Raw genomic sequence first — 71586 nt, forward strand, 5'->3', positions numbered from 1 at the left:
CTTCGTGCCCGTTTGAAGGAGGCTGAGTGAGCGAGGACTCAGGCTGGTGAGGCTCTAGGACAGGAACGGGGCTGCGCTGCAAACATCAACTGTTTCAATGTGTGTCACGGGGAGTTAGAGTTGGCTTGAGGTAGGTGGCAACAGATGGAGGAAGAACATATGAAGAATCGAAAACATGACCTGGGGTATGAAACTGGTGTCAAAGAGCAGGAGCAGACCACAGAGAAAGGACAAGGCTGGTCCCAGGGATGACCTCGATGAGCAGGATGGCCAATTCCTAAGAAAGCAAAGTCCCTCACCCAACACTCAGGATGAGGTCTATTTCCTTGCCAAAGAAATTTATTCATGAAGAGCCCTGTTCTTCAGAAATTCCCACCATCAGAAATCCTCAAATCTAAGACATCTTCCTAAAATAAATTATTAACGAACGCTCGCTGGCTCCCCCCACAAGTGCTCTATTACACCAGTGAAATAGAGGCCTTTCAGGCACTCTCCCTTTTTATTCTGCCTTGTGATTAACTGCACAATAAAAAAGATATTAAATGGGTATAAATTTTATACAGGCCCATCTAAATGGCAAACTATTATAACTACAACAATAAACAAGGGCTGTATTTTTCTGGAGCTGAAATGCAGCACGCATATGCACTGCGGCTATTGACTATCCCAGCTCCAGTCTTCTCCCAAGCCAACAAGACACTGGGGGAGCTGGACACCCCCAGCTCCCAGTTTGTGTGTGTACCAACGCTGGCAGCCCCCCGCACAGGACTCGGTCCCTCTTGCTTTTTGTTTGCAGGCTTCAGCATGCTCAGGCATCGAAATGAACAGCAGCTCTATGAACAAGGCTTCAGCCAGGGAGTTTTGTTCCTAGATCTTGCTGCAAAACAGGGATGGTTTTATTACCGGTGTCATTTCTGCTCCTATGATCTGGTTCAATTCTTTCTAGAAATGAGGGCAAGTCAGCAAACCGAACAACAGTGAGTAAGGCTTAATACTCTTACAATTCTGGCAGTGCAGAGGGCTACTAAAAAAAACCCACAAACGGATAAATGTAGATACAGAGGATTCCATGTGTCTAGAGTCCAAAGGTTAAAGCAGGCATCTGTCACAACGTGTCTGCCAGCAAACACATGTTTGCATTAAAAAAAAATAAAAATCACCAATAGCATCCTGGAGGCATGTGTTTATAAGGACACATCACATTCATTTCACCGTATTCACACAAGAACTCCATCCTGCCCAGTGACTGAGAACCCCACCGTGACAAAAGGGACTCTGTTCACAAGGGTTACATCTACCGTGGCCAGTATTATGGAAATTCATTGAGGGTTTCACCTTTTCCATAAAACATTTTTTTCATAAGAGTATTAATAGATCATTATGGGATTCCAAATAAGTAAGAATGGATCCTTTCCGAATGCAGAACTCATAGTGATTTTATAGTATCTGATTGAATCTGGTACCAAATTTTGGAGGGAGAAGTCACTAACCTTCAGAATAAAACCTAACACCTCTACATCTCTTGAATTCCATTCCAAGGCTGTCCACAGCAGGTGGCCAAAGGCTACTAAGAGCTGCTGAACACAGAAGGTTTTCCTCTCAAGCCCATTCGCATCATCACTCCTTGTATCTCACAGCCGAGGCAACAAAGCTGCTCCAGCCAGCACACAAAGTGTTGGATCCTTTCTCTCATCTCTTTTCACTAAAGCTCGTCTTTTCTTTTATGCTGTTGAAGCTACAAATCAATTGCAGGAATAATGCCTCTGCCTATGTAACGGCTTATGGGAAGTTAGCAGAATGGAAAAGTTTTATTGGGCTGATGAGCAACATGCATCTGTCCCTACTGCATGCAAAGATTAGCACACGGGGAACAATACTGGAAACAAGGACACATTTATCCAGGGGTTTCAAAAGAGAAGCAACTTCTCCTATTATTCCTGTTGTTATTATAGTCTGCATGCATGCTGCTGACCCATGCTAACCATTCCATAAAAATAAACTTGCGGTCTAAAAATATGCCAAATCACATTCTCACTCTGCTCCAGAGAAGGGGTTGGCTGTTATGCTTGGAGACACATGTATAGATCCCTCACTGTCATTTCATTAAGCCTGCAGAATCTTGTTATCAATTCCTCATTTAGTGCAATTTACAGAAAAACATCACTTAGGCTAAAATCAAGTGAAGACATTTTTTTTTCCTCCTGTTCTTTTCGTTGGTGACTTTCCAATTAGAGTTCGCAGTTCAGCTGGAGCTGTTTGACTGAGTGCTTGTTCATCTGTAACAGATCAGCCTGCTGATGAGCACATCCCCACTGGGGAAAGAGCTTCCCAGAAAGGCGCTGCTGGAGGCAGTCATTCATAGAAATGACTCAAAAAGGTCCTTTTAGCTAAATACCGTCTCGTAAACTAAAACTGTAATCACCCCGCACCACTCCTATATATGGTCCCAGGGACCTAGCCCCTGTGAAGTGGAAGAGGTGTCCTTCCCATTCTTTTATGGGCTCAGCCTGAGGCTCTTAATGCCGAGTTTGGTTGCTCATGGCTTTTTGGGAACCTTGTGAGAGTTCAGATCCGCCTGGAAAGGGCCTGTGAATACAGGTTAATATCAACCTGAGGTGTAGGACAGAGGGAAAGAAGAAAACCCGAACAGGACAAGTTAGGCTTATTAACATTCTCGCCTCTTACAGCATTTACAGGAGATAGCCTGCAGTCTGCTAAGGCAAACGCTTTTAGTCCGGAGAATAAAGCATCGCTTTGCTTTAGCATGCTGCTGTTGCCAGCTCCTGATATTTCTGACGAGGTTCGCAGGAGACTTGGCTTCTCTTCATACCTCCCGCAGCCTGCAGATTGTTTGTCCTACCGATTTGACCTAGGTTGAAGCTCAGGCACGTAAAAAGTAAATTTCTCCCAAGGCTAGAATCAAAAATGGGTTTGGAACACAGAAGCCCCGGGATCTGAGGCAGACAGCTTTCCCTTATGAAAAGACAGAGCACTTGAACCTCCTGTTATCATCCCTTGAAGATCTGTGGATGGTTTCTATGTTTAGCAACAGAGGAAATGAGGCATCTAGCTGTGGATTAAGTCTAGAAAATTGTGGCTTGCATCCAGCCACACAGGGAGCCAAGGAGTACAGCTGAAAGAGCCTTGGCTAGAAGCCAGAAGAATTGGCTTAGGTTCCCCAGAGAAGGCGTTTAAGGTGTTTCTTTCATTCTTTCTGGACTTCTAGATTTAGATGCTAGCAGATAGGCTAACGGCGCCTCCAGTTCCTCCATACCACATTATACTTCCATGCCATGTTTTTTTATTTTTGTGCTTTTTAGGGTTTTTTTCCAACTGTTTCTGGTTCTTCTCGGTGAGGAGGGGACTGCTGAGGTCAGGGGTGGGTTGTTCAGCTCAGTGTTTCCAGAGAGGAGCCAGCATCCTGGAAATCTGAAGGAAGGAAAGTGCTCCTAAATTTAAGGCACACCGACACTTGATGTTGTACGTATCTATGTTGTAACGTGTTTTTACCTTTTTCTTCTGCTCCTGTTAAAAGGCGAGTTAAGTCAAGCAGAGAAAAATAACAAGAACCGTGAGCTTTGGGCACAGTTCCAAGCTTAAATCCACAAAGCATTTATTACAAGAAAATAAATAAGTACCTTTAAGTACCTGCACCCTCATCTTCCAGGGTGAGTTCACCATCATCCTACAGTTCCTGCAGGTTTCCTTGGGGACTGGGAACTAAAGATAGTGCCCAATGTGAATATGCTCCCCAAACGCTGGATGAGCATCAAGAGGATGCAAGAAGCAGCACCGCTGGCATCACCCTGATACTCTGCGTATCTTTGCAGTGGATAGGATGGAGCCAAGGCCTCGAGCTGGCTCTCCATGGACAGTCTTTCAGCAATTAGCGTGTTGCATAAGTCCAACATTTGCATGTCCTCATACATGGCCCTGGTGTCAGGCAGACAAGCCAGAGCATCTGGTGTTAGGTGCTAATTAGAGAGCATCAGACACCGTGCATGCTCCTAGACAGGTAAGTTCTTTTGACCATGGAGCTTCTTTTTCTTCTCCATGCTGTTTTTGTTCATCTGTAAGAAGTTAATACACTTTGCAAAGCACCTAAGAAGTCCTGGTGAAACATGCCCTGTTAGAGTCAGGTTTAATTAATTAATATGCAACTACCAGCTCATTCTTGCATTAGGAGTCACTTATTAAGTTTTGGCTGTGAATCTTCCTTGTCAGATAACTTATATTTCATCTACTTCTAGCAAAATTACTGAAGAGCTACTTCAGAAAAACACAGTCTGACTAAGCAAATATTTTCCCTAGGGTGATGGCAGCGTCCGCAACAAATTTGGGAAAAAAAAACCCAACACAAACCAAAAAAACCACAAGCAAGGCAAACTCCAGGGTCTCTACAAAAGCTGTTTGCTAATAAAACATTATCCCCTCAGGAAATTAATTTGTATGCTTAATTGGTTCAGAGAAATAATCTTCAGCATGATCCCTTAAGGACTTTGCCATAATCTTCTTTTATTATCCCATGCTTGCTGACAAGACCTGGAGCATTTCCTACTCACTTTTGGGATCAATATGTAGCATCACTCCTGTTTCTTTTGGATCAAACTGCCACGGAGTCAAAGGTGATATATTGGCCAGAGGCGTTGGCTTCAGCTCACTCAGTGGAAGCATGGCAAGGAGGAACGTTCAGCTGAGGGCATCTTGGCTGCATTTTGGCCTCTGACAGACTAAGGTAGCCTAGACAAGTCACTCCCTGTTTTCACATTTGCTAAAAAAATAAGTAATAATTCTGGATGCAACTCAGTTCTTTGTAGAGGGGCTAGCACAAAAGTGAAGACCCATCTAAGCTCTCACATAAATACATGTACCATCTGTCTGCCTCCAGGACAACTTCATCTACCGAGTGCCCTTCCGCAGGAAGCTGTGAGATGGGGGGGTTGCTGGAAACCATTGCACCAGTGCCGTGAAACAAGCTCCAGTTGTGCCCAGCATTGGTACTGGTTTAAACTTGGTTTACGGCGCTTCACCCAGCAAGGCTACGACCAAACCTCTCCAGGGAGAGCCATCCCTGCGGCAGCTGCATCACCACGGCAGGTACCCAATGCCACATGGGGGGCAGCGGCGAAATCCTTCAGATCTGCAGGCAAAGTGGTGTGTGCCAGCACTCCTTAACCTGCTTCAGGAAAAAAAAAAAAAAACAACAACAACAACAACAACAAAAAAAAGCTGTGTGAGCTCGGGTCATCAATTTAATCAGTTTAAGCCACACCAGCTGATTCTGCCTGCAGCACTATAGGCAGAGTTACATAAACTGCCCCACCGACAGACTAACAGGCTGCTACCTCCAAAAAAAATGCAGAAGCAATGAAGTTTTTCCAACTGGCTCCAAGGTTTATAGAGTGAGTACCTGTCTGACAGTATCTGCTGTTGTTTTAAGGTTTGTCTGATAGCAATTTACGTTGTGTTTGTAGGAATAAGCTGAAATGACATTAAATGAGTTTAAGTCTCTGCAGGATTTTCATAGCTGTGCATCGTTGTTCCAGTTTGACTAGACAGCAAAGATACCAGGCAACTAAACCACATTTGCATGTAATCCAAATCTTGATTTTTTTTTTTTGTGAAGTGCTTTGAGATCTGCTGTAAGAGGCTGTAGGAACAGAAAGCATTTCTCAGATGTATAAACAATTTTTATTTTATTGGGAGTCATAACTGAATTTATTTATTTTGCAATATTGCGTTACTTAGCAGTTGATAATGAAAAAGTAAAAGCAGGTAATAGAAACATAAATCCTCCAAAGAGGGTTACAATTCAGAAAGTCAGTAGCAGGAGTGGACCTGCATTGTCAAACGCAATGTTCAATATGTCTCTTTCTCTGTATGATGATGTGGAAATTTAAAAATTACTCATGCTTTGATCTAACCAAACCAATAATCTAGGCACCAGATGCATAGCCCACTGGTTACCCCATATGCTGCCAAAAAGATTTCTCCAGTAATTAGCTAAAAATTGGGGTTTGGCATTTGTGTGCATAAAGGAGGCTTGGTTTAGCTTCCAATGTTTAATAAAGACCGGCTGTGGAGAATATTAGGTGTGGGTTCAAGGAAACTGATTTCAGAACATACTGCATTCTATAGCTTTGTAGTTACCGGGTAACACTTATTTTCTGGAATGAGCTCAACAAACTCATTTCCAGTTGTTTTTATTATTGCACTGGTACCTGGAGGCTTGAGGGACGGAGGCCTCGTTGTGCCAGGGAAACGGAGGCAGCGCTGTCACCAGCAGCCAAAGGCATTTCAGAACAGCAGCAGTGCCGTGCATCTACCTTTGCTGGGAGGTGATAAAAATTTGGAATTTCTACTGACAACCCCTGCCTCCCCCCCAAAAAACCCCAAAACTAAACAAAAAAACCCCCCAAAACCAAAAAGCAAACCAAACAACACCCCCCCCCAAAAAAAAACCAAAACAAACAATCCCAAAGGATCAAAATATTTTAAATTTTTTTAAAATCAAATTTTTATGCCAAACAAGAAGAAACTTAGAAACTTTCTTTGCAAGTATTTTGGACCCACTACATTTGTAATTGCACAGCTGCCGCCGGTGCAAGGCAGTAGGTGCTTGCAAACCCCACCCGCTGGCTTCAGAGGGTTTTGTTCGTAGTTTTCCATGCAATAAAGCTGAAGATAAAAGAAATCAATTTTCTGCAAATGAAGCTGCAAGGTTTATAATTTTAGGGATTAAGGTTTTCAACAATGAAAAGTCTGAGGCTGAGAGGAGTACTGTCCTTGGAAATACACAAGCAAGAAGGTAAGATTGTGTCAGGAAACCAGCTCTTCTCACCGTGTTACGGGGTTTATCTCAGTGTTTGTGTACTTGTACATGTGTGTGATGACACAGCTTCTAGCAGGAGCGTGCAGGAGTTTTCCTGCCATTAGCAATTGGGAGGAGAACAGAGGAAACGGAAAGAAGCCAATTTCACGAATTTCAAAAGCATTTGACCAGACAAAGCCTGGCAGTGGGTCTGTGGATTACCAAATATTCTCCTGTTTGATGATGGCACCTGAAATCAGTTGACTACAACTTGGGGGAAAAACATAGATGCTGATCCAACAGGATTTATACAGCTGCTTTCTTGCTGCCTTTTTTTTTTTTTTTTTTTTAAGAAAGCAACTGTGTGTGTCTGATGTCCTGCTAGCCTTGCAGAATCGTTTCACTGTTCCTGTCTGCCCTTTTGAGGGAAAACAGAATCCCTGGGTGTTTCTGGACGTGCTCCATTCTCTCTAGGAACTGGCAGTTGGTCAACTGAGCCAGCACGGGTCTTCCAGGGCGCACGTTTCCAGCTGGGACCAGGAGCTGCCGAGCTGTTGTGCCCTTTTTTTCACTCGCCAGAGGAACGTCAGGCTGCTGATGGGACCATCTTTAGTAAAAGCTCCGAACCCACTTCAGCCTGCCCTTAGATTCACAGCGATGTGGATGCTTTGCTTTGCTGTATCTACTCCAGATGCTTCGGTTAAAGATCAGAGAATGTCTAAAAGTTGCTGTAGCTCCTACAGCTGGGCTCATTCTCTGGATAAACCCCATCCTGGTCCCATTACACACGCCGTTGAATTACCCAGCTGTGGTTTGCCCCGAGGAGCTCTCCCAGGGAGGCAGGCGTGCACAGGTTAAGTAGCAAGTCTCAGATAACGTGTGAGCAGTAATACCTTCTCGTTGCTCTGGGATTCTCAAAGCTTATAGTTCATGTTAGATGAGCCTCTCTAGCAAGGCTGGTTTGGTTGTTTTTTTTTTCCCCACCTTCTGCTTATACCATGACTTTTACTTCCCGTCTCAGATGAAATTGGGAAAAGCTGAAAATGCTAAGACACGTACCCAGGGTTTGCTGCAGACTTCACACAAATTCATTCTGAGCCACTGCGTGTTATCACCAAACCAATTGATTCCTTGGTAATTTACGATCAGATTCAGGTGTTTTTACTTAGTCTCAATATTGTCTTACTCCCTTCTGATGAAACAAATACAATTCTATCACACCTGAATGGGAGAAGCAAGTCTTGTTTTTATTAAGTTATATCAAAGCAAGAAGCTATAGAGGATTTTACAGCTCAGGATTGGCTTCTAAGACACCTAGGTGTCTGGAAGACCGGGATTTCATTAACATTCTGTGTTTACTTCTCTGAAACTCCTTTTGAAAACCAAGGCTAAATACACTTAAATTAAGTTTGTATTGAAACATCATTTGTAAAGGACTAGAAATAGAAGTGATTGGAAGATATTAGGACATTTTTTAAACAGTCTTAAAATAGGAAGTCTGACAGATCATAGAATGGATTGGAAAAACTCTGAGGGGTTGTTTTTTTTTCTTTCCCCTCATAGAAGGAGTGTGCTTTGATAGGAACCTGGTGTTCCATGAAGCAAGGGTGATCCTATTGAGTGCCCACAGGAGAGCAGGAAGGTTCACCTCTCTGATCCCCATTAGCAGTCCCCATGAAGCCTAGTAGATGGGTGCACTATAGGTGAGAGCACAAAGCATGTAGAGATGCCTTCTTATCAGTGCCAATGAGAACAGAATGTTCTGGAACGTCAAAATTCTGCTCGATGTGCATTAAGCTTGCCCTCCTGGGTAAGCGTGCGCCTGTGCATCTGGAGTGTGCATCTAAAAACCTGCTAGTGATGCACCTGCAGATGTCAAGAAAATGGTCAAACCATGTCTGCAGCATCCTTTTTAATTCTTTATTGACTACTCGCAAATGAGAGCCGACAGTTCAATTTGCGTAAGATAAACTGTTACATAAATGCTGACAGTCAGTGCTGGGAGTATTTGATAAAGGCAGCGGCAGGGGAGGCACGAGCGGGCTGCTCAGCCGGAGGTGCTCACACACGGTGCAGCACTGTCCTCTTCCAGGTGGCACCATGGAAGGCTATTGATGGCTCTAATTTTCTTCCAGTGGGTAACACCAGGAATATTGCCTCCTGTAAGGGATGTGCTTGAAGGTTCCTCAGCAGAACCATGTTTGTTCCTCTGTGCTGTACTCTGCAGCACTGCTGCTGTGGATTGCTCAGCATTCAGAAGGGAAACCTGCTCTGTTTGTTGTCTTGCCAAGCCTAATTAAAATTGAGGTTAGCAGGTCACCTGCAGGCAGCCTGCCCCCTCCTCCTTCCCGCAGCCAGCAAGCAGATCAGTGCCTGCCCTTGCAAGCTGGAGGACCAACCTAACCATTGCATAGACAAGCCATAAGCCACAAAGATGCCAAGAACAGACTTTAAATTTTTTTAAAAAATTTTTTCCCCTCCTTTTTCTTTGAGGGCTTCTTTGTTGATTGGTGTTTCTCCGAGTAATATTTTTTTGGTGGTTGTAACTTATTTATATTTTTTTTTACGTCTGCTCCCCAGTAGCTAACCCTTCCCCTGACAGGGAGCAAACCCATAGGAGAGATTGTCCATCTGCCTCAACTGATCCTGCCTCACCTTTATTGTCACACCCTCTGTTTTTGTTCTGAACTGTCGCTAATTATATTTTCATAAAACTTAATTGGTCCAATGAGTTAAGGGAAAGTCAGCAAATGCCCGTGGGAAAGCAAGTGCTAAATGTGTGGCTCTTTGGAGAGCTGCTGGTACAAAGCACAGTGAAGTCCCTGATGTAATTTACATCAAGATATTGCAGCTGCATTGTCCATACTACCCCAGGCCTGTGCTCATGTCTTCCCTGGAGTTTCTCTCTTCTTGCCCTGTATTTCTCCATCTCCCTGTGCTGCTTCTGCATGATTGTCTCCGCTCTCAGTGTGTACTGGATATTTCTCTGTTCTTCCCTTTTCTTTCTGTCTCTCTTTAATATAAAATAATAAAGATCTCGCTCCAGGGCTGTGTCTCGGGGCTTCTACCACACCCTTTGTGCCAGCAGCCAGTTTTCCCTGGGTTGTCTTTGTTTTTCGGGTTGTGGGTTTGGTGGGGTTTTTTTGTTTTTTTTTTTTCCCCTGAAGCTGCACCAGGGGAGGTTTAGATTGGATATTAGGAAAAAATTCTTCATTGCCAGGGTTATCGAGCATTGGACCAGGCTGCCCAGGGAGGTGGTTGAGTCACCATCCTTCGGGGGATTTAAAAGACCTGTGGATGTGGCACCTGGGGACATGGGATAGTGGTGGGCTTGGCAGCGCTGGGTTAACTGTTGGGCTCGTCATCTTAAAGGTCTCTTCCAACCTAAATGATTCTATGATGTTCCACCTGAGGAGAAGGCTTTCTTCGAACAGTGGAAAGACAATCAGCCCTCTTCAGGTCTGGAGGTGGGGAGGGCTTGCAGAGGGTTGATTTTTGTATGTTTTGGGAGTTTATTATTTTTTTTTTAATCTCCATGGCAAGTAAAGTGACTGCTAGAGTAGAAATAACACAGCTTTCCAGACCTTTTGGCAACAGCAGCTATGCGGAGGGAAAAGCATCCTTCAAGTGTCTGAAGGAGTGGGATTATGATTGAGATGCACATACAGCAGGGTTTTATTTTTAAGCCATTTATACTGAACATTAAAAAAATTATTTTAAAACAGAGCTTTTAGTGGTGGGAAATGTGCTGTTAAAGGGAACCATGAAGGAGTGGTGGATGGGGAAAGAAAAAAAAAAAGCACAAGAGAGGAGAATACCACAAAATGTGTGTAACTTTCATTAGCATTAAAAGCTATATGTAAGGCAATGATTACTTTAAGCTATTTTGAGAAAAGTCTAACAACCTTTTGATTTCCAAGTGTCTCCATGGCAAATATTGTGTGGCTGGCAGAAAGCAGTAAGGATGCTTCCTCCTTCACCCCCCCGCCACTCCCTTGTAAAAAAAAATAAAAGGGAGATACAGAAAGTTCATTAGTGACGTCAGCAGGAATTGAGGACTGTCACCTCAGCTTAGCTATTAATTCATTTTTTTGGGGTGTCCCTGGAGACTTCCCTGTGACCAAGGATACCTCTGTGGAAACTGTGGCTAATCAGTCTGCTTCTGAGCACTTTGGTTATGAGGTTTAATCAGTCCATCAGAACATTTCTTACCGATGTTTGTTTTGTGAAACTTCTCATCTTTAACTCTTTTAAGGCTGCAGTTAATTTTCATTAACGATGATGGAAATGAAGCAGGGTTGGATAGAAAACTAGTCTCGTGTCCTGTGGATAACCTACAGCTCAGGCAGAGGTAGGAGCTTGGAAACTCCAAGAATTTAAGGCCAAAATAACAATGTCAGGGCTATCAGTTTCTCAGTATCCCAGAATTTTTTTGTCATTAAACCTATGCCTCAACAGTGTACTCTACTAAAACAAAAAAACCCTCAAACACCTCCCCCTGCCCCCCCCAAAAGCTGCATTGCAATGTCCCATTAACTTCTGCCAGTGAAAAGCTCCAGTTCATCAGGAAACTCCCCAAATAGTAAGTTTTTATTTGCAGATGGAATGAGCATTATTTTAACACTTCAGAGCTGCCATGGAAAGGGGAAAAGGGGAATTCTGGCTTCCATCCGCCTGTATTCGTATATATGTCTCAACAATTTCATGGCTGTTGCATTAAAGGCCCTATAAAAGTGTAAATCCTGACTGCACGTTTCTAATCCACATGTCGAAGAATAACGCCACATCAAATCAAGTGCTTAATTAAACTCTGACTGGGTTAATGCCCCAAAGGCAGCACCTACTTGTGCATATTTATGCTGCCACAAGGCGAGTTAAGTACAGACCTAAAGGGAAAGTATGGTATGTTCAAAGTGTCAGGAAGCACCAGGTAATCCATGTTCACAAAAAGATAAGGATCAAGGGAAAAGTTAAGGTGGATCATCCGCAGCCATTCTAGGCTGGGGTTGCCATGGTGACTTGAACCCAAAGCTCCTGGATGTATTTAATTTCTATTATAAAGACTCTGAGTCAAGCAGAGCAATTATGATTGATTTATGGCCCCTGGAACAGCAGAACTTCCCAAAGCCATGCTGCCTTTACAAGCGGGATAACTGTGAGTGCCCCCATTCCACCCCCCACCCCGTGTATTTAATCTGCTATTTCTTAGCTTGAAATGGTCTCTGGTCCACTGGGGGGGGCGGTTGTTGCTGTTCCTACCACCGCGGAGTAATGCCAGGACTGGCTGGCCTCGAGCCCCCAGCAGCGGTTGCAGGGAGGATGCAGAGGGATGCGTCTGCTCCGCTACCCGACACCCGAGAGGACCCAGCACCAGAGAGGACCCAGCACTGGGGCTGGTCAGGTGTAAGGGGGACACCTGCGTCACAAGGGAGAGGGAAAGAAGGAGAGGCAGGGAAGGAACTCACAGAAGTGGCAGCTGCATCTTAAACTTATGCAATTCCTGCGACAGCTGCAGGATGAATCTGCTGCCAAGGAGGGCTGTCGCTACCGAGAGCGCGCGTAGCAGCTAAGGCACTCTGGGCTTCAATACGTGCTCTGCTGGCCACGCTTTCTTTGCCCAGATGATTTTCCCTCACTGTCCAGTGTTGCCCAGGGCTGTCAGCTTGGGTTGTAGAGATGCTTCCAAGCAGCCAGGTCCGCGCAGCAGTGCAGCCTCTTGTGGAGGTGCTGGCCCCAGAGCAGCTGCACTGGTGCTGCTTCTCTCTGGAGTGAATTGGGGTGGGCGCTGGCACGGGTCGTGGTTGCAGAGCTGGCTCCCTTGCAGGCAGCTCACTCGTCTCTGTACTGCTCTGACTGTACAGGGGAGTGACACAGAAAGGGAAAAATGGCAAGCTGTGTGTGCTCCAGCTCCCTTCTGGCTTCAGAAAGGCTTGCAATTCCAATGCACCTCCCATACTGGCTGCTCAGACGAGCTTCACCTTCCATGACACGGGAATGCATCTCCTTTGGCTTTGCCTTCTTTTTGTGCTATAGGAGGGATTAGAAAAGAAAGACTTGCTGGTCCTGCAGGCTGTGAGGTGTTTATCATCTCTGCACAGCCCGCTGCCTTCGGCCACCTCTGCAGCACGGGCATCCCTCTGAGCTCATCGATACGCCCCAACCAAGGTGACACCTCCAGGAAGTCTCCCATGCTGGTTTCTTGGTCACAACCAGCATGGCTTTTCACTGCCCACTAATTTTCTTAATCAATAACTATAATCTATGTACAACTCAGTTGTATCCAGCTCTCGGAGCCCGTAGACTTCTGTACCAGCTTTAGCATCTTTATCCCAGTGGGACGTCTTGTCTTGTTGCTTGGCAGCACTTTCATCTCCCCTGCAGATAGCTAGCGTGTTGGTTTGCTTAGGAGGGAAACAGGTTTTGCATTGACGAGATGGTGCAGAGAAGATGAAGCCAGACTCTTTTTGGTGAAGGGACAAGAGAAAATGGATAAAAATTGAAACACAGGAAATTCTGACTGAGCAGTAAAAAACAACTTTTTTTTTTTTTTTTTTTAATGAGGGTTGTTGGTGACCTGCAGAGGTCATGGAGTTCCATCCCTGGAGGGGTTAAAAACCTGGCTGGACACAGCTCTGGGCAACCTGCTCTAGGTGCCCCTGCCTGGGCAGGGTTTGGACTAGATAATCTCCAAAGGCCCCTGCCAGCCTCACCCATTCTGTGATTCTGTGCCAAGGTAAGCCATCTATTCCAGAGGGAAGGAATGCAGAGGGTAGATACTCGCCAGACACAAATCACTGACCTCAGGGGACTGATGGTGCTGCTCGCTCCTTGGCAAGCTGAGCACAGCCACAGGGGCAGCAATGTGAGCCCATTCCATTGCAGGAAAAAAAGCTAAAAACTTGCACCATACTACAAAGCAATCAAAAATATTTATATTGCCTATTGTAATCCTTTTGTTCTTCTCTGTATTATACAGTATAATGAAGCAGACCTAGGATATAATATCCTTATTGTGTGTTAGGCTGTCAAAGAATGACAGTACTGTTAACCCCAGGATGTTTAGTGAATTTACAGTTTGGTATTTTAAAGAATGAAATCATCATCCCCCTGTTGCTTTAATTCTGCTGAAGGGCTGAGCTATATCAGCCACCAAGAGGCTTCCTAGTGATTCCAGCCCAGGCTGCAGGAACTTATTCCCCTTGTTCCTCCTGATGCTTGAAGCCCACCCTGCCTTCATCTTTCAGGAAAACATGGACAGCCTCTGCAGAGCCAACTAATCTGCAAGAAAAATGTTTGTTTTCCTATTAAGAATAAATTCTCTAGAATCTTTAACTGACAACTTCAAATGTTCTTTTAGTAGTGGTCCTTCACCATGGAAGCTGGTTGTTCAGGATGAAGCCATAGCAGGGTGTTTATACATGAATGTATTTCCCAGCTCTACCAACCCTCGCTGCCTATGGACAAGAGGAGGGAGTTTGCTTTGCTGAAGCACCATCACGTTTGCGTGATGTTAGCTTAGTACTATCGCAGCCTTGCTGTTGGGCTCACAATTTCTTTGGAATTTCCATTTAAGAAGGAGATAACGCTCCTGCTCTGACCTGAGAGCTCATGTCTGTCCTTGGGAGTCAACTATCTACTAGAAAATGTTCTCAGGAGGGTTTTTTCCAACTGTTTTGTTTATAAGGGCACAAAGGAAACAGGTTAACAATGCTGAAAAGCCATGATTCAAGTGCTGTGTCTTTAAACTAGCCCATCATTTTGGAAAGTAGCTGGCAGTCTAGACTAACAGATCTTGCATAAATTAAGGAGGTGTTTTAGTTCACTGGTTTCTATCCTCATGTCTTAGGCAAGGTTATAATCATTTGGGAGGTAACCCTGTCTGGTTGTACACGGTTAATATCTGTCATGCCTAGCTGTTTAAATCATATAACAAAAAATAAACCTCCAACTGGAAAAAAAAATACCTCCCCCCCAAAAAAAACCCCCCAACAAAACAAAACCAAACAAAATAAAAACCAAAACAAAACCAAACTCCCCCAAAACCCCAAAGTCTTTCCCACTCAGGCAGGACTGTTGGGACTTTGCTTGTGAGTTTGCAGCATGGCTTGAATAGGAGATGTGAGCACAGTCCCTGTTTGATATGTTAGAGGAGGAGCTCTCCTGGGAATGCAACCGAGGCTCTGTGGCCGTAGGTTAGAGCATCGCCTGCACGGCTGGAAGGACCTGTAGCTGCAATAACAGTCAGATGAGGATGATTTACCTGCATGAAATCATGGTGACGTCCTTATTGCTGGGATAGGTTGGTTGGTGTCATGAATGAGGCACTACTACACCATCATCTCCTCCCCTCCAAGCCCTTGATAGCCTCATCACCCAGGTGAGACTACCCAGATGGAGGGGGTGTGGGCTGCTTCCACTATGGAGCACACCGCTGTGTTTAGGATATGACTTCTGGTTTTAAGCCTAATGCCAATTGAAGTGTTGCCTTCATAGGGTCGTCTTTTTTCCTTGGAGTGAATTGCTCATGGGTGACTTTTGACAGCCTACAGAGAGCTACTGATGGTGCCATGAACGGCAGGAGATCCTCGTGCTGTGGAGCAGGATTTCTTCCAGCCAGAGCCTGGTGGCAGCAAAGGCTGCTGCCATTCTCCCTCCAAAGCCACGAGGCAACCAGGGTATGGACAAAACACATCAGGAACGGTAAAATTCCAGGTACCTCAGGCTTCTGCTTTGCTGAGCTAACAGCGAGCGCTGCTAGTTTGAAGGGAGCATTGACTTGTGACTAAGTATGAGGTTTGAGCGGCCCATGCCTAGAGTCCAGGTTCCTGGAGTTCCTCGTGTGATTATACCACATTTCAACTCTTCTCCATAAAAAAGTGGAAAAAAAAAAAAAAAAAAAAAAAGAGACACACAGAAGGGAAGTTGTTTCTAGCTTCCAGGACTAGGAAGAGAATCCCAGATGATGTAGGACACATTTCATCTGCATTACAGCTGCTCTTTTTTCCTATTTAGAGGTCAAGAAAATACATTTTTGAATCCAGAAGCTGAGACAGTTGCCAAGGGAAACTCAATATTCTGGAGGGAAAATTGTTATTACATTTGCAAAACTTGAAGTTTCTGTAGCTACTAAATGTAAAACAAATGTGACATAAGGAGGAGGAAAGAGTGGGTGGGAAAACGAGGAGATGAAGTAGAAAGTCAAATCAGGGTTTAGCACGAAGTCCTGAAGTCAGCTCTATCCTTTCACAGCGCAGAATTTACAGTGCTGAGCTCCACAGAACACACTGGGGGAGCTCTGTGCTGGACTCCCAGGGCATAGGCTGCCTGTTGGTCTGGTTCTGTGTGGCGCAGATGTGCTGGGCCCCAGCAAGGAATAACGAGAAGCCGTGATAAAATAATATTGGGTGTCACAGGCTGAGACAAGGGGCTATTTCAGGTCAAAGTTCTCAAACTGTTCTGAGTTTCTAAATATACCACGTGCATTCAACACGCTGTTTAGCAGGCAGACGTGAGCTCATGCTGCTCGTGTTCCAGATTACGAGCCTGCCCCAATGCACAAATTAAGCAGCTACATTCAGAGGTGCTGAGCTCACACCAGTATTCCTCGGATGCGCTTCTTGTTCTGCAAGCCATCTCAGGAAATGCTGCCACTGCTATTTATAGAATTATCATTAGTTTTTTGATTTCCAAATGGAAGAAAATGGATTTTTTTTTTTTTTTTTTCAAGCAGCTGAGAGGATTAAGTCTTCCATGATGAGAAACAGGTTCCTGTGCAGCCATACATGCGGTCCACCCACATGCACAGTGTGCAGGCGCTGAGCAGCTCTGGACAGGTCTTGAAGAGACAAGAAGTGGGAAGTACGTATAAAGCTGCAACAGGACAGACTCTGATTTGCTCCTCTTACGGCACGTGCCAACAACAAGGGCAGGACGATGCCTTACGCAGTGGCCACCCACAAGCCGTAGCAGCTCCAAAGGGATAAGCCTGCCCCATGGCTTTTCTGCAGCAGCCCTTGCCTGGGGCACAGCGCGCTCCTGCATCGCTCCTTTTGCTTTTCCCAGTAAAGTCTGCGCTCTCATGGTAGGTTTAAGAGTCAGCAGCCCAGGTGAGACTGCACGGGATGAAAGCACGAGCAGGGAAGCGGTCCCCTCTGCCCCCCGGGACTCACGTCGCAGCGCCTGGCAGCTGGGGCAGCCTCTACCTAAGGGCAACACGCTGCATGCACTACAGTATTTTCCATTCTATCACAGGTCCCTCAATTGATTTTTTTTTTTTTTTCGCTGCCACAAATGTTCTGCTTTGGATTTGTCGTTCGCTGCAAATGGATTGGGTTTGAAAACCAGCAGGGAGGCTGGGTAGATGGTGCGGGACCGCTCTGACTCGCTCGCGGTCACACGTGCCCTTTGTGATCTGCCTGCTTTAGCCTGTCTTGGGCTGGTTACCATCACCTCCCTGGCAAGGGTGACTGTCCCCATGGTCTCAGCTCTCTGACAGAGGCTTGTTACTGAAGAGAACTGATAAAGTGTTTTGGGAAGGGCTGATGTGTAGTTAGTGCTGGCAGGTGATGGGGGGCTCGCTTCTGCTCTAGTCTGGGTGGTGCAACAGGGATCATAGGACCTGCTGCTGCGTCCTCAGATGGTCCTTGTTCTGACATGGGCTGAGTGAAAAGGCTGAGACTTATTTACGTTTTTATTTTTTTCCATTTTACTGTATACTCTAACAAAAGCTTCTGTCTTTGAAATGGACATGTTTTAGAAATACATGTTAATTCTGACACTTCACATACCCACAACAGAGGCAAAATGTCTCCGTGTCAAAATATCCTGTTGCAACGTTTTCAGAGTAGTTCTGGGAGTTCATTTCAGAAGGTTGTTTCAAAATGAAACTCATGTTTTCAACATCAAAATAATTTGAGATATTTGACAGTCTGAACTCTGTTACCATAGGTTTTTTGAAAACTCTTCCATTTCTTTTATGGAATGCATAAATATATGGAAGTTTTAATTTCTGCTATTTCCTAGGAAATGGAAAATCAGCTGCCCCCACCCCCTTCCTCCTGATCTGGAGGTAACCACATAAAAAACCATTTCTTGTTTAAAACTTGTTAGCTATCCTCTACTACTAAAGATGTTTTCTTCCTCATGTCTCACACCACAGACTCTACCATCTATGTGAACAAATTAATCTCTGGAGCTTCCAAGATGCAAAGAAATATTTGACAGCTGGGAACCAAAGAGATTAAGGAAGAGATTTTTCTTCTTAAAACTAGGTAAGTGTATGATGTTGTTTATAAGAATGCCAAGGTCAAAAGGATTGCATCTTCAGGGATCAAAATACCTCTGAAATCTACCTGTGACTTGCACAAAAATCTATAGCACGGCTAAAAGCTGGAACCAGATCTTTCTAAGTGCACAGTTTTAACCAGCCAAACATTAATCTCCCTTTGTTTATATGCATCAATAACCTCCAGGCTACAGATAAAAATAAGAAGATGCTTCTGTCTAATCAGAGGCACTAAGAGAAATCACACCAGTGTGATGGGGAACAGAAATGCCACAGCCACCGGCTTCCCTGGTTCGCTCTTACAACAGCAGCAGGCGGGTTGAGAGGTCCCTTTCATCCCTAGAAGGGGGCGGCTGTGAAGCTTATGGTGAGGATCAAGGGCCCGTGTTCACCTCTCGTTATAATTGATATTCAGGGAGAGGTGGGAGCTCTGCACACGCAGGGAGCGTGCTCCTTGCAGGGCAGGCACAGGGCTGCTGCTCCGCATCCACGCGTCTTGCACTTCTCTAAGCACAGCTCTGCATCCCCTCCCCACAACCTAACCACATACATACTGGTTTGCCTTCAAAACAAGGTACTAAAAACAATCCCCAGAGGTGAAATAGTGTCTGCTCATTGCAGCTGCATAAAATATTTCACCCCTACAATTGCACAGGTGAGTTAATTTTGAGCATGCCAGCCACCAACTGAAGAAGGAGACCAAAGAACAAAACACAGGACATCTGGTTTAGTTTTCACAGGTCTTCAGATACCCAGTTACTTGGCACAAATTGTCAAAGGCATTTTATGACACAGATAAATATTTGCAATATAAAATCACAGCTGGAATCCTTAACTTGCTTTGTCACCAAAGCTGAAACAATTCAATGTTTAGTAAAATCTACTCAAGTCCAGCCACCTTTTTGAGGTTAGCACCCTGGATTGTCTGGATGGTCCACGTCAGGTCATGCTAAACTGACAGCTCTGAAGCATGGAGATATGAATTTGTTGCAAGAACAGACACATTGGGACAAGCTGTGTCCATCCTGCCCCTGCCTCTGAGCATCAACCCGTTTGCACGAGGCCAACTATGTGTTGAGTGAGAGTTGCTGGCCAGAGCTAAGCCCTGACCACCTGGGTGCAGATGCACAAGGCAAAGTCTAGTGGGATGTGACACCTCTATGGAAGGGGCATTAAAAGGTTTCTGGAGAAGGAGACTGTAAAACAATTTTAAAAAATCCCATAAAGTTTCCCTGTTTTTGATACAACAGCAAGTTCAAAAAACAATTGACCGGTTGTAAATCCAAAGATATTAACGTATGGTTTTAAGTAAGAAATACAGGATAGATAATGCTGCCCCATAAACACTTCATTTGGGCACAGAGAGACTATTCATTTTCACGATTCTTCATACCACAAGACAGAAAAGTAATTGTTCAAGTCATGTATGATGAAATCTAATGTTGTGGTATAATTTCTTCCCATCGATTGGGTCCTAGCCGATCCGGGATGATTTATAGGAATAACTAGGAACAGGAACTTGCTGCAGTATTGCAAGGGCCAGTTAAGTTTATGTGCTGTACTGATGTTCCGAGTTAATAGATTTTAAATTATAGCCTGTGTAGTGCTCCTACCAATGCAAGCTTCCCTGGAGGGTTGGGATGGAAGAGGTGGGTGGTGGAGCAGCAGTTAGTAGAGCCGGCCGTTGTCTCACCAGTTGCTTTGGGATCACTTGGATCTGACCAGTTGCCTGCAGGAAAACAGAACCATTGAAACAGCTTCTGGTCATACAAACCAGGACCGCGACTCAAGGGTGTAAATCAGCACTGTGTAGTTAGAAATCGATAGTTACACTGATCTATGCTGGTGAGGGTCTGGATCGGGAATTTTAAGGCAGAGAGGTTAATGGTCCCTTCCTTTAATATAGAGAAGAAATACAGGATCAGTGCTCTGGTGCCCAGAGCCAGCTGAGCAATCCTCAGGGAAACCAAGCTGCTGTGAGCAGAGCCGAAAGACGGCACAGAAATTCAATTCCAGCCACTCTGGCCCCGTCACTCACCCCGTTATCACGCTCCGTGCCCCAGTGGAGACCGTCCTAGAGTCAAACAGGGTCTTGCTCCCACTTTCTACTTTTGGTTTGGTGATGTTCAGGCATGGAGGGCCGCGAGCATCTATAGAGAGGCAGAGGCTCCTGCAGGGAACCCGGAGAGAAGGGAATGACCCCTGGTTCCGTTCTTGAGCACCAACAGGCTGGAGTTAGTCTAAAACTGATGCAGCCAGAACAGTGCAGCCTGCAATGGTGCATTTGGATTTCCATGGGGGTGACACCCCAGGACCACCAGACATTACAACAAGGCAGAATTAGGGCTGATGTTCAATTCTGCTATAGCCCCGGCAACAAGATTGCTCTGTGATTCATTGTGCAGAAGTCTTCAACGTGGTGCAACCAAAATTAAATAGCAGCTCATATATTTTATACGTGTTTTTGTTGGGTTTTAGCCACACTGAATGCATTAATTCCTTCTATGCAGCAGAAGCAAGTAGCCGCTTGTTTGTTTGAGGATTAGGTGTGGAAATTCTGTTTTGCCAAATGCTTTGTTGAATTTTGAAAAGAAACAAGCAATTAAATCACAGCAAAAGGGAATTGTAGCAAATGAACATGTGTGCTCTGAATAGAAAGCAACAAGGCTTTGCTTCACGCACCAGAGCCAAGAACTACGTTATTTCAGAAGTTCCAGTGACTCTGCCTACGGTAGTTCTTGCATTCCTGTGTTAGAGGAGTTTTTTCTTCTTCACTTAGGCATTGAGCCCAGTTTGCTCTAGATTCACAAGAAAGGGATTTTCTCTGGTTGTGTCTTTTGCCTTCACCAACAAGAGAGGGGAAATTCAGCTAACCACCTTCCTAAGGAAGGGCTGGCATCTGTACATGCCTCGATCCAGATCAGTCACAGGTTTGTATGGCTGTCAAATTATGAGATCAGCCTAGAGCTCAGACTAACCATATTCTCTTAAATCGGTCAGGACCAACCGACGTACTATAAGTCATTAAGAATATCAATGGAGAAATGGCAAAGGTGTCAATGTCACAAGCAGTGCTGTACACTGCAGTAAATGATGGCGTGAGATGCAGAGCATAGGCAAGACAGGCTCCTTGGAGCTAGCTGGCTTCTGCCCCTTGTGCGTTCACCCAGGTGTGAACACAAATTTTCTGTATCCCTGGGCTTCAGGATGGGCTCCAAGATACATCAGGTAACTTGGAAGCAGCAGCTGTGGTGTTCAGGCACTGCAAGGCAAAGCTGAAATCTAGCAAGTAGCCCTGTCCCCTTCAGGTCTTTTCTGACGGCATCCAGGGAGGGGCTGCGGCTGCTGGGCAACCCCCTTCCCCTCAACACAAGCCTTGACACTTTGCAAGGGGTCTCAGGTACACCCTTGAGCACAGAGGAAGAGAACAGCTGGGAGAGCACTGAGCTATCGCTGAGGAAGCTGTGGTTTGATCCATACATCTGCTGCAGACTCTTTTTAAGACCTATTCAGAATCTCTGTGCCTCTGTCTTTCCATCTGTAAAGTGAGGATCGTGCTCTTTCCTTTGGCTGTCCTAAGTGGTGAGGGGGCAGGAGCTGTCTAGCTTCACGCATACACGCAGCTCGCAGTAGGAAAGAGCTACATTTCTCTTTGTAGCACTAGGAAATATGAAAAATATGTTCCCACCTAGTACTGGTGCTTTTCCCAATCAAAAGACCATAAGTTCAACAGAGAAAAAGAAAAGGCCGGTGTTTTCTTATTCTTGCAGTTTTTCTGCCCCATTTTCTCTGCCTTTCTCCCCATTTTTTGGTATAGCTTTTATCTTGAAATCTTCTTTGATGCCAAAGTCAGAATTTCAATTACTTTTGCTTTGCTTTGATTTACTCTCTGTTTTGCTACCTGTGGCTATGGAAATCAGCAGCATACAACCATTTGGTTACCTGATCCAAAGGATTATTTTTTTAAAAACAAAATTTCTGCTAGCACCGAGTCAATGTGACATGTGATGGAACCAGAACAGTGGCATTTTGCACAGAATGAAATGCAAAGGAGAGAGTGGCATCTTTTAAGGCACCAAGTGAGGACTGGGAAAGCTCAGCAGCAGCACCTGCGTACCGAAATCTCTCTGCTCCCCATCCTGGCTCGGCAGCCAGGCTTGAGCTCTGCATCACTTCTGCTCTACTGCGAGCATCGGTGGTCTCTAGCTGTGATCAGCGAAGGGAAGGATAGAGACCAGTCTACACTGATTGCTGTTTTTCTTTCTTCTCCAACTGTTACCTCTTCATTTTTTCACTCCCCAGAGCCTTCTGCTAATCCTCCAGGCATGCCTCGCAAGCTCTGCTGCTTCCACGGTCCAACTCTTCCTGCTTTGCAGCAGCTCTATCAACAGTAATAATGAAAACAAATGCGTTCTTCCCTCTACTCAGTGGCCCGTCAGCACAAGCCAGTGAGATCTCCCGGGAAGCCAGCTGGCAGGACAGCTGCAGGTTCTGCTACCTTAGTTAGAGAGATCAGGCACCCAGTTGTGGGACAGGGCATCGACCTGCCCTTTCCAGCCCTGAAGGCGTCCTCATCCTCCTTGGCTACTGGGCTTATCCCTGCACAACACAAACCAGCTGATGGACCTGGGAACTGCCGTGTTCCTGACTCTCTTTTGTCCTGTGAAGATACAAAGGAGTTAACCTTTGCAGGAGGCAAAGATTATTGCTTCTAGGTTGCTCTGTCAGTGAAGCAATGCAGCATTTATAGTTCCTGGCTGTAGTTAGACCTCTGAAAGATACAGCTGCTACTCAAAGATCACAGGTAGCGCTCATCCATCACCTGGAGACACAGTAAAGGGAGACAGGCCAATCTGTAGTAAGCAAGTTTATTTCATCTCTCCTGACATCTATAGATTAGGCAGCTGCCAAGAAGATACAATAAGGTGCTTCACCAGGAGTTACTTTCTGAACTCATCAGGAGTCGCTGAGGAGATGAGCACACACTGAGAAGCTGCTGCTGGTCCCTGTCCCAGTGGTCGCATCCTCACTGACGGAGGAGAAACGCTGAACCTTTACCATGTGTCAGACCTGGGTTAATACACCCGGATTTCTGGCTCAGTAGCAATGAACAGAGCACATGGGACAAAACTCTGTTTTCAGTAACGTGGAGAGCATGGAGGGTTGTCTGAAACACCAACTATTGCCTCTGTCAATAAAAAAAAACCAACTGATTTTTGCTCTGACCTACTACAGCGAGTAGATCCTGGGAAGAGCAATGTACCACCGAGTTTTGATAGTATTTGGCTATTGGAAAGGAGCAGATTATGAGGAGTATTTAAAAACCTCTGTTGGTGGGAGCTCTCAGGCCGCCCTGGCAGACCCACAAAAACCAGGTCACCCACCTGCTCCCACCTTTGGGTGAGCAGCCTTCCTAGTTTGGGGGAAGAAGTTCAGGGGTTTCCCTCAACAATAGTATTTCCGTGGCCTCGAAGTGCTGATTAGGCTGTGCTGTCCACGTAGGGCACAGAAGGGAAGGAGATGGGAAAACCCCACAACCTGCTCCTCCAGAGGCACCGTGTAAAATATCCCCCTGGGATTTCCCCCCACTAGGGAGCTGACCCGCTCTGCTTAGCCTGGCCCTGAGGATCTCCTAAGCCTCCTTTTGCATTTGAACCATATCAAGAGGCCAGGAAAAGATTTGGACATGGTGGTCATCTTAAGGTGCAATTTCTCCTGGGATGCCTTGACAGAACATCTCAGGAAAGATGGAAAAGAGAGCGCATCGCCAGGCAGCATCCCAGTGGCTCACAGACGGAATGCTATCCACTGCTCGAGGGGGCACAAATCCATTTCTTCCGTTTTTTTATTATTTTTTTTATCTGGCCCTGAGGGAAGAAAGGAGAAAAAAAGGACAGTTTCCCACATGTCTCCATCACTCCAGCAAACCAGTCTGTCTAGGTCCACGGTGACTTCACTCACGTTTTCAGGCTCAGAGCCAGATGTTTCTATCCAGACCATCCATAAGTTTTGGACGGGAAGCCACAGTGGACAAGGCGGTTTGTAGCTGTTGAAGGCTTCATCATAAGGTGTCAGTGTTAAGCCTTCTGCTACCTCATCCCCTGCCAGAAAAATAATTTCCTTGGTGCCTGATTACCGGATTGGCAAAACCGCAGGGGCAGTTCAGGGACGGCAGCAGCCCGTGCAGGCCAGCGCCTTTACAGAGCCTTTCCATCTTGCACTGAGCTGAGCTCCATCAAAATTAATTGGGTCTGAGGGGTCAAGTTTTGCAAACACGTTTAGGTACAGTTAGATATCCAGTTCCAGGAGCTGCCTGTGAAAAACTCACCTAAGGCTTCTCTGAATCCTTAGGTACTGAAATACTTTTAAATACTCATTCCAAAATCCTGAATCCTGCAGTCAGACAGAACACTTGAGCTGTCATTTGCAAATCCTGTTTTTCCCTAATAATGGGATTACTGGAGGAGTTTGGCAGTAGCTTTGGGAAGAGTCGGTCTTTCCTATCTGTACTTTCATCTTTTAAATTGGGAGCGGGATCTACAGAAAAATCCATCTTATTGAAACAAACAAAGCCGATTTGTGAGAAGAAACTGAATCAATTTCCATTACCACCCTGTACACAAACCAAACATGACAAAGGGATTCACACAGCTCAGTCACATTCAAGTGACATTGAGTAGTTTGCTGCTCTGTGGCTTGCATGCCGTTTCAAAGGCTGTGTTTGCTCCCCTATGGTTTAATAGCAATTTTAGGTAACCTTGTTCCTTGTGTGGTGGCTTTACATCTAAAATGTTTGCAATGCCTGCTGGCAGCATCACCTGAGAGATGGCTGGAAACGTTGCTTAATTCTGGTAGGACACATGGTGGCATTGAGCAGCAGCAGAGGTCACCAGGAAAAAGGAATTGGAGTGAGGTTTTCAGGGTTTTGCAGGAGATGCGGCCAGGCTGCCTTTCTTGAGGGCTGCTGGAGGATTAGGCTGATGTTATAGATACAGGGATCAGCTCCCTGAGGAGCTGCTCAGGAACGTAGGATGTCCTTTGCCAGACAGAGGCGGAGCTGTCTGGGAATGAGAGAGGAATTAACACCAGGAAAGCTGTGAGGGTTTCCCCAGGTCGAAAGACAGGTTCCCAAGGAAACTCCAGCACGTGCCCGTGTGACAAATCTGCTGGGACATACGTGGCATCCGCGGTCTGATGTCTTCACTGCAAGCCTGGAACACACGGGCAGCAATTGCTCGCGCTGCCCCGGCACAGCAGGAGCGGAGATTAGCGGGCATTTCCCAAAGCTGTTTTTCTGGCAAGCCCGATTCCCCAGCCCCTTCTGCGAGAAAGCTTCACAGATTAAGGAGGCAGTGTGCCTCCCTCATCGGTGCCAGAAGGATTCACGTGAGGCAGAAACAAGCAAACTGCCTTGCCAAAGAGGGAGGAGAAAGCATGGAAATTATTTTCAATCTGTGTCTTTGCAAGTGCAGGGAAAGGCTCCCACTGCTCCGCATCCGTGGAGTTGCGCACTGCCAGACTCAGGCCAGCTTCTGAAACTCTGCTGGTTAGCATGCTGAGCTAAAAAACATGTTAAGCATCTTGTAGAACTCTTCTCTGAAAGAAAAAGAAATGTTTTGCTTTCTCCTGTCAAATTGTAACCCTGTCTTGAGAGAGAAATGAATGTGTTTTGGCACACGAAGAGGTCAGGCTGCGTTTTGGTGGCACTGTTCACACTTTGTCCCTGAAACAGACTGAGCATTTGGAAGAGCAACACAATTTATTACTGAACGCGAGGATGTGAAGAACATTTGGGTTTAACCTCTCCACCAACAGACGTTTTAAAATACTCCTGGCAAGCTGTTCCTTTCCGATAGCCAAATACTGTCAGAATTCGGTGGTATACTACAGGACTTACTCGCTGTAGTAGGTCAGAGCAAAGATCAGGTCAAGTGGTCCCTGGACAAGGGGCAATAGCTGGTGTTTCAGATAACCTTCCATGCTAAAAACAGAGGATTTTGTCCTTACATGGATGCAGGGGTGGCTGGAGCCTGGTGGGAGCCCTGCTCAGCATCCTGCCCTGCTCAGCGTGGGAGCACTCGCACCGTGTCCCACGAAGGTGATACAGGCACCACCACGCCTTTGGCTTTGCTCAGTTGAGCTGGTGCCTGAAAGGAAAATAAATGGAGTGATAGGAGAAAGAGTGCAGAAGTCTTCTGCTCTCTTTTCCCTTGTTTATTATCACCTCCCTTTAACACCCCCAAGCTGTCCTCAGGAAACCTGTCCTGTCCTCCACCACCCTGCACAGCTTGGCGAGCAAACAGGGCACCAGTTCAAACTCCAAAAGTAGCTGAAAGCCAGCAACACGTGGGCTTGCTAATTATTTAGAGCTTAAATAAAAGTTTGGCCTCTTCAGGCAGCGCTGAGGGCAAGGTGGATGCCTGCTCACCCTCTCCTCCTCCTCTGAGGTTTTTAGGTGCAGACCATGGCATGTATTTCTAGTGTTGCTGGGCTATAAAAAGAAGGGTGTGCATCACCCCATGGCTCCCTAGGGGTCAAGGGATCAGATTGGACATGGCGCCCAAGACAGGCTTATGCAGCCAGACATCACCGCTGCTTCACCACCGCCAGGACCCCACAGCACCGAAGAGGGTGAAATACCTGCTGTTTGCAGGTGGGTAGGAAGCATCTCCAGGCTGCTTCAGCATGTGAGTGGCAACAATCCAATACTCTCCGTGAGCCAGGCAATGTTGCCGGTTTCTGCCATCGTCGTGCCTTTAGGACCTCACCCAAGCCTGCTTCAGAGGCAGAGGGACTAGAGGTCACTGGGCATTTCTGTGTCCAGTATGGTCTCTGGGGGCAGGGACCCCAAAGCACAGGTAGCTCAGGGAGTGCATTACATGAGCTGTGTCTCTATTAAATGCAGTTTCGTGTGTTTTGGGACCACCTAGGGCTCTGTTACGCATCCCACTGCTATCCTGGCCTGGATCTTCAAAGCCCTCTTCCAGAAGGCACAATAAATTTCAGCTAAAGGTGTGGAAACAAGCCTCTTGCACCATATTTCTTTGAGGTATTTCAGAGATACTCGAAAATGGAGCTGGGATTTAATCTGAAAAAGGTAACAGTATGAATGTACAGGTCACCCTTGTAGAGCTCAGCAGGTGGGACTTCAGCACGTTACTTTCCCTGTAGCAAGCTGAGTTGTCTTTTATCCTTCTCCTCTGCAGAGGAGATGCTGCCCCCCCCCCCCCCTCCTTCCAGCCTATCCTTCTCAGTAATGCACTGTAACCCATGACCCCTCGGATAAAAGATGAGAATACTAATTGCTTGGAAACACTCCACGGAAAGTGGACGCTAAGTGGACTAATGCTGAACAGCAATGGAAATTACAACGTGGACATCATCAGAATCCATCACAACTAATGAGATTAGAGTGGCTACCACAAGAATTCGTAATGATCTACTCTGGGCCCCAAAACTTTTGTCAGTGCACCTGAGCCATGCTTTGCTCTTCTCCTGCCCTCTACTTGCACACTTTGAAGAGTACAGACAAGGGAGGACCCCAGAGGCCTTTCATCCTGCTCTGTACCTCACTTAAACAACCCTTGTTTCTGATTGTATGTAGACACAACAGCAATGGCAATGACTTCATAGCACCCCCCCACCCCCCGCAATGAATAAATCATCCTAATCTCAAGGCAAAGTTAGCACAACCATCCACTGTGTCATTTCCATGAATCACAGTGATAAAGGGCCATGCTTGTTGAGACATTGCTTATGCAAATGCAATACAGCACTAATGAATGTAAGCAAAGTCCTACAGTGCCAGGACAAGGCAAGCTTGTGCCAAAACTCCTAGGAAGCAGCTGTTGCTTTGTTCAAAGGAATAAGTGATGAGCTGGGGCAGAGAGGCTCTCAGGAGCCTGGGACTGCACTATTCAGTTATTTCAGATCCAGGATTATGGTCCTTATCGTTTAGGGACATACTTTCCTGACAAATATTTCTGATTTATAAGCAGCGAAGCCTCTCTCTGAGTTCCTGGAAATTGCGATAGGGGAAGGGGGTATTCTGAACCAGGGTGATCCAGAGTTCAGTTCCTTTGCCATGAGATAGCAGTGTAAGGGGAACGCAGCGTAAGGTGCTGGAAAGCACCCACAGGGCTTTGGATTTCCTTCATTATTCTCCAAGGATTAATGCAATTTTAACACCTCACAGAGCAGGGCTTTGCTGTGGAAGTATCTCTGATTTCCAGCAGATCTCACCGTTATTGTCCTGTGCTGGTAATTTGGTACCTTGATGTTATTGTTCGTATTCTCTAGAAACCCATAAAGGAGGTGGTGAGCCAAGCAAGGGTTCGTCCTGCGGTGCTGGATGATTTATGGGCAAAGGGTAAGAAAAGGCCCTGCCACAAACAGCCAGAAGGGCCAGATAGCTGCGTGAGAGATAGGAGAGCAGAGGAAGGCGGAACGATTTCCTCAAGGTCACACAAGTCACAGCACAAGGCCGGGAATAGGCTCCATGACTGACAGGGAAGCACAGTGCATCGTCCTGCTGATGCAGGAGTCTCTGATAACCCTGACTAACACACCACATGAAGAAATTATTTCATGCTCTGGAATTCTCTGGCACCAAGTATCAGCCAAAAAAGGTCTAACACAATGAATGTAACTCAATATACGGCACCAAAGGTTTTCTGTTACCAATAGGTGCCAAGCACAATTGATTTTCATTTACAGTTTCTTCCTTTGTTAGATGATGTCATGGATTATTTATGTCTGAAAGCATTAAAAGGTACAAAGCACTTGATGAGTCATTGGGAAAAACAGCCTTTAAGCCTAGCTGGTGCAAGAAGAAAGGACCATAAATTCCCTAGCCTCGGTGTCTCCAAGCAGTTGCATTGCTCTCATACAGTGAATGCAAGGAGAGCAGCTCTCCCACCATGCCCAAGTCATGCAACCGAGCGGCTGGTACTTCCCTGCCTGGTATTTGGGTTTCAAAGCTGACCAGTGCCACTCACGGCTCCACAAACCAGCCCCCGAACGCACCTCGGGCCGCTGCTGTTCCACTGTGCCCCAGTGGGCCAAGGCTGTGCTGGTCAGCCTGCCACTGAGCCGGGGACGGGCGTAATTTTCTAATTAAAACACTACTGGAGTGTTGGACCTACTAAGGTCTGCACATGCTGGTACCCCAAAACAAAGTTCTGGATTGCATGAGGTAGATGCAATCCCCCTCTGCAGCCACAAAACAAAGCCAAACCATGTCTCAGGCGCACGGATAAAGGGCTTTTGAATGGAGAAGGATGAATCACATGCCATTTCACAATTAGCACTTTAATTCTGAACATTAATTAGGGCACTAGTGTTTGGAGAGTTTAGTTCTCATCGACCCACTTACATTGTTCAGAGGAGGCCTAAAGAGATACTGGGGTCTGCAAAGAAACCCACAGGAAAAATGACAAGTCGGTACCAGCTGCAGCCCATGAGCTGGTGATATGGGAAATGCTTCACATAAAAAAAGACCTGCTTACTAGAGCATGGGAAGAAGCAATATTCCAGTTACAATACCATGCCACTAAGGAAATACAGGCACAAGGATTCACGTGGTTTCACATGCAAGGCACAGGGATAGGCTACAGATGGGAATCGGCTGCCCGGCACTATTACAGTTATCTTATTGAGCTCTAACATCCTTTGAAAAGAACATTATTCTTGTGCAAGAGGAAAAAATGTTACTTATTTGGAGGTGTAAACACGATAACTGAAGCCAAAAGCCTGTAAAGAGGCTTGGATGTGAATTCATTATGAATACGCTCTGATGAAATGAGATTTACTGGCTCTTCTTTACATAAGGAAGTAGAATGAAATCTGGAAATAAAAACAGATGGAGATCAGCACATCCCAGCCATAATGCAAACAGGAGTACTACTAAGCACTAGCTACAGGTGAAGCAACAAATGTATTTATCCTGAAGAATTAGAGTATGTGAAAACACCTGCTGCTTTCCAGGAAGATAAAAGCCAAGAGAAGATAATTCCTCCCAGGCCACAAAACGAAGCGAAATTACATAGAAGTCAGCTAAAAAATACACCTCCATCATGGCTACAGCAGAGTGATCTTGATCATGTTTTGAGGACCACGTTGTATGTCAGCCAGAAGAAAGCAAGGACATCCCTGCAGCAGGAGCATCCAAAGGAGGGTTTGGAATACAGATGGAAGGTGAAGTTTTGCAGGTTGAATGGGAGATTTAGGGAGCAAGGAGGACTTTACCAGGTCATGCTTGCTACAGCCTTTCTAGCATGTAAACGTGGACCTTCCTCTTTCAAGTGTCTCATCTCAGCGTGGGGGAGGCAATATGTCTCGCTCCCTCCCCTCTCCCAGGCAAGAGCTCAAACCCTGAAAATTTGCATCAGAGACCACTGCTGGAAAACACACAACAGACTGGAGAAGGCATGGGTGCCATTTATTTTCCTTTATGTAGGGAAAAAAAAAAGCTGCTGTGGAGAACAGGGTCCTATTACTCAGTACTCTGCATGGTGTTTGACTTGATTTAAGTGGCAGAAACCTTAATTAGGGCTCTAAACAGGCTTCCTAATAGTGCAGTTCAAACTACCGGGGAAGGAACATTTGTCTGGTCAAAGCAAACAGAATTTGATTAGTTTCTGTGAGGGACCCAGGGAGTGAAACAGGAATGTCAGAGAGGAGACACGAAGTCCAGCAGGACACAGCTGGATTATTCCTCTCATACCCTTTACATCTTTTAAAACATCTGTCCGGACTGCAGCGAGCCTTGTAGCCTACAGATGCAAGTGATAAACTGCAAGTGAAGTCTGTGGAAGAAATGGAAATTGCAAGCTAGATTCTCCCTGGGACCCAAGTCTGCACCAGAGCAAACCCTTCAGCTTAAAAGCATTATTTCAGACTCACGAAGCTGTAAAAGAACTGGGGAGAAGATCTTAGAAGCAAAATTATCCTGGATCATCATAGAATAATTTAGGTTGGAAAGACCTTTAAGATCATCAGGTCCAACCACTAACCCACGTCCCCAAGTCCCCACCTCCAGGGATGGTGATTCCTCCGCTACCCTGGGCAGCCTGTTCCAGTGCTTGACCACCCACGGTCATCTACGGAGGCAAAAAACATGCAACGTCAGAGCTGCCCGGTTCCAAACATCTGTTTGGAAAGGCTTTTTGGACACATGCATTTTATATATGGCCTTTAAAGCTTTAGCACTGACTATGCACAATAACACATCCCAGAGCATCTGTTGTTCCCCCAGCCCTGCAGCAAGCCATGCGGGGAAGCAAGCAGAGGGATAACACTGCCTGGCTGCACAGCTGGGAAGAGTAGCACATGGGTAGCAGAAGGCCACCAACTGATACGAATCCAACTACGTGGCGTGGAGATGAAGCTGACGTGAAAAACAGCTTTTATGAAGAAATTGTGTACTTGAACCATCATTTATAGGTTGCCTTTGATTTATTTTGATTGTGGCGGATACCGGAGCGGTGCATGGAGGAGCAGCAGCTGTGGGACATGCATGGGACATGCAAGGGACACACGTGGACAAGTCATTGGCTTGTCTGGGCAGGGGGTGTTCCCTGAGCAGCTGACCCCAGAGCTGCTGATGGGCTGAGGCAGCGAGGGGCAGAGCCTGCATGGCAGCGTGGGAGGTTTAAGCAGCTGAAAACCATCAGCCCAGCTGGTGGCAATGGACCAGCCCCTGTACCTCCCAGCAGGCAGCATGGTACCACCCTTCCAAAAGCAGTGTCCTCTGCTGCTCCTGAGCTCCTCGCACCCGGTACGGCCGGCGCAGCTCCAGGCAGAGCTCCTGCTCGAGCGTGTGGCCGCCCAGGATTCCGGCTGCGGGATGCGCGGAGGGATATTGATATCTGGCTCCAGGACTGGTGCCTGCACCAGAACTTTGGGGCTTTAAAGCATGGAAGAGCCTTAGAGGCACAAGGTATGCCGGGGCCTGGTGGGATGGGGAGAGCATGTCTTTGGGTGTAAGCTGGCGGGACTGATTGAGAAAGCTTTAATTACTAATCAGTGTGGGAAGGGGACGCCAGCAGGACTGCAGTAGGTAAGCCAGGGGTTGGTGTGGCGTTGCCCGAGGCTGGTGGTGGTAGTGGGGATGTGTATGCTGCTCCTGGGAGCATGGGGGGCTCAGGGGTGTCTCTGAAATGCTTGTATGCCAGCGCATGCAGTATGAGAGAAAAACAGGATGAACTGGAAGCACTGGTCAGCTCCCAGAGCTTAGGGTGTTGTTGGTATTAGTGGTATTGCTGGAAGGAGTCCCACAACTGGAGTGGTGGGATGGAGGGCTCCAGGCTGTCCAGGAGGGATGGGGAGGCAGAGCTGTAATGCCAGGCACCAGTATAAACTGGGAGAGGGTCGGCTGGCCAGCAGCCCTGTGGGAAGGGCTCTGGGGGTGCTGGCTGGCAGCAGCTCAGCAGCAGCCAGCAGTGAGCCCTGGCAGCCGGGAGCACAAACCGCAGCCTGGGGTGCGGCGAGCCCAGCACCACCAGCCCGGCAGCGAGGGGCTGATCCTGCCGCCTCCCGCGCTGTGCAGCCTCACCCGGAGCACCGGGTGCAGGGCTGGGCCCCACCGCTTCACAGGGACGTGCAGGTCCACGAGCGCTTCCAGAGGAGGGCACCAGGGCTGGGGCAGGGCTGGAAGGCACGTCCTGGGGAGCGGCTGCGCTTTGGGCTTGTCCGGTTTGGAGAAGAGGAGGCTGAGGGGTGACCTGGTCACCCTCTGCACCCTCCTGGGGGGGGACGTGGAGAGGCGGGCGCTGAGCTCCTGTCCCCAGGGTCCCGTGCCAGGACACGCGGGAACGGCCCAGAGCTGCACCAGGGAGGTGCAGGCTGGATGTAGGGAGCATTTCTTCATGGAGGGTGGTCAGACACTGCAGCAGGATCCTGGGGAGGCGAGCGATGCCCTGGGCCGGTCCGCGCTCACGAGGCACTTGGGCAGTGCCCTTAATAACGTGCTTGGAGCTTTGGGTTAAGTAGCTGGACTAGATGATGGTTGTACATCCCCTGCAACAGAACTGTTCTAGTCTGGGTTTATTTCTTTGGGTGAAGGCACTGCAGCCCTGACAGAGGAAATCTTATTGAAACAAGCACTTGTCACATGGGGGTGACAGCTGGGGGGAATGCAGGTTAAATTGGTGGTCTTCTGGTAGAAGTAGTGGCAACTCTTGCCTCTGTGGCTTGTGTAAGCTAGAGGCCTCTTCATAAATGCGCAGCTCCGCATCTTTCTCAGTCTTAAAATAAAGATTTGCACTTGGTGGTTCAGTTCTTTCTCTCTTTCCCAAAGTTTTTTGTATGATCTTGGTCTGGAAAGGGAAAAATGAACAAAATGGTGTATCTGATTTTCTGTCTCCAAGCACCTAGATACCAATGCAAACAGGGCTGTTTATTTTACAAGTGCCTGTACACATAATATTAAAATCAAATATTGGTTTTGCAGTAGAGACTCATCATGGGATAGTTTTGGGGTTTTTTTTACTTGATAAATAGCTGGGTTTGTGTGGGGATTCGTATCAGGCTCCATACAAACAAAACTGAAGTAAATATTTGCCCATCTGTGGTGGGATGACCCTGGCTGGACCCTAGGTGCCCACCAAGGCTGCTCCATCACTCTCCTCCTCAGCCGGGCACGGGGGAGGAAATATAATGAAGATCTCATGGGTCGAGATCAGGACAGGGAGGTCACTCCTTAATTACTGTCACAGGCAAAACAGACTCGACTTGGGGAAATTAGTTTAATTTATCCTACTCTGATTTGAATGATAATAATGAGAACTATAAATCAAAACTTAAAAATGCCTTCCCCCTAATCCCTCCCTTCTTGCTGGGCTCAACTTCACACCCCATTTCTCTCCTTTCTACCCTGGCGCAGCACGGAGGACTGGGATGGGGCACGATCAATCCATCACACTCTGCCTCTGCTGCTCCTTCATCCTCACACTCTGCCCCTGTCCCCGAGCGGGGTCCCTCCCACAAGAGACAGCTCTCCATGAACCTCTCCATCGCGAGCCCTTCCCACGGGCTGCAGCTCTTCACGCACTGCCCTGGGGGGTCCCTCCCAGGAGGTGCAGCGCCCCAGGCACAGCTGGTCCCAGGGGTCCCCCTGGGGGCACAAGTCCTGCCAGGGGCTGCCCAGGGGTCACAGCCCCTTTGGGCATCCCCCTTCCCCAGTGTGGGGTTCTGCCTGGGCTGCAGGAGGGGGGATCTGCTCCCCCGTGGGCTCCATGGGCTGGGGGCACAGCCTGCCTCGCCAGGGTCTTCATCACGGGCTGCTGGGGCATCTCTGCTCCGTGCCAGGAGCCCCCCCACCTCCTCCTGCCCTGACCTGGGGGGCTGCTTTGGTGCAGTGTCTCTCTTCTCTTCTGCTGTAACTTGCTGCAAAGGTTTTTTGCCCCCTTCTTAAATCAATCATCCCAGTGGCACTCCCACCATCGCCGATGGGCTCAGCCTTGGCTGGTGGTGGGTCCTTCTGGGAGCCGGCTGGCGTGGGCTCCATCGGGCATGGGGGGAGCTTCTGGCACCTTCTCACAGCAGCTCCCCCCCATAGCCCCCCTGCTACCAAACCTTGCCAGGCAAACCCGACATGCCAGCTCAGCTGGGGTTTTGCCTGCGTCTGCAGTGCCTCTTGAAATGGGAGGAATTGGGCAACCTGTTGTGGTCTTCTCCTTGGAAGTTCGTATCCATGGGAGCACGTGGATAGCCGCAGTCTGGGGCAAGCAGCACAGCGAATTCCTGCGCTCACCAATGAACAACCAAGGAACAAAAACGGGAAATGGGCAAAACTGAAATCACCAACGCAGCTGCCTAGAATGGTGTGTTTCCAAAATGCTCCAGTTCCTCTCTGAGCCAGGGAAAAGATGCTTTTGCTTTTCTCCTACTATTGTTTCTTTTTTAAACCGGAAAGAATATGCGAGTACCTTGGAGACTTTTCACTCTTCCTGACACTGAGTGACATACGCTTTTTTGAGTTCTTTGTACAAAAATTAGCAGCAAAAGGGTTTGATAATTGTCTTAAAATACCAATTTACTAAAAGTCATGGACCTTCATGTCAATAAAAAAAAATGGAGCTTAAGAGCCATTTGGCCTTTCTTTAAGGGTCACTGTATTCCTTGTTCTAAATGAAAAACCCAAGTCCCTAGAGGAACCTCAGGTCTGCAAAGAAATGGGCTGGGATTTAACTATGGGAGGTTGCAAACAGAATCTGTTGCTGCCCTAAAACTGAATTTTTGCTTCTTGATTCCTAAAGATTACATCCATTAGGCTTTCTCCTCCCACTCTGCATCTATTTTTCTATACTCGGATATATAAATACAGTTACTATTTTAACTGCCTTTTCAATACAAATGTTGCCAATTAGCCAATGTTTTGCCCGATGCCTGGAAAACATAAAATCAAAATATTCATCCAAATCCACATATGGCCAGATCCTCAGTTGGTGTCAATGCTTGCAGCTCTGCTAATTTTTTTGGAGCTGGGCCACTTTATGCCTGCTAAGGATATAGCTCAGTAGAATCCAACTGACTGACTCTCCTTGGCTTCTCCAAGATCTAGATCTGGACCATTGTTATTACAAATGCTTTAAAAAATCTGGCGTATGTTAAGTGTTGGGATTGCTACTCTGGTAAACAATCATGTGTTGGAATATTTTTCTACTACCTCAGACCCCATGAAGCAGAAAATGGAAAGCCTGTACTCTCTCCTCCTGTTTATATTGGGACCAATAATGCTAATTTTCAAATGTAATTTAACATATGTCTGAAAGTTGCCTGACTGCCCCAGCCAAAAATTGCAATTGGCAGCTCCATTTCCTGGCATGGCTGAATTCAGAGCGGACCATCTCTGCAGATCAAAATATAAAGCAGCATCACTGGTGAGGCCTGGAATACAAGTTGTTCCCAGACACATGCCCAAGACATTGATGTTTAATGACAGCATCGTTCAGGGCAGTGTGAAAGGAGGAAATTCTGCCGCATACTCGGTAGGAAATGAGAAATCACCCTCAAGTGTGTGACATTGCAGGGCTGAATAAAAATGGGAGTTTAACAGAAGATTAAATCTGCAGAAGCTAAGATTTAAATCCATCAAACTTTACAACACCTGGTCAATTCAGATGCTGTGTATCTTTCCTTTAAAAGAATACTCTCAAGGCACCATGATTTGGATAGAGGTTGTTACTGGACCATGAGGTGGAAGTATTCCTGCCTGGCTTCAAGCATAGGTTTTGCAATTGTAGGAATAAATGGAGTTGAACACTAGCTGAACTCACCAAAGGGCATTTTAAAACCAAGAAAGGAGTGAAAATGAAACATTAAACAAACAGAAGGACGAATAGTGATAATGCCAATGAAGCAGGAACAGCCACACCATGAGTGATAGGTGCTCCCTTGAGAGAGAGAGAGAGAGGAAAAAAAAAAAAAAAAAAAAAAGAAAAACAAAACCCAAACACAACCAAACCCCCACACATTTAAAGTAAGTATGCAGGTCATCCAGCTCCAGAAATTTCTCCACAACAAAAGTTAATGGTAGCATACCAGGAGGGGAGCAGCAGCACAGAGCCAGGTCTCCCATAAGTTAAGGGAACCCTCTTAGAAAGCCTCCTTCAAAGGATCAGGTTTTGGATGCAGATGTAAGAAGCTGGCTGTGGAACAGCCCCAGGGGTTGCTTGGCTTTGATGCAGAGTGGCAAAAGAAATGCAGATGAGTTTGCTAAACACAAAGCTGTCGCATCTAAGGGCTTTTATTAATTAGCCTATGACTCAGTGGCTGCTGTGAAATAAATAAATAAAGCCTGTTTAGTGCTGCCTCTTGATGTTGCTTTTTCCTCCCATAGTTTCTGGAAATACTTGCTCGCGAGAAGAGCTGTGCAGTCTCTTGACGATTTTGTCTCTCGGTTGTGTTTTCCTGTAGCTACTAAAGCTGAGGGGGGTTACGAGTCCTGGATGTCATGGTGAATCTTGCTCTCTCTTAGGAGGTCCCTCCAAGACCCTTGAATATGTGAGGGTTTTTCAGCTTCTTGAATGGGTGTGCTCCATCATCCCTGTGAACAGGGTAGTGTGGTGGTAGAGCTGGTGCCAGCAAGGTGGCGTTGGGAAGAGCGGAGGAAAGAAGCCTGCAGTGGTTTATGTGGGATGTACTGTGGTCTCAGGGAGCCTGGCTGGGTTCTTGCTCCACTGTCTCAGAGCTTACCTGGACCACAGGATGCCTGCCTCCTCCTTCCCATGCCCCAGCTGGAGCTCAGTGTGCTTCATCTTTTTCTTACTGAGGTTCCAGTTTCAGATGGGAGAACCTTTATGAGCTAACCATCCAACCAGGGAAATGCACGTACCTTTGCAACTCAAAAATTACTCCCCTTCTGTAGAGTTAACTGTGAGATAGAGCAACTTCTTTCTCTTTGGGTAGGGTTAGAATTTGGAGACTGCTTAGAGAAGGGCAGAGCTGTGTGGGGAAAAGGGTCATATCTTCAGCAGGGGTAAATCAGTGCAGCTCTGGAATCAGGGAGCCCGTGTTGATTTATGCCTGCTGAGAAACAAGGCATAACTTCTTCCAATGCATGAATGCGCTGTTTGTAATCGGCAAATAAACCCCCATTTAAATAAAAGCCTAGTTCCTACAAAGAAAGAATGCATGACGCATGGAAAACTTGGGTTTTAAGTCCTAATCTCCGTTATTCAGAAAGCATAAAAATTCGGTTGCGCGTGATGTATATCATTTAGTAAAAAAATTTTTACTGACAGTGCAGTTTGGTCTTGGGGGCGGTAGTATTGGAACAAGAGGCAATGGGAGCCCTGAGAGAAAAAAAAAAATATGAAGAAGAGATAGAAAGTAGACAGCCATCCCTTCCTTAAGGCTGTGGGGCTGCTTCATCCCTCGTGGATGGTGCGTAGGGCATAGACACTGCCCCACAGGCAGCTGCACTTTCTCTTTTCACCCCAAGTGGCATAGCCTGGGCCTTTGGGATTTAAAAGCTTTGGGGCTGAACGTTCGAGGAAACCCTGTGCGATGGGTTTGTGGTGCAGGTGGTGCAGATACTGGTGTTATTTTCGTTACAGAGGACTCTGTGCCACTGTCCGCGTGGGTGTGGGCACCAGGGATGCGGCGCTGGCTGTGCTGCGGGGGGGGGGGGGGGGGGGGGGGGGGGCACACGAGAAGCCACCAGACACAGGTCGTGGCTCAGATGGAGAGGAGGAGGGAGCCCCGGCTCTTCCAAAGGCTGAAGAGGTGTAACGGCCATAAAACCCCTCATTGCATATTTAAAGCTGCAGCTTTGGGGCAGGTTTTGAAGGGTGAATCCCCTGCATTGTATTGCAAGCATGCGTACGTGGTTTGTGATTAAGGCTCTCTGTATCTCTGCATATGCATATTTATTATTATTTATTATTTATATGCCACTGGGAATGTACATGGCACTTCAGAGACATATAAAACAAGCTGTTACCTCCTGTGAATTGCTTCCAATCTAAGTGCTTTGTAAGGCTCTTTAACCAACTAATTTGGAAATCCAGCTTTTTAGTGCCACTTTTTAATGACAGACACACTGATCCAATAGAAATCGTTCGTTTTCCCATTGAAATTCTGCGATGGCTGCCACAAACTGGCAGCGAGCGGGTTTCAGGATGAAGTATTCCACTGGAGCCTTCATTATAGGAAAAGTCTTTCTCTTTCTCTGTCCTTTTTTTCTATTTTATGACATGATTAATTTATATTACCAAAGACCTTGAAAGCCGCAAACAGAGATGGATTCCTGTTGTGCAACGTACCGAACGCGCACAGGGCCAAGACGGCTGCAGTACCGAGCAATGGAGGATTTATATGCATTTCTGTTCCTGCTGGACTGAGTCACCGAGATGACCCTGTCTGTCTAGGTCCAACTTTATCAGGCTTTGGCTGAAATATGAACAAGAGATCAGCCATTTGCAGATTAAGTGGTGAAACACCTACGCAGGGCATGTGTCAGGATGGCTCTATCAGGGGACTTAAAGCCATAAGATTCCCAGAGGACCAGCGCTGCCCATGCAGTGTAAATTACAGAAGCCGCCAGCCAGCCAGCTCGGAGGCACCTCAAACAGCTGTAGCTGCAAACCCCGTTTTTACATCCTTAAAGTTCTGGCTGGAGGTCTGAGAGGGGCTGCAAAGTGGTGGATGCAGCCCCTGGTCCAGCTGGAAGTTCTTACAGACCCTGGGCAAAGCAGCAGGGGCGTGAGGAGGCACAGGGCTCTGGGGAATCCGGAGCGAGCAGAGGAACGGTCCCTCCAGCGTGCAGATGCTGCCGGAGACAGGGAGAGCTGCCGACGCATCTCCCAGGAGCGTTTCGGGGGATGCTTCGGAAGCAGCATAGCAGAGAAAGCTCAAGGAGATTATACAGCCCCAGCGCTGGAAGAGAAGGATTTTGCACTGCATTTAGCAAAGTGCTGGCAATTCCTATTTTGAGACACGCAAAACAAGTAGGGGATGCCAAGCAGATCGGCAGCCAGAGCATCTGATTAAACAGCGTGTGATTGCCACTCCTTTCCCTGGCTTTACATCAGGCTCACGCCAGTGATGTCAGTGCATTTACCCCTTGTTTATAGCAGCCCTGGAGAGAGGGGAAAAAACAAGCAAGCTGGTTTCAATAAATCAGCCCAGCCTCATTAGCTCCCATCAACTTGCTCTAACATGTCCAGTGAGTATTTGGCTTAGAAGGAAGGTAGCATTCACAATACACAGGGCAGGATTTGGCAGCGAGGATTTTTGGGAGATAACAAGTCAAAGCCCTGTTCCCACAGAATAAACCCTGTCATAAACGCTGGCCTGTTATTACTGTCAGTTACTGATTAATGCTGTGATTGCTGAGGCCATTTGCTCTGGCTCCCCGAGTATGGTCCACTTGCAGACTATTGCAATGGCAACTGCCTCAGCTGCTGAGATGCTTTTAAATTAACTCTTTTTCAGAAAAATATTTGCACCGATTTTCCAGTTCTTTCAGTGGGGCAGGGGGAGAAGCATCCCTACAGCCCAGAGAGAGATGGACTTAACATTGAGAGAAATTGAATAATTTAAGAGGGGCAACGTTATGTTTAAAACAGAGGTCATCTTTTAACGAAGTGCTCAGCCTGCCGCCTTCGAGCAGCAAGGTTTCTGTAAACACTGTCTGTCCTTCTGTGTGTTGGTGCCTGCCTGCCACTCCTTTCCAAGGCATGGAAGGGAAGGCAGTCCGGTGAGAGCTGACATTACTGGGTCCTAAAGAAATTGCACTTGAAGCAGGCATGAATGTTCCTCTCTCTTTATTTTTGATTTTTTTAGCTGATGGATGAAGAAATCCATCTGATTCTGAAAGCTGGAGGAAAAGAAAACCCAACTTTATGGGGTATCGGGCTTAAATCCAGTAGCTGTTTATAAATAATTCCTCCAAATCTTCTCTAGCTCTCGGCTTCAAGGAGATATTTAACCCTAGGCTGCCCGTGCTGCTGCTGAGGCATCCACCCCGCTGCACGGGAAGCCGGTTCCAGAGCTGTGCCCGTGGACACCAGGGATGCGATGGGGATGGAGGAGCCAGGAGGGCAGCTGCTGCAAAGGCACAGATCCAAGGAGTCTTTGCAGGAAGCTGGAAGTGTTTGAGAGGAGCCACGGCAGCGTGGAGAGGGGTCTCTGAGGTGATGGAGAGGAGGATGCAGGGTTGCAGTGTGTATTTTAGAGGTGTGTTGCTCCACAGTGAGGGTGTGGGAGAGGAAGGGCTGGCTCTCCTGGTGCCAGTTCTGCCCATCACCGAAGGCAGCAGCTGGTGAATGGGCAAGAGGCAACGATGAGGGTCTGTGTCTCTTTTCTTAGAGTCTGAGCTTGTCATCCTGATTTAGCCCCGTAGAAAGCCCCTGGTGGGACACATGATGTGGCTTTGTCTCACAGGTTCTGTGACTCAGGGTGTCCTAGGAATAGAAATTAGCACCGGGCTCTCTCACATCCTGCAGTTGTCTGACATATGCCTCAGAAATACCGGGGTATTTTTTTTTACCAGCGGTGGGGTGCTGCCATTCCCAGAGAGCCACAAGGCAAAGCCTGGGAGCCCTGGGTCCTGCAAGGCCCAGGAGTCACAGGTTTCCTTGGAAGGGCTGTTCCCCCAGAGGTCTCAACGATAGACTTCTTTCCTTTTGGCTGCAGAGCATCCAGCAGGGATGCTGCTGCTCCATCGGGGTGATGCCTGATGCCATGGTGATGGGCAGCAGTGTGAGCCCAGGTGCATTCAGTCAACATTAAGCCCTGAGAAGGGTCAGCTCGCTGCTGCAAGGTCTGCGGTGTGACTCGTCTGATGCATGCAGACACGCAGGCATATCCAGGTGCTTTAAGAGGAGGTGGGATTGCCTGCATTCTGTCACTGGGGAGGGGTGCAGGGAGCAGCTCGTACTTGGGATTGTTGCCTTTTTCTGTCCTCTGATACCCCCTGGCTGAGGCATATCTTTGCCCTGTCTGGGTTGAGGTGAGAGGTCCCCAGCAATCGGGAGGGAGGACAGCATCTCTTGGGATATGGTCCAGTACACTCTCCTCGTTTACCACCCCTCCAAGCAGCCATCTCGGGAATCCAGCTGGCAGCACAACAGTTGGCTGCAGAAGCGAGTTTTAATGGGGCCAAATAAGAGCTAATTGTGTCTCTGCTACAAAGCACAGGAGGCTCCGGTGGAAAGGTCAGGCTGTTAAAGGCTGCGGCGCGCCGGGTAGGTAGGAGCTATTTTCAGTCAGACACAGAGATTCCAGCACATCTCTTGCTGCTGCCTTGTTTCTATAGCAATACTGGGGCCAGGCTGTGCCGGGACTTGGGCAGCAAATGGAAATATAACCCCGTACAAATAAGAGCATCACTGCTCTGGATGCTCCAGACACTACCTGTCCTGGGGTATGGGAAGGGCTTGGGAAGCCGCTGCATGCTCCATGCGAAATGCTTGATGCAGAGAGCTGTACTGAATAAAGAAAAATTCTTCATTCACCTACCTGCCACGTTACAGAAAAAATGCTACAGGATGAATAGGAGAGGAAGGGAAATCAGGAAGGGTCCCAGAGTGGAAATAAAGATGGTAACTAGAAATAATACAATTCCTGCTAATGGGTTTCTTAAAGATACTGACGACTTGGAGACTAAGGAATTAATTCTCTAAATAATTTTATAGGATGGTCTAAATGGCCCATAGAAAAGCTGCTATAATATCCCCAGGAAACGTCTTTGTTTTCTCATCCCTGCTCTCCTCTCCTCCCCTCTCCCTTTTCTTTTTTTTTTTTTTTTTTTTTGGTTTGTTTTCTGGCATGACTCAGCAGCTGCATAATATGTTAGCATCGAAGCATCGTTTGGGAAAATTTAAAAGAAATCAGGAAAGTTGACATTTCCTTAGATATGCACAGACCAAAAAGTCTGTTCTGTTACTGCAGAAAATGCAAACTGTGCTGGGTGCTGGGCGCTTCCATCAGCAGAGTCGGTCTCTGCTCCTAAATGAACACAGCATGCAATTAGGAAAATCAAGCAAGGCTGCGTGGAAAGAGGCACTGCTATCTCTGCTTTTCTGTCTGAGGAACTGCCATGTAGAGGGTTAAAGCATGCGACAGGAATGCCTGAGGGCATAGACCCCATCTCCAAAGCAGCAGGGCCCCCCAGTTTAATGGGTGTCCCACAGCAGTCACCCTCCTGCAAGCCGCGCTCCCTGTGCTCCGTGCGTTTCATTAGGATGGCCGCGTTCCCTTCCGAAAGCAAACTGGTGTCTGAGCTAGCGGTCACAGTTAGTGACTCCCTGGCATTAGCTGCTCCAGGTAGGGATTCAGTGAAATCCCCAGGGTTTACTCAAAAGTCAGACGGAGAATTTATTTATAGGTTTTTGGTGGGTTGGTTTTTCTTTTCCCTGCTCCTGACAGTGATTTCCCTTCAGTACGGGAACTGGCATAGTTTTACCAACCTGATACTGCTGCAGTCTCTGTTCTCACATGGCTTTCCTATCACCTCTCTCCACTCCCTCCTCCCCCTCCTGTCATGAGCTGTCACATTATGTTTTGTCACTTCTCAGCAGTCCAACCTTCAAGCCCCAACATACCCGCACACCTAAGGACCTTAGGAATCAAAAAGTAATTTATCTAAAGATCTGAATTAGATGAACATTCACCACCAGACTGATGACTCCGGTTTCACACCGGTATGCTCCTAGCCTTGTGGCTACAGAGAAAGTCCTCAAGAAATCCTGAGCAGTGACGTTTGCTCTGCTTTAGGCTGGTGGTGCTGGTCCCAGACCAGCCCCAGGCGGTGTTTCCAGCTCCTGCCACCTCAGCTGCTGCCGCTGGTCCCTGGGGTCAGAAAGCCACGGCAACAGTGGCCTTCGCTGCTGATGCTGGTTAATTACGTGCCCCCTGTTCCATCCCTGAGGCTTGAAGTAAATATTTTTCCATGCCTAGCAAAGCTAAACATAGCATTATGCTCCATTCCCAGCTGATTCCCATTTTAATTTCCCCTTCAGCACTGCTTTTCTGTTTCATTCGCTTGTAAACACCAGGCACTTTAGATGATGGTATAGGGGAAGTTCGCTGATGTTGGAAGAACCTTTTTTCTTTCTGGCTTCATTTCCCAGGGGATCACAAGCAGAGCTCCAAGGCAAGCTCTGGACAAGCTGATTAATATGAGCAACAGAGGAAGATGCTGGTGAGATCTAGTGTGCATGACATATGTGGAAGAAAAAAGTCTGTTGAATAGTTCCCTTGCCTGCTTGTGCCTTGTACCAAATGCTACCCATCAGATGTCTAGCAATACATTCAAGTTCCACCTATGTGAGAATAGCAAACATTCATGGGGCAACACTGCAGCAGCTTCTCTTTCTCACCCCTCTTAAAATCCTCCAGGCATGACATTTGACAGCTTTTATCGTTCTCCAGGGTTTAGATGCCAGCATTTCTCCTTACCAGACTGTCTTCTCAGGAATGCGTCTCTTCTTTGCTTGGTACATTGTGCAGTCAAAGTAACAGACCTACCAGCTCTTTGAACGCCTAATTGTAAAACCGTTAAGAATGCGAGGCGATCAGCTCAGTTGATTTTACAGCATGATCGAGGCAAAAGATATCTTGTTTTTCATCAGAAAGCACATAGAGACCTTCTGCACAAATCCAAGCTCTTCAGCAAGACTCATCCCACCCTAACGGATCTGCACCTAAGCTGCTTAGCAAGGTTCCCTCTGCAGCCAACAGAAAGAAATAGACACTGAGGAATGTTTTCAGCCTAATTTAGATGCTTTCAGATTAGATGATGCATCTTAGAGACAACTGCTTCTCCCAACTGAGAATAGAGTCCAGACAGGTGTAGATGGGCACATCTGCAGTGTGAGCGTCCACACAGGAACAGCTCAGTCCCATCTCCTTGCCACTACCCTGGCGTTGCAGCCCTTTGTCAGAAAGGTTCAGTTTTTTGTAGCAACTCCAAGTGGTTTCAGCGTATTTATGGGCTGTGGTGATTTTGCTGCCTGTTGCAGGTATTTTTTGACCATCACCACCCTCTATCCAGGAACTGCCATTGAATTTTAGTTTCTTAAAAGAAGAAAACAAGAGAAGAAGCGCATGAAGTGAGCTCTTGAAAAACGTCATTCTGTCCAGCGCCGTGCTAAATCTTGATGTTCTGAAACAGCATGACAAAATAAAGACTAAAGCAAGAACTTGAAGACGGCCTGATGGAGTGCCTCTCTGCTGCTGGGATGCATCAAACTGGGAGAGCGCACCAAGCCCTCCGGACCGATGTTTTGCAGAACGCTGGAGAGACTGCAGTGCTTTGGGGAAATGCCCTCACGCACGCACATGGAATAACACGGCACAGGCTTTTGAGCTTTGTTCCTGCCTCAGTCCTTGCGCTTCTTTTCAAACCAGGATCGACATCTACCCATTTCCAACCTGCAGCCAGCTGGGAGCATCATCTGCCAGGGCGCTGCTCCGCTGGGATGCGGTTCCGCTGCCTCACCGAGCATGGCACAGCCGCACGTCTGTCCAGACACTTCCCTGTTGTAGATCTTGGGGGTTTTATTTAGGTCCATTGTCATTATTGCCACCATTTCTGAATCATTCTTTTCTTCACCTATTTGAGAAGATAACTCAGCTCTCAGTCCAAGTTGGCTCTTGCATCCTGGCCTGAATTCCCATTAATCCTTTCTCCATGTCATTTATGCTCAACCTTGGCCCTCAGATTCCCTAATAACACATTGCCAAAGTTAATAGAATAAGTATTTTCTTTTTCCTCTTTTCTTTTATTTTCTGCTAAGTGCCATGGAGTGTCTAGTTGGTCTTTTTCCTAATGCATATACAAAGTGCAGTCATCATTAGGAGATAATTCAATTAGATAAGATCAGCTATCAGAGCTAATAAACCGATACAAAAATGAGCTTGCGCCAGCCATCAGCAAAGGCAGATGAGGAGGTCGCTTCTACCCTGTTAATTAGTTTAAGCAAATGTGCATCTGTGCGTCCCTGGTGTGAAATCAATGCTGGGCAGCCCCCCTGTGAGCCAGGTGTCCCTCTGCCAGCCCCACGGGACCACCCAGAGCTGCCCAGCCACTCACCAGATGTAGCTGTGTCTGCCCCCTGGTCCAGCCCATCGTTTAGCCTCGCCTGGGCTGCTCCTCCACCCCACATGGCTGCCTTTGTTCTCCTTGAAAGCAGGGTTTATTTATGGCGGGTGTTAAAGCAATATTGAAACCCTGCAGGGGCTCATCTCCAGCTCGAGGAGAGCAGTTCTATGGAAAGGGAGAGAGAGAAATTTCCATCTGCCAGTCGCGGATACTGTCAGAAAAGGCAGGAACGAGTGCTGCTGTTTAAACCATTTGCAAAGCCATGCCTTCTGGGGTTTGGTTTTGCAAAATAAAACCCAGGGCTGGGTCAGCTTCAAGGCACCAGCGAGCAGCACAGAAGTGACAGGATGGTAAAGAAGCGTTTATGCTTTTGACCTGCATTTACACTTTAACATCTCTGTCTCACTCTACATAAATTCATCTGACTAGGCTTCAGTAGCAGTGTCTGAAATAGAAAGTAGGAAATTCTCCAGAAATACGCGATGGCCTGATGGAGAGACGAGAACAGAAGGCACGGCTGCAGTGCTCGACTCTCCCCAGAACAAGGTGCAAGTGGGTAATGTGGAGCACTGCTAATGTTGATACAAACGCACCCCCAGGATCCCAGGCAAAGGTGAAAGCACCTCTTGGGAGAACGTGGCAGTGGGGGACGTGGAGGAGGTGAAGGGGCCGTGGAGGTGCTGCTCAGCTGTGGGATGTCCTGACTGCCCTCCCCCTCTCCAGAGCTGCACGGGCTTGAGGGAGAGAAGACCCCTTCCTTCTGCAAAATTACCTACCTGCATGTCCTGCTTTAATTTATCTGTTGACACCATGAAGATCTGAATAGCCTTCCTTTATGACTATTATGAATCATTAACCCCTTATAAACTCACCTGAAGAGTATTGGTTATGATGCACTGGTGAGGCCACATCTGGAGTCACGCTGTGCCCAGTTCTGGGTCCCCAGTACAAAAAATTATATGGACTTACTGGAGCGAGGGACCACAAAGATGGTGAAGGGACTGGAGCATGTGTGAGGAGAGGCTGAGACTGCAGCCCAGGGAAGAGGAGACTGAGGGGATGCTAATGAACACGGATAAATACCTTCTGGGAAGGAAATGGGAAGGAAGCCAGGCTTTCCTTAGCCTGTGACAGGACAGGAGGCAAAGGGCACAAAGCGGAACACAGGGAATTCTGTCTGAACATTAAAAAACCTGGGTGAGGCTGGCAATTGAACCCTGGAAGAGGTTGCTCAGAGAGGCTGTGGAGTCTCCATCCCTGGTATTCAAAGCCCAGCTAGATACAGTCCTGGGCTACCTGCTTCATCTGGCCCTGAAAGAGCAGGGTTTGCAGTAGGTGATCTCCAGGTGTCCCTTCAAGCCCTTCTCAGGTTCTGTATGCAAAGCCAGGGCTCTGATGCTTTAACAGCCAAGATTTAGAAGTGCAGCAAAACAAAAATCCCAAACTAGGAACAGCTTACGGCCTCTCAAGTCCTTCAGCAGCACATGTAAAGTAGATATGTATTGACAGCTTGTAAATGTCACAAAAAATTGCCACAACTTCAGCTTCTGTCTTTTTTCCTCACACTCCCTCTTACTGTTTTTGTTGAAAATGTCATTCAGAAGACGTATCTTGTCACAAATTCCTCTCCTACTTCTTTGAACAGGAAAGGCATAGAGAAATCCAAAATAAAGTCCCCAAACCTATTTCTTTTCCCTAGTGCTGTCCACTCAGTGACATCTTTGAGTCAAAACAGGTAACCCAAAGCAGGATGGAGGTGCTGACAATTGTGCAATTTCCTTGATTTTCCGATGAATATCCCTCATAAGCCAAAGCCTCCACGGACATGTCTAGGTGCCAAGTGTTTCCCTGGTCCTTACACTATGACATATTCTTTAGTTGTGTTTGTCCTTTGTCTTAAATAATTTTAATGAATCAATTCCTTGTCATCGAGTTCATACAACATCCATCAAGAACTGTAAAGTACAAAGATGCCATATCTGGATGTCTTTAAGCCACAGCTCGCTGGGAGAAATGGGGCAATCTCTACTTTCTCACCCTATTCCTGTGTTCTTCCTTCAGCATCTGCACCCACAGTACTTCTCCCTCCATACAAGAGTGTCTTGTCTAAGCACAGGCCAGATCTGGGAGCAGAGGATTTTCTGAGGGTAATGCCAGGCACTTTGCTGGGGGCTGAGCATCAGCAGGTGCAGAGAGCAGCTTCGGTATTATCTTGTTGTGGCTGAGCCGCTGCAGCACCCCTGCTGTGACTCCAGATGGCTGCTGTTGTGATGCTGCTCCTGCTGAACAACTGCAGGGATGGAGAAGATGAGTGTGCAGAGCTGGTGCTGGCAAAGGGCCACCTTTGGCGAAGATCTGGTCCCCACTCCACCACCCGGAGTGCCACCACGCAGAGGGACGATGACTGCAAGAGCTGGTAGGAAGGCTCTTCCTCACAAAGCATCCTGTCTTTATTGTTGTTCACTAAATGTGGACATTTCTTCCAGCCTTAGCTTCACACCAACACCCACACCATACTGTTTGCACACACTTGGTCAAAATATTTCAGAATTTCTAAAGAATATTCAAACCTCAGCAGCGCTGGATAACGAGGACACCTGCACTGCAGACCTCCCTCCCCATTTGCACAGGATGGAAGGGAAACGGGCAGTGAAATAGAATTTTCCAGAACAACCAGTGAAAAGAAACCCAAAAATAGTTCCTCTGGAAAAATAACTTGTTTTAGGCATTTGGGCACTTGTTTTTGATCACAAAGCAGCATTTAGCCTGGAACAAAATTATTCTAAAATGGACGGTCCATGCAGGGGCATGTCTGGCGCTTTGCTGACACAGTTTCTCCAAAGAGTTTCTTCTTGTCACTAAAACTCAGTCTTTGCTTGCTTGACACTTCTTCTTTACCTGAATACTTATCACCTCCTCCTTCCTCTTGGCTCTACCAAAGCCACCGTGTCTGTCTGCGTCAGGAGCAAACGCTGTGACTGAACTGGGCTGAGCTGCTTCCTAGCCTTGGGTCCCCGACGAGACGGTTTTCATGACGTGGGCTTTGTCTGTGAGAGACCTGAGGGCTTCGAGATTCTCACTCCTCGCTTATTTACATCCCTCCTCAACCCGTGGACCTGCCTGCCTGCAGAAAGGAGTGACTGAGTGGCAACTGGTGTAGGATGGGTTTTAACTGGGATTGCCCAAGCCCAGCCTCCTTCCAGCGGCTCCCTCCAGTGGCTTGCTCCAGAAGCTGTTTCCCTGTAAAAACCTGGTGTTTGGGAACCTCAGTGTATAATTACTTGATAAACTTCTCTATAGAAACGTGCTGTTGGTTTCCTTCGTGTACCCAGGTCACAGGATGGAGAGGCAAGCAGCTTAGCGTTCACTTGGCAGAGTGGAATAGGCTGGACAAAGTGATGTTGGGAGCTGACACATGACATTTGCACAGAACTAAAACAAGGAGTGGTACAATCCAAGAGCAGATCTGCTCCTTTACATCCTCCACATCACCAGTAAGAGCTACTGGGAGAGAGGGAGTGACACGGATGCTTGAAGAAGAGGCAAGAAGTGGAAGAAAAGTAGGTAGCGGCTGGGAAATGAAAAATCTGCCAGCCTCTGATATAACCAGGCACAGGGCAATCCTGCCACGGCTGCATCAGCAAGGACGTGAGAGAAACATCAGCCCTAGGGAGGTTCTTTGTCAGCAGTGAGGTGGGAAGAGCAGGTCAGCCCAAAGCCGAGGGAGGCAGCATCCTTTGCTCCTGCACTACCCTGAGGGATGCAGACTCCAACCCCCTTTTCCTCCCGCTGGCAAAGATTTGGGCCGTATGTAGCTCATGCTGCTCAACACCAGTGCAGATCCCAGAGCGTTCGACTCCTTCGGCTTCAAGACAGAGCAAACAGCACCGGTTGTGCCCTAGACACCTACTCTTAACTGGGAGCCTTGCCTTTCCAAGGTGCAGCTCTCTGCCAGGAAAAAAATCCTCTTTTTTTTTTGTGCCAAAAATAGTTCCCCATGGAGAAAGAACTTGTTTTAGGTATTTGGGCACTTGTTTCTGATCACAAAGCAGCATTTAGCCTGGAACATCCATGCAGGGGCATGTCTGGCACTTTGCTGACACAGTTTCTCCAAAGAGTTTCTTCTTGATATGGCATCTTTGTACTTTACGGTTCTTGATGGATGTTGTATGAACTCCATGACAAGGAATTGACTCATTAAAATCATTTAAGGCAAAGGACAAACACAACTAAAAAAGAAAAAAAAAAAAAAACAAAAAAAAAGATCTGAGCTCAGAGCAGCAGCAGTAAGCTGAGTTGTTAAATTGAGCCTCTGTTGGCTGCAATATGGAGGGGAAAGTGTTGCAAGACAGCAGAATTTCTCACAAAAAGGCCAGTGCCTCCCAGCTCAGGGGGAAATATTAACGAGCAGCCTGTCGCCTGGAAGCTCAGAGCGACAGCCAGAAGAGGTGCAAGTAGCCAGCATCAATCCACCTGACTTTCTTCGTTAGCCTGGACTGAACTGCCTCAGAACAGGTGAAAGCTGAATCCAAAGGAAATGCAACACCCCTGGTTTGGCTCTACAAAATTTCCACCGTTTCACGGAGTGCAGCCTGACACAGGGCAGATGACTCCTCAGCTGGAAACCAGGGGCTGTTGCTCTAACATTTCAATCGGAAGAAGAATGCCCTTATCAACTTGGCTGTTCTTTAGTCACAGGCAGGGGAAACTGGCAATGTTGATTCATTTAGCTCAGGCACATTCGGGTCAAAATCAATCATGTCAAAAATACATCACCTGTATTCAATAAGTTTTTAAAAAAGGAAAGAGAGATATAGACTACAAGAATAAATCACAGCAGAATGGGGCTCGGTTTGAAGTGAACCTATCATTTGCTTTGAAAGGATAAACATGTTTGCTTTGAACATTTCCCCAATATTTAACAGGTGACTTGGCAAAGAGACTGGGCTTAGCTTTGAAATGGCCATCTCTCAAGGTCAAAGAAATGGGATTGAGGAACCAGGGCAGCAGCAGGAGGTCAGGATCAGTGCTCCCCCTTTTCCAGACATGTAGCTCCCTCCCAATGCTTCTCAAAGAGGCTTGAATGGCACCTTCCCTGTGGGCAAGGCTTGAAGCTGGAGAGGTTTCCTCTAACGCTGCATGGAGGTGGTTGGTTGCATAAAGACAGCAGTCCCTCTGGAATGCCACCAGCCTGGTCCCGCAGAGACCCAAGCCACCTGCTCTAGTGACAACTCCCAGTGTCAGCGAGTGTGTCCCACCACAAGGATCAGTTTTCAGGGCAAAACAGCTGCGGTGTGATTCACCTCTGCCTCTCTCCATTCCACAGCAGTCATGCTACCAGAAATTGAACCGAAGTGTAACTAGCTGAAAGCACATTCTTTTCCTTACAAAGCGATGGATGCAAAGCCATGGCCACAAAACATTGTGGCAGGCATGAAACAGTGAGTTATTGTAGTTACTCACAAAGGATAAATAAAAAGGATGCTCTGAGGTAGAAGTGTTTAAGTTAAAAATTAAGGGTGAGAACTGAGACAAGGATTGTACAAATAGTAACTGAGGAACCAAGTCCACCATGAAATAAGAGAGAAGCTGAGGAGCAGGACTTGTTCCTCCCAAGACCAGCTTCTGGATTTGCAGTCATTTGTGGCGGATCGCTGTATATTCAAGGGTACGGTCAAGACGGAGAGCAGGGCAAAGACTGGCAAGAACTGAAGCTGAAAAAGCAGTTTTCTTGGTGAGGAAAGGTAAATATCTCCTACGGTCCCATTCTGGATTTGCAGCCAGCTACTGGTTCCTGTCCTGTTGGCTTCCACGGAATAGTTCCAGATAAGAGGCTAGCACTATATGATGCTACAGCCTTTATTTTTAGGAGACTCAGATCTCTTCGCCACAGCATCAAGTGTAGATCCCAGGGCTCTCTGTTACCCAAAGCAGAGGATCCAAACCAAGTCTCTTACTTGGTCTGAGGAAACACACTCCTGTCTCAATCACAGAATATCGCTGGGTTTCCTAGTCCTGTAGCTCATCCAACTCAAACGTTTTAGTGGAAAATCCTCTCAAAGCGACCTTTACTTGGTTAGTTTTTTTATTGTTTGGAGACTTGGATGGGCCCAGCCTTCATTTGGAGAGCCATCAAAGTGCAAATTGCCGGCAGTTCAAGCGTACCCATCATTTCTTACCAGGCACCAGTAAGAGCACAGTCCATGTCCCTGTCTTACGTGTGACCTCTAGTGAAATGACAGTAAGAGTAGCCCATGGCGAAAGTTGTCTTTAGCTCTGATCTTCTCCTGTGTCACATCAGGAATTGATACACAGGTTTTATTCTATCCAGAATATTTGAAAGAAGGGTGCCTCAAAGAAAAGACGAAACACTTCTTCCAGGAGTTAAATTTCCAAAGCAGCAACTCAGTGGGGATCTGTGCTCCAGCTCAGGCATGTGAGCCGAACTGTCAGGTAGAGCTTTCCACATGGATTCAATCAACAGGCTCTGGGAAGAAATGTTTCCCACCTCAGCATTCCTGTAAGCTTAAGAAGAGCCAGGGAGCTGCAGTGAGAATACTCTAATGGTCTTAATTTCACAGATGGCCAAGTGAGCGTTGCACCAGAAAAGAGTGCTTGTGTGACACAAGTGCTCTATTAGAGCTTGCTCTTCTCTTTCCATTTAGTTCAATTGCAGGGAAAACTTTGGGATAACCAACATGGAATGACATGCAACTGCAAGAGGAAGGTACTGCCTTTATAACTTATGTTCCACTTAGGCTCCAGTTCCTACCTTATTTCTTTTGCCTCTTTCTGCCACATTTGTGGTTTTAACCGGTTCTTTCAATTCATCAATGAACAATGAATCATGAAGGCTGAGTCAGCCTGGACCTCAGGCAGCTGATTTCAGGATCAGTCCAGAATCCAAGCGCTTGCACGAACTAACTCCACAGATTTCATATTTCCTGTGCAAGTAGCCTGAATTTAACCTGTCTGAGATCTCACCGGCCCTTAAGGCAGGTGGGGCTGGTTCTCTAGAGCAGATGCCATCCTGAGGGCAGGCATGAAGAAATACAGTGCTTACATCCACAGATAGCCCTTGCAAAGGGTTGTAACATCTGTGGGAAGTGTCCCCATTTCTGATTTGTAGTCAAGAATCGGTTCATTGCTTTGTTTTGCAGTAATTGCTCATGAATCAGATGATGGTTTTGGCAATAAGTGGATGAGCTGGCACAGACAATCCCTCTCAGGATAAAGAGGAGTTTTGTTGTATGCAAGTGGCTCCTGGGTTTCACTGAGCTAGCAAGTCATACTAGCAGAAGCAAATGGCCAAGTGATTCAAAATGCATTCTTTCCAAAGCCCGTCTGTAAAGCTGAGCTCAGGAAAGAGGAGAACAGGTGGTCATGACAGATGCTCAGTGGTTTTAAAAACATTTAGGTATGGAGGATGTACAAAGTACCACCACGATCCTACACTCGGGATATCTATGTTCAGATGCCCTAAATTCTGCCTTGATTTCTGTGTTTCCTCTGTCAGGAGCGTTACCCTCTCACTTTTGAACAGGGAATCAGAAGTGTTGAACAGGGAACCATTTAAACACAGGGATTTAGAACTCACACGTGCCATTAAAAATCCTCCTTCCCAGTAAAACATTCACAAAGGAAAGAGCTAAGGGGAAGAATACTGTAAAATTCCAGTTCGCTTTGAAACAGAGGAAAAATCAACTGCTACCCCAGACACCGAGATGCCCACGTACATTCTTCTTTTAGATTAAAGGAGAATTCACTGAAAGTTGTTCCAGACCCAAATAATCTCCGAAGAAGATAAACCTGAAAATCTTCTTGGCTATCCCAACGTGCAAACCAGGGCTGTGAATCACAGGGCTCACAGCTTCGTGCCACCTTTGTCCAGCACTGACTGAGGCTTCTCTCCATCCACAGAGTTGTCATGTGTGATAAAGTGACCAACATGAGCAAGGAGCTTAGCAGCCCAGCCAGCAGGACACAGCTGCAGATATTAGGGTGTCATTTCCAGACAGAGCAAAACCTGGAACTGATGAATGAGAAAATGTTATGAGTGGGGATGTTCATCCCTGAGAGGAGTTCACCCTAGATATTAAAAAGATACGTGTCGGTTGCTTTGGGCCGTGAAAGAGATATCCAGAAGATGCTCGAAAAATGGTACAGGATTTATAAAAGGGACAAAAAGATAGGTTGCCTTGTCAGAGCTCTCCACTAGGCCCAGAGAATGCAATCTGAATTAATATGCTGAATATATAGCAGTGAAGGCATTGACTCTGCAGACTTAGTGCAAAAAAGCCCCAGCAGCTGCGGGGAGCCAAGGCGTCTTTACGCCTCTTTCTGCCTGTGGGTTTCCCCCTCCATCTGTGGAGCAGGAAGGATTTGGATTGCAGGTCCCAGTGGGAATCCAGAAAGGCAGCCCTGTGGATTTTAGCAGGAAGCAGAAAGTTAAGGCAAACAGCAATATTCTTTAAGAAAGCTAACTGCAGTGGGGGCTGGCGCGTGGGAGGGAGCGGCAGAAGGAAGCCCAGGCTCTCCAGCTTTGGTAGCTGCTGGTGGTTCTCGTCCTTATCGAATGAGCCCTGACAGCGACTGGGGAAGGCAGCAAACACTGAACCAAATGGAGGTCCTGCACCTTCTCTCTCTCTTCATTAAGCTTCTACACTTGCAAATATCTGAACATTGTTCAGATGGTTCTCGTGGCTAATCGGCATCAGCCTGTAATTTATATTATATATATATATAATAAGGAAAGGACACACACCCAAATATTGCACAACTGCCAACCACATAGGCAAGGATCTTCAGCACTGCCGCTCTCTGGGGCTGATTCGGTGTTTCCATCGCTGCAGCTTTCTCCCCATCTCTTTTTCTAGCTCCCAGTCTGTGTGTCTTCTTCTTCTAGTCACCAGCCTCCTGTAATGAGGACATCAGGCAGGGCTCTTACCCGAACAAGTGGTCTTGCTGCAGAATCTTGCTTGTGATCAGTCCCTCAAACATCCTTCTGCCCCACATTTCAACAAAAGAGCAGCTGAGGCTCCTTCCCTCCCCAAATACCAGTCAGCATTAACATACCACAGACATAACCAGCTGCTGGCTGCCTGGCAGGAGATGTCACGTTGTGTCATCCGCTTTGGCAACGCTGGTTAGTGGCACTTTGGAATATTTTCAAGGCTCACTAGACCCCAGCTAATCTCCTGCTGCCTGCCTGGATCCCACCACACTCGCGGTGGACTTGACAAGCAGGCAGTGGGTGAGCGCAAAGCAGCACAGCATCATCATTCTACGTGGGGACCAGAGGTTTCTTTAACCAAGCACATCTACAGGCACCTACAGCATTCTGTGTCCCAAGAACCTAAACCTCCACCTAGAGAATCTTCTGAAATATTCTGGAGCTGCTAAAAAACATCTATATTGTCTTCTACCGTAGTTTAATAAATGCAGTGGATTCATCTAATGCATTTAATAATGTTTAATAATGCGTTTCATTATCTGACGCTAGTCATACCTTCAGATTAATGAAAGGATTTTAGAGAGTGAAAGATGTTCCAGAAAAGCTGGGAAGGGAAGGTGTCATCTTCAATCAGAGATGGAGGAACTGGGAGGAGTAAAAGCTGAAAACTTTTCTATCACCAGGGTGGCATTTTTGTGGCTGGTACTGTTGTTTACATCGCACCAGAGAGGATAACAGGTTCGAAGGTGCCTGATTTTTTCCAATAGTGCCTTTAACTCACTTCTAGCTACCATGCCGAGTGTAATTCACATTTGTCAAGGATGGGAATTAAGCATTTTGATGCTCTGTATTACACAAAACGATTGTGGAGAATTTGTTTCCCAGTAATAGTGCAGTTAGGCAAGGTTATCTAGGTTATTTACATCAACAGTCACTCTGAAAAAATCTTGAACCCCATGTTGGTCCATGGCAGACACAAAAAGTTCTAGCTCGTCTAGAACTACAGGTGGGGAAAAAAAGAACACACTAACAAGTCATTGCATGAAGGACAGGAGAGATGTCACCAGTGCCTAGCACCACTGTGCTGCCATTAGTTCATAGCTCTTCTAAACTCTTGAGGAATAGTAAAATTGTCACCTGGTGCTGTTTAAGTGCTAAGACCAGCTGGGAGAAAATAAACTGTGGTTTGCAGGAATCAGGATAACCCATTCATTTTGTGAGAACAGCCTTTGGAGAACAGTTTCTGTCAAGTATGTGATTCACCGGGGAAAAAGATTTTTAAGTGATGTGCCTACTAACAACAGACAGATAGTCCTTGGCACAGAGACGAGATGCAGAGAGCCTAAGCCAAAAACTGTATTTCAAGGTAAGGACAAAAAAAGCAATGACTGTTTATCATCCCATTAATTAGGGAAGGTGAATGTGACTGCTCTCCCTGTGCACTGCAAGATATAAGGCACCTGTGACATGGGTAAGAGGGTGTGGAGCGAAGGGAAGTCCAGGCAGGAGGTGGGAAGCATCTGAGTAAGATCCACTCAAGATCTGTGCAGCTTGAGATGACAAATATTTCCGAATCATGAGAGTCACAGGTGGTGGTTTGGGCTCATTTTCTGCTGTGGCTGTGCCAAGGAAAATGCATCTCTCCCCATCAAGTAACAGAACGGAGCCTCTGTAAAGATGGAAAACGGTGAGTAAAGAGAAAGGACCATGTCATTCTCGTTTCACTGCAATGAGAACAGCGGGTGCCCTTGTGCTTCTGAGTGAGAATCAGATGCTCAGTCCTCCCAGCGCCGGGGTTACAGGGCAGTGCTTCCAGACGCTGAACAGGAGCTCTGCGCAGGGCAAGCTGGCAGCAACGGGCGATGAAGGAGGCTCTGCTGGGCAAAAATGATTGGGAGCGAGGGACTGTGCCTTGCAGAGCATCGGTGGGACTGTGCATGGTGTGCAAACAGGGCACAGCACAAATCCGTCCAAGTAACCAGGCCCCCTGTCCCAGGGCAGGAGAGAAATAACTCTGTTCAGGATTTCACCATCATCATCATCAGCTGTTACAGAATTTGATATCTTTTCCTGCAGTCTTTCTCTAGCAACACAAAGCAGCTAACCCCAAACCTGCCATTCAATCCAAATCAACCTTGGTGTGATGGGACTCTGCTTTCCATATTTTTTCAAGTCTTCCCATGCATGGACTAACACAAACATCATGAGGCACAAATTACTACATTTTTGAGCTGTATTCAGGTGAAAAATGCATCTGTTGTGGGAGAGGTGACCATTTTAATCAGCAATTTGCATTGCTGAAGACAGCCCCAAGCTGTAGAAACAGAAGCATTTGTACAGGCGGTGGTAGCAAAACCCAGCAAGCTCCGTCAAAGGAATCAATTCATTTGCCTTAATCATGGTATCACCGGCAGATGGAATTGGTGCGGTGTTTGGAATAGCTGCCCTGCTGAAGGAATCTCTGGGTAGTCCCTTTTAATTGAAGTGGCATCATTACTGCAGATATGAAACAAAACAGATGGTCATAAAAGGTGACTTTAAAAGCATCATGTCAAGAAAAAAAGCCCTAGGTGATTTAAAATATGATCTCCATTGTGAAATCAAAGCTTCAATCCTGTCCTAAAAACTCCTGTTGCTGATAAAACCATACAAAAAAAACCTTGGTTTCCTTGTGATTTCCTAAAATCATGGAAGAAAAAGGGTGGGGGCAGTGGCTTCCATTTAATCTCAGAATTTATCATTGCCTTCAGGGAAAATATCATTATGACTTCTAGTCATAATAGATCATTTTTTTTCCTCCCCTCTTTTAAAAAGGAGTGGAAAATGCCAGCTTGCCACCAATTCAGGCGTTGTACCTCGTTCACTTTCCCAGAACGAAGCTCTATAAACTATTTGCCAGGTGCTACAGCAGTGACAGCATCAAAATCCTTAATGGCAATTTGATTCCCAATGAAAATTGAAGTTGTTCGTTATGTCAGCAAAGTTGTACGCGTGCACACAGAGCCCCAAGGAGTTGTTCTGTTACCTAAGGGTGAGCACAAGTAAAATACGGCTTCCCAGCTGCCGATCCAGCCAGGTCCAGACCATGTTCCTTCAGATCCCTCCTGATTTATGTATGAACAATTTTTTTCCATAGGTTTTCAGAGTGCTTTACTAACGCAGCTCGTCTCCCGGCCATGGACAAGGCTGACGCTCCTTCTTCCAGGCAGGATGCAGGTGGATGGATCGGTGTGAGGCGTGAGGGTACCTGAAGGTGTTGGGAAAACGCACGGTGCTGAGCCGCTGATGGTTCTTTTCCAGCATAACCTCCACTGATGCTGGCCATACAGAACAAAAGCTCGGTAATTTATTAAGCGATAGAACTTGTTGCCATACTAAAATAGAGCTTTTCCCCCTCTGAACCTGTATGATACAGAGGCATGTTTTGGATGGGGGTTTCACTGATTATTTGTGAGGAGTGAGGAGTGGGTTTGGTACCTTGAACAGAAAAAAAACCAAGGCAGAGAAACCTCTGGGGAAAGGTGTCTTTATTTTTTCAGTTTTCGTTTGTCCTTAATCCAAAATAAAATTTGACCATGAAATTTTTAGGAAGGGGTCCATGTTTTTCCTTTAAACATCTCTGAATGTCATCTGATGGATTTGTTTGGCCAGCCTGGCTGCAGTGCTCCGCCGCTTCCAGAATATTGTAGTTATAAATGCTCACGCGCCTCTGTAACTTCATCCATAATTTACAGAGCATGACGGAGAACAGAGTGGCTGAATGATGGGTTCAGTGCTTTGCTCCACAAATCTAAGAAAGAAACTGTACGTGAATGCAGGTACACCTCTTCAGAGAGAGCAGAAAGGGCATTTTGGAAAACACAGCTTCTGCATCAAAAAATGTCACGTTTTCAGGTTTTCCTCCTTGAAATTCATTACCTTTGTCAGTCAAGTGAAGAAATGTGGTCTTTTTAGCAGTAAGACACTGGGATGAAAATGAAAAAAAAAAAAATAATCCTATCAAATCCTACAAAGGAAAGCATATGGTCTTATCATACAGCAAAGTCCATGACTAATCAACGGAAAGATGGAACGCAGCGCAGGTTGGAACCCCAAGGAACATCTCAGCACAGCCGCACACAGGATTTCTGTGCATGTAGAGATATCTGATACCACGGAGTAAGGCAGCTTCTGCCCCTCACAGAAACAAAATCTCCCGTTATCCAGCTTCAAACCCCATAATCTTTCCAAAGGCATCACCTGAACACACCCACCCCCACACACCCCACCCCCACACCCCCCCCGCGACTTAGCTTAGGGAGCGAGGCTTCAAACAAGCTGAACTCATCTATTTACTATTGATAAGCTTCTTTTTTATACATGAAGGGTCTGAGGAAAAGAACAGAAACTATGTGGCTTAATTTGGCCATAAATTCAGTGCATTTTCCACAGCATGCGTTTATTAAAAGTAATTAGCAACACAGTAGTGGCTGTGAGGAGTGCTGATCCTGTTCTAGGGACCATGGCACTCGGGGATTCCTGCATGTGGCTCCTATGCAGAGACAGAAAAAGCAGGGGACCCTACAGGGGACCCTGGCATTTTCTGAAGAGCTTCTGTTTAGCTCCTCATCTTGTTTTGGCCTCAACACATGCTCTGAGGTCCTCTGTCATAGCTGTGCTCTTTTCTCTCCATCTCCCTCCAAGAAAACTATTTTTGTCCCCTTCTGTGGCTGCCAATAATTTTGCGAGTGTAATGGCAGTTTTAGTGACTGAAGCCATGTAATGGGAAATTCCATTTGATCTTCACAGGCTACTGTTTTCCCAGAACTGATTCTCCTCTTTCTCAATTGGGTCCAGTGTAGAAGAAACATATACTGAAGTCATCAGAGTTTAGCTGGGTGAGGCAATAACAGAATTGGTCCTTAAAATCTGCCAACGTTTAGGCCACAGAGGTTCTTGATTTTCCATTTCGTCGGCATAGAAATTTTGCTTTGCCATTTTCTGCTGTGCAAATTCTGCTGGGTCTGTTGTTGCACAACAATCTTCTTTTTTTTCCTCCTCCTCATCTTCCAAAAAAGCATGTGCATCTCGTAATTAAAAGATTAGAAGCTAGAGACCTAACAGCCAGCTACCATTACAAGAAGGCAATCCAGGTAAGACTGTCCTCCTTCAGATTTTCCTTAAGAAAAGTAGAGAAAAATTCCTTTAGAAACATATTTGGAGAACCCCGAGTAGACAGAAGCCTTTGGATCAGAAACAGGTTGTGCTACAGCAAGTCTTTTAATGAGTACCAGGAAGGGATGACGAAGGGGTGGAGAATACAAAGCAATGACCTCCACAAAGTCTAATAATGAGTCATTCTCAGTGTCTCCAGCAAAAGTGCCCGGAATAAAATGATTTGACAAAAAAAAAAAAAAAAAAAAAAAGCTACTTAGCAACACAAGTGAGACCCCACCTTTTGCAAGCGAGGCACCTTCAGGCAGCCCGCAGCTGGTACGTGATGCTGGGGGTGAGGAAGCTTTGGCTGCCCATGAGGAAAGATCTCTGGAGACACGAGCAACGTGAAGATCTTGCTTTGGCTGTTGGGGGGCACAGGGGAATATTGCCGGTGAACTGCAAGACGGGGTGACATCCTCTGCATCAGCTTGGCTTGTGGTCAGGCAAAGCTCCACCCCAGTTACTGCCGGACTGGCCTGGCTGGGAGCGCAAAGACTTCCATCAGGTGAATGTTCAAAGTTCACCCAGCCAGCGATACCCAGTTCACTGAGGTGAGGGACATGGGCAGCCTGGGGGATAATCTGTTCGCAGCGGCTGGAGCGCAGGGGATAGCAATGCAGGAGGGAGCTTGCCATGGCGTCCTGCCAAACACTCCCACCAGATTCCAGGGTGTTTCCTGGGCATTGCAACATTACTTGTGCTACATCTTGGTTCAGCTGGGATTCAGATGGTTCCTTTGAACTCCACCACAGTCAGCCTTGTTCAAGGACGTGCACATTTAAGGATGATCTTGAAGTGTTTTCACTCAAACTGGACAGAGGAAAGTAATTGTCCCCGTTTTACTGATAAGAACCCTGGGTGCAGACAGATGAAATGATTTGCCCTGACTCATACAGAAAAATTGTAACAGATGCACAAAAGGAACGCTGCCCTCCCAAAGCCCAGCTCCAGACACCAGCCAGGCACCAGCCTCCTGTTAAACCTGGGGGGGGCGGGAAGTAAGGATAGCTGCTGCGAAGTGACACGCTACATGATTAATGCCACTGCAAACCAATAAAATAATTGTCATGCTTTCTCTTCACCTCAGAAGTGAAGCAACACACACGTGGCCTGGGGCTCGGGAATACCAGGCAGGCTTGTCCTGACCGTGCATCAGCATCGGTCCCATCCCTCCCACAGCTGCCTGACCACCAGGCATCAAAGTCAGCAGGGGGAAGGATATTTGCTTTAATACTGGCCTTCAAGTATTTAAGGAATCTTCTTGGCAGCTTTGCCATTTTAAGACGTTTTCAGCCACGCAAACATGTCCCCCTCCTGCCTGCACTCTTTACTTGGGCTGCAGCATATTCCGTACTGCTTTAGCCTGACCTGATTTGGAATGGAAGAGGCTTTAAATCACAAAATACATAGAGGAAAGCCTTAGCAAGCCTCTCCAGCAGCACAGCAGTGCTTTAATGATGCACACTCACAGGTGTATTACATCCCTGGCTCCCAGGGGCTTCCTTCCATTTCAGTTCCCTCTCACAAAAGCCCGGGATGCAGGATGCGGAGTAGCCTAGCTCTTGGGATGATGCTGTTTGGATGATGCAACTAGCATTGCCACACATCATTCTCTTCCCCAGGGACCAATTTGTTTGGCTCCAGCTTCAAAGCACTGCTTCATTTAGACAGGCAAGGGCATTAATTAGAAGTGTGAGTCACCTGAAGCCACCTGGATCTGAAGCGAAGGCAGCTAATAGCAAGGCCACTGCAAGGTTACTCAGTGGCTGGCAAGCTGAGCTGGGTTACACTTACCCTTTCACATGACTTCTGAAAAGTTAGAAGAAAAAGAAAAGAAAAAAACCAAAACAAAACCAAAAAACAACCCCCAAAACCCCCCACCACCCAAACCCTCAAATACCTAACTCAGAAAAGCTGTGCTGATGCCCTGCCCTTTGTTATAACCTTCCTGGCAGACAAGCCAGAAGCACTTGTGTAAGAGGTGGGTCTTCAAACAGTGTTCCTGGAAGAGGAGAGCGGTGCAGCAGCGGATAAGTAGCATCAACGGTGAGCAAAACTAATGCAGATTCCTTGTGTCCACTTTGTGGTACTTAAACTGTCTCAACTTGAGAGCCTTTCATCACAGGCTTACAACTCATAAGCATCTACAAAGGTTCCTTAGTGTCCTTTTGGTAGCACGCGTTTTGTTCCTTGTGGATGCGGTAACTGCTGTACCCAAAAGTCTGTAAGTTTGCAGAAATACCGTACCAGAAATAACATGTGCTGGGTTTGATTCCTGGTCTCTTGTTTCAAATATGAGCTCCTGTTTTCTGTATTGCTAGGGGGACTGTTCTTGCCTGTTATTGATTAGGAAGTATCTGAAAGTGTTGTGTGAAATCCTGCCTTTTGTATCATCAGGCTGAATCACTTTGATTATATATTTCATAGGATCTATTTTTCATTATTATTATGTGTCTGTAGGCTGAAAGCCAGACACTGGCTCCCTAGGGTGTTTGGTATACATAAAAAGGGAAGTAACCCTAAAGAAATAGATAGACTGAGCCTTATTTCTGCTTTCAAAATTCTATCACAATTAGAAAATAAGTTGATAAATGTCTCCTAAGTGAACCTATAAAGTGCGTAGTTCACAGATAACATGCAGCTGCCATCTATTCATGCTTCTCTGAAGATTCAGTGGGTCATAGAACAAACCATGGAGCTTCTCAACCTTGCTTGAAGCTATGCTACTGTCTCTTTCCATATTTAAAGTTGTTTCCATGTATGAGCTACAGTAGTTCACTCCAGCCAAAAATACCTTCAGATCTCCATGAATTACCCCTCTAATCTAGCCCGCTCTGCAGCACGGTCCGTAAGTGGAGCATGTCTGGAGGTCTCCAACAAACTGGAACAAAATACCGAACAGAAAGCACACTTCTACTAGCTCAGCTTGTTCCTGACCAGGTACCTAGCCAAGTTCAGCACGTCCCTCCCCTGCACAGCCAGCTTTTCCCCTTCTTTTCTGATGACGAAAGGTCCCACCCTGCAAACCAAACCCCGGTGCTGCCTTGTTGGGGCACTAGCCGGTGGCAGGGAATGACCCTTCCACCTGGAAGGACATGGCTGGATCCTTGCGATGGGAAGATCTGGGAAGGGAGAGCTGCACAGTGCTATCCAGGCTGCTCTTTCTCATCAAGAGATTCCTCGCCTCACGTGTGCTGGCAGGCAGGGAGGTGGTGAGAGCGCCCAGGTCCACAGCGATCTGCTGGGGGGGGAGCTGGGCTGGCTCAGCTGAGGGTCCAGCAAGGGTGAGCGTGGGGATACAGGTCCTATGGCAAAACCCAGGGCATGAACAGCTTCCTTCTTGAAAAACCCAGATCCCACTTAAAGCCTTGTTTTAGAGGCAGGTGCTAAGCCAAGGGTCCAACCCCAATTTAGGAATGCCAGAGGGGTCTGCAGGGTGGGAGAGGCTAGGGAAGCTTTGCTTACACTTGCTTGTTCCTCTGTTATGTGAGTGCTTCAGGGTGAAACACAGACCAAAGGTGATTGCCGAACTGATGTGAATGGGATCTGCTGGAATAGCTGTCTTTGTGTTCACTTGGGGAAAAGAACAAATGTTATTGAACCTTAAAAACAAGCCTGAGCAGCTCTAAAGAGAGAAAACGTGATTTGGGTACCAGCACAGTCCTGCTCAGATGCAAACCAGAAGACTGATAAGTGTTTTAGGAATAGGAGCCCTTTGCAGGATTCCCAAGTATAGGAAAGAAGATTCTAGAGCAGCAAACCTTTCATTGCAGCTATAACATCCTTGCCTAACACCCACTGCATTTGCATCCTCCTGTGGCAGCTGTGTCAGAGCCCCAGCACCCTGCTGGGCAGGAGAGACCCCGGGCAGGGTAAGGGACTGCGTGGCGTGGTGCCCCCAACCTTCCCAGGGCAGAAAGCAGAACAGGCGGGTTGCCTGCTGGCCTGGCCAGCTGCTCGGTGGTTCTTGCTGTGCTCGTGTCAGGGAAGTGATGGGCAGGGTCCAGGGCTGACAAGGAGCTTAGAGCTGCTTTCACCCTACGTGGAAGTTCATCCTCCCCTAGGCTAGCCGGATGAGATGAGCACACAGCAAAATGATTTCTGCAAATGGGGGCCTTGCTGGTGTGGTCTGGGTGGGAGCTGCTGCCCTTCGTGTGCAATGAGCCTGGCAGAGCCACCCTGAGCCAGCAGGCCTTTGTCCCTGGCTGAGCTGGTGCGGAGGGTCTTCGGCTCCTGCTTTCAGCTTGGACCCATTACTGACAGGGCCAAGCTGATTCAGTTCAGTCGAAGAAGAGGAATGAAAGCTGAATTGGGCTGTGCCCAGAGTGATGCAGCACAGCGTGTGCACAGAAATTTCCGTCTGTCTGTTGATACACACACGCAGTGTGCACACAGCCCCCCTGCGCACATATGTTTTGATCTTAGCTTTGTACTACCAGCTCCAGGAGTTGGTCCAACAAGCTCTGGCTGTGTTTCCATTCAAATGCTGTACAAGATACTTCCTAGCACAAAGTTTGTATTTACAACAGGAAGATGAAAAACGTTGGGGTAGTTTTCATCTCTTTCCTGCCTGTCGGTACCATAGTTAATTTGGGCTCTAGCCTGAAATAATCCCCCTAATCCATCAGATCACAGATTATGGAACATGAAAGTGATGAGCCTGAAGCTACCCAGGAGCAAATCGATGCTTCAGCTGAAAGGCTCCCAAATTAAAGATGGGGAAGCTCAGGTGGGGGCGAGGCTGGGACTGGCAGCAGTGGCACAAAGGACCTGACTTCAAAGAGTGGAGGTGAGGGGGAAGTGGGTAGTTCCTGCAGCCGTTTTCTTTTGAGTTTTTTTTTCCCCCATGGCAGAAGGAAGGATTTGTGCTCTCATTCAGCAGCAGAGTCACAAGGCCACAAATGATGAAAAAGCAGGGAAAGTGTGAAGCAGGAGCCTCCCTTAGGAAGAGTGGCAGCGCCGGTGCAAGCGATGCTGCTCTGTCCGCCCAGGCTCTGGCCGGGTGCTCACCGCAGTGGCTGTCGCTGTAGTAACACGGGAAGCATTAGACAAGGTATTTTCAGGACCACAAGTTTAACAAGTCATTGATACCGAAGCAGCATGTACAGCCACAACGGCGTGGGAAGAATTTGAAGGGAGATGGGCTAACGGAGCCGGGAGCTGCCACCCGCAGCCCCACCTCCACCCTCCTCCGTGAGACACATGCTGGCTCACTCTTCTTGGGGGAAAGGTTTCCTGAAGAAAATACCTTTGTTGCTCTTTCAGCAAGAGGTACTAGAAATGAAGCTGCTGTTAGCACGGTCAGGGAAGCGGATCAGGTGTGATTCATGCCTGCGGTGTAACTGCGCAGCCCCCCCGGCACTCGGGATGCTGCAGGGGCTCTGGCCAGGTACAGCCAGTGCAATTCCTTGGGTTTGTCTGTGGTTCTTGCTGTTTGTTCAAGGCTCCAGGTTATCCTCTAGCAGGAAAGACTTCCCATTGCTTCCTGACTCATTTTCTATCCCGCATTCCTGTCTGTGGTTAGTGCTCTGTACTGTATGTGAGTATCAGCTTGCTTTTCAATTAACAAGTTTGCTTAAATGGGTGCCAGGACGACTGGTGTTAGTGTCCTAGGGGTAAAGGTGATGCTAGGTGGGAATTCCTATCCATGACTGTTCATTCCAATGGAGGGCGGAATATTAAAAAAATCCCTCTTTCCTCGTCCAGAGACTTGCAGGAATCTATAGGAATGCATTTTGTTTACTATCTAAAAAAAAAAAGCCCAAAGAATCAATTAATATATTTCAGTTGTCCTTGAGGAACAGACCAGATGTGGTTTCCTCCCTCAGAAAGAAGCAATTCAAACTTTCTGAATCTTCTTCTGCTTTATGGTACCTTGGGGGATGTTGCATGGAAACAACATATCTCTGTTTTCAAGACATACTGAGAAGTTGTCGAGGCAGCCCAGGCCCGTGTTGAAGGTGTGATGTTTTTACCCCAGGGTTGGATTACTGCCAGCAGTTCTGCACCTTAGTGATGGAAATTACTGTTCCTCTCCCATGCTGCCATGAAGTGGGTTAGCGTTGGTGCACTGTGCTCCTGGGACCTGTTGAAGCGTAGGATCCTGTCCCTGCCTGCAACAATCTGACTCTTCTCTGGTGTCTACAATGGCTTTAAAGCAATCCTGCTGCTCTCATCGCCTTCCAGGCCGGTCCTGGTCCCCCCCTCCACAAATTCCCTTTGCAGACTGCAGTAACCTCGTCTTCCTTTCAGCCTGAAATAATTGCTGAAGTGCAGACTTTGCCTTTATCACCTTGCATATCCCTTCTTCTTTTTCTTTCCTTTTTTTTTTTTTTTTTTTTTTGTAATAACTTCTAATTAGAGAAAACAGAAACTGGGACAAGGGGAGGCTGAAGTCCCATGTTTACCTACTTGTTGCTTGTTTCTCTGACTGTTCTAAAACCTGCTGCCTGGCACCTCCGCTGCAGCTTGTCCCTCCTGGACTCCAATTTAATCAGAACGTACGGCTGTTGCAGGGAGCTCTTTGCCATCTCACCCTCCTGAAAGCAAGAGCCTCCTTGACAAGAACCTACCAGCGCCACATTTCAAAGGCCTTTCAAACAGTCTTTAGTCCAGATAAGGCTTGAAGGGTGAAGAGGCAACAAAAAGCAGCTAATCCACTTAACTGCCGGTGGAAACTTCACCAGTGAAAAGAGCAAGTTATTTTTTGGAATGACTTCCCTGCAGTTAGATACTGGGGATTTCCAACAGCTGCACAGTCCTCCCTGCCTGTGTTTTCTAGTAATGAATACTAACGATCTTTCACTTCTATTTTAATTGCCTGCCTATCAAGCTTTGTTAATCTTCCCCATTTTCCTTAATCTTTCATCAAGTGTCACTTTTTTTCTGTGTTTCTTCTGTGTTGACAAGGCATTTAAACATTTCACTGAGCGGAGAGAAAAAAAAAAAAATAAAGGGAGGAAGAAAGAAAGAAATCCTCCCCTTTACGTCTGGAATGCTCATTTTCCAGATTAGAAAATAAGTGGCTGTGGTATCTAATTAAAACTAATAGGTTAATTAGAGAATATTTAGAGCCCCATCTTTCCAAACCAGGAAGACTGTAGACTGCTTCAAAGTCGGGCTGTGTTCATGCTCCAAACAATACTTGCAGCTAAGGCAGAGTTTTTCTTCCAGAGGAGCGAACGGTGTTTCAGCCGGGAACTCGCCGAGCGTTTGATCTGTGCTTTGCTGAACGAGAAAGTTCTTGATGAGCAGAGCGCCAGGATCACTGCTGCAGTAAGCCTTGCCTGCTTCTCCCGAAGCCACTGTTTTAAAATCAGCCCTTTAGACTTTAGTTCCTTGTGAATGTCCTTTAACCCCCCCACCAAGGCTTTGCAGTGAGGTTGGGGAAAATACATGTTGCCTCGAAAGTGTAAGAACAGCGGAAACGCGAATGGGTTCATTGCAGCAAAACTCAAGATGAGCTCAAGTGGTGGAGGTATCTATAGGGGGAGGAACAGCCTCCAGCAGAACGCTTAAATATATTTGATAAACACCAGAAGAGTCAAGAAGCCCTCGGCTGGGCTTGGGTGAAGCAGAGATGGAGCAGTTACGGACTTGGATCAGGCAAAGCCTGGGTGGGACGGCCCTGGTCACCCACCATTAAATGGGGCAGTAAGCAGATAGGGTGGTCTTCCAGAAAGGAACCCCTGCCTGGGAGCTGGGACCGGGCAGATCTTGGGCTTTACCTTCTGGGACTCTGCTGAGGTGGGGCTGGGAGTCTGACAGTGTTATTACCAGAGTTTGAGAGGACCTGTTGGGTCCCGTGTGGTTCATCATGCTGGCCAGCCCTGCTTTACCTCCCCTAAAAGCTGCTCTCTGAGTGACTGTGAAGGTTTTGAGGAATGAGGTGAGCCCACCAAGACCCACAGTGCTTCAGAAATGCTGTTACAAGGCAACGTGACCTGCCCCCAGCAGGCACAACCCTGGTGTGGGAGCTCTCCTGCCTGCTTGGAGCTATGTGGAAGCATCAGAGGCCAATTAGTAATGATGAACCTCTCGGTGAGGGCAGCTTTTCCTTTGGGCTGTGTCCAAACAGGAGGCACCTGGGGCAGATTTGCCAAGGTCCTCAGCCTGAGGACTGGAGATCACTCACTGTGTGCTCCCCCTCCGGCTTGACACCCACAGAAGGAGAACCTGGCAGTGGCTGTGCTTAGAGCTGCTGTCACTCTTAACCCCTAGGTGACGGAGGAGCTGGGAAGTGCGGATCAGATACTGCCACAGTTTGCTGTTCCCTGAGGTCTGGAGACAAGTGGGACTCTTGTCCCTGCTGGCAACACTCATGGCAATGGCCAGCCTGCGGTGGCAATGGCCCACGGGCTGTGCAGCTGCGTTTGGGCTGCTCCGGGTGTCTCATATGGGTGCCATGCCCCTTATCACAGGCACTGAGCGGGGGGGAGAGCCCTGGGGTAGTGTTAACCTACAGTGGCTGATGTGAGTGTGACGTCTGTGCCTCTTTTCTCACTATTTTGGGACTCTTTCTGTGAGCGTAACACCCTAATCACTCCAAAGCATCCCAAGAACCAGGTATGAGCAGCTGAGGCCCCCATGGGTGTTGGCTAAAGCTGTAAGCAGTCACAGGTCCTCATCAGTCTTGCCTCAGCCTTTTGGAGACAAGGACTGGGGTTTGCAGGTCAGTGCGGTGGGTCTGGTCCCATAGTCCTTACTCGCTGTATAGGCAGCCAGCCTTCCTGATCTCCATCCTGCTTTGAAAGCTGCCAGCCATTAGATGCAGCAAAATTTCCTTTTTGTTTACTTGCAACTTGAACGCTAAATGTTAGGACTGAGTCTGGAAAAAGCAATCCTTGCCAATGTACTATTCCCATGGGCACATCCTAAAGCGTAGCATATGAAAAGGTCAGCTCAATTTGTTTAAACTCAATAAAGAAGAAATTAGCTTAACAGGGTTTTTTTCTGTACTGAGCATACCTGGCTGTTTTTGTAGGATGATTGCCACATCTCTCCCATCCCTGACCACAGAAGCTTGAAAGCCCATCTAGATGAGGTCTATCGGTAGTACCTTTGTGGACCCAGTCGATGTGTCTATGTGCATGTCGTTAGCTTCAAACCTCTTTCTTTTGCCCTTGAGCACTTTCTCCCACAAGCAGTTCCATCAATGAGGTGCTCCCTCCTGCCCTGCTTAAGAGATGCCGCGCTGTTTACCAGAACATATTCAGACCCTGAAAATATGCTTTGTCTTTCAAGGGAGCTTCTGATGTGTGCTGATTTGAAGTCTGCATCAGCAAATCAGATCAGCAGGGGAGAGAGAGAGGGAGAAAAAGTAAGTTATTTTTATTCCCTAGCCCTGTTTATGTGTAACGTCTAATAGTGAAGGTTGTCCAATTACAGAAATCTGATTTCAAAATATTAAAACTAAGATTCCATTATTAGAAACAATTTTCCTCCCTTTTCCTCAAAAATCTTTCACGGCAGTCTCAAGCGCTGAGCCACGTTCCATGCTCTGACAGGTTTGTTGTTGGTGTACATGGGTACTGTGGCAGAAGATCAACCACAACAAAAACCAGTGTGAAGTTTGGGCATGTGTGTTGTCACCTTGTTAGAGCTTCCCAGGGTGTCCTCACCTCCCTCCTTCCCAAACCATCGGGTGGCAGATGGTAAATCCCAGGGGAGTACCCCCACGGCTGCTCCCTCCAGCCTGGGCAGGGCTTCCCAGGTCACACACTGATCCAGGGAACTCGGAGGGAGACGTGAACATCCCAGCACAGACCGGGCATAGCGCTGAAATCTGAGAGTGAAGCATGATACCATCAACCCACGGTGATGTTTTTCTGGTTAAAATCACAGCAATGAGTTACGCAAAAGCCACAGTAGAAATGCAGCTTTTCCTTGGGGTCCTAGAGTCTGTTTTTTGGATGTTATTTTTCTGTAACATTTGGATCATGTCTGTTCCCACCACTGCAAAATGGGATTCTTCTTTCTTACTGGGTAAACTGTGCCTGACTGCACTGAACCTGATGGTGCTTCTGGCGTGACAGGTTAATTGCACCCTCACCATCAGCTTTTCACAGGGCTGTGCAGAGTGTGATCACTGATCTTTCAGGCCATGCCATCAGTGCTTTTTTTCCTACAAAAAACAACATTATTTGAAGCAATAGGTTGGGGTCTTTTGAGGGGAAAGGTGGGAGGGGGTTGTCAAGCAAAAGAACCTCCGAAACCTACATTCCAGCCTACATCCTCTGCTCTAAAGAGGAACACAGGAATCCTCACCTCAGAAGGATGTGAGATAACAGATGCTGCTTGTCAGGTCTGTTTGTAGTTGCTAGGAGTTAGACGATATTTTTAAATGAGATGCTAAATACCCTTCCTCAAACGCAAGGTTATCTTTGACAAGTGCAGATTCTGCTCCTTTGTGGAACCTCGCCAGGTTCTGGACTCGCTGGGGGGAGTTCCATGGTTTATTTGCATATTGCACCAAAACAATATTTCTGTCTACAGCTTAGGCTTTTCAATTCCTTCGCTGAGCTCTTCCAAAAAGAAAGGAGCAAAGATTGCCGGGACTCTCAGGCTGAGGCACTGCGCTGCCAGCCAAGCAGCCTTGGTTTTGAGCCACACAGAGACAGAGGGTTACTTTGGAGACCAGCGTTCAATAGCAATAACTATGCAGATACTGGCGAGAATTAAAGTTGCAAATCCTGATTGCAACTGACCCTTTCTTGCCCTTACGAAGCCTTGCCAAAAAGTCCTTTCAGGGCAAGAAGCATGCAAGGGAGAGAGCTGAAGAACACCCAGCTTGCATCCCCCTGCCAGTACTCACTGGGAAAACAGGCTAGCTTCGCCTTCCCCTCTCCCATTCCCTGCCTCTCCCCGCGCTGGAGCGTGCCACAGCGACCGTTGTGACTAATGAACCGCGTTTGGATTGGAACTGAACAACCTGCCTCCTCCAGCACCGAATCATCTGCTGCCTCAGTGTTTACATTGCACTTATAGTTATGTTGCATCAACAGTCAATCTCGGCTCCTGCTGTGTGTTCGTGTGGATGTGCTCCCTTCTATGCCCGAATGCTAGGGAGAGCTTGGTTTCCCACTTTTTGTGAGGCATTGGGAATTAACCCAAGAAGAAAGCGGCTCGCAGAGGAAGTGGGTCAGCAGGCTCTGCGTTGGCAGCAGCTGGGCGAGGAGTGAACAAGCACAGTGAGTTATGGGCGACTGCTATTAAGGACTCCCCACGGAGGAATTTGTTGAATGCTGCTAGCAAGGCTGTTGGGAAGTTTGCACAGTCCCTCCCTGCTCTGGCAGCAGAGGCAAGGAAGCAGCCGTGCGAAGGAGGAGCTCAGTGCAAAAGTGAGAAATAGCTTTTTAAAATCCCTCAGCTGCACATTTAGGATGATTTATTTTTTTTCTTAAAAAAAAAAAAAATCTGAAGGAGCGTTTGCGGCCAAATCCCTAGTCTGTGGAGTCTGAGCACACGCAATCTGGTCTGCTGTGTGTGGCTACAGCCTGGACTGAGCACATGGTGTGATGCTGACAAGCTGCTGGCTTCTGCTCACAAGGAGATCTCGGTGGTGAGAGTGAAGTGCATGGAAAGAAACCCAACAAACTACCACCTGAGGATCCCACAAGAAAGTCTGTGGGGAGCAGCAGCTTGTTTACCCACATCTAGTCTCCCTGAAAGGCCCTGGGCCCCGCAGGTACCAGGGATATATTCTTAAAAGCTCCCACCGCTTGTTGCCAACACTGGGAGCTTTTCTGTAGACAGGCAGCTGCTGCTGTCTTGATTAAACCTGCTTTGAC

At 47.1% G+C, this 71586-nt stretch overlaps 1 long non-coding RNA gene across 2 annotated transcripts; it reads left to right on the top strand.

The window, feature by feature from the left end:
* Positions 1-5300: 5300 nt before the first annotated feature.
* Positions 5301-58146, top strand: LOC114015463 (uncharacterized). Of its 2 annotated transcripts, none has more exons than XR_008729784.1 (3): positions 5301-5402; positions 17970-18081; positions 57738-58146. It is a non-coding gene; the product is annotated as an uncharacterized LOC114015463 (long non-coding RNA). The 2 variants fall into 2 exon arrangements; XR_008729785.1 differs by lacking the exon at positions 57738-58146 and adding an exon at positions 22398-31993.
* The last annotated feature ends 13440 nt before the right edge of the window (positions 58147-71586 follow it).

The sequence above is a fragment of the Falco cherrug genome, chromosome 17 (assembly GCF_023634085.1).
Source record: "Falco cherrug isolate bFalChe1 chromosome 17, bFalChe1.pri, whole genome shotgun sequence".
Classification (NCBI taxonomy): Eukaryota; Metazoa; Chordata; class Aves; order Falconiformes; family Falconidae; genus Falco; species Falco cherrug.